The following is a 72,089-nucleotide window of genomic DNA, read 5'->3' on the forward strand; positions in this document are numbered from 1 at the left end:
CGGTTGTAGTAAAGGCAGAAAGACCACGAGCGCCATGACGATGCACTTTTGGCGATGTTGGATTGACTCCGTCACAGACATTGGCCGATGGGTAAAACCTGTCGCCCGCTAGAACGACCGGACTTTACGATAACACAAAATGGAGGATTTTGGTTTTGGCCACTCTACTTACATGTGCTAGACCAAATGCGCGGTTAGTAGTTCTCTCATAAACACAAGTGCCTTGCCGAAGTCTGATTTAAGTTCTCCTCAAGACTAGTGTATAGCGTAAAAAAGGTAATTACTACAGTGTCGAACCGGAACCGAACCGAACCGAAAACCGGAGCCGAAGCGTTATTTTTAGCCGAGCCCTAACTGAAACCGAAACTTAAATCTTCGCCGCCATCTTGGACCTGAACCGGAAAAATATATAACGGTAACCGGTTCAAAACGGTTCACGATATTTTTTTTTTTCGTATTACAAAGAAAATATTGGAAAATAAAGTTTGGCAGCTGTATTTCTATGTATTGATCAAATCGTCATAGTAGAATCGCGATGTATGAGAAATTGTGGGTTTCTGTGGCGCTCTTGTATCGGCACTGTGATGAATCATGTGTCACGTGGTCACGTGACGTCATGGTGTGAAGACATGTTGTAAAGTAATGTCATGTCACGTGGCCTCTTGACTTTACGTGACGTAGTCAGGTGACTCACTGCGTCAAGTTGGTTTAAGTTGAGAACGTCACTACACTCATTGGCGTTGTTCACACCGTGACGTAACTAGACTTCACGACTTTGCATCGCGAGTCACACGGCACTGCGACGTACTCTATCGTCATGAGTCCGAGTCCAGTGCTCGGGTTCATGACAATCAGCATCGCCAAACATTGGGCTCATTGCTGGCGTTTCATCAAAAATTAAAATAGCCCAAATTTAACAATATCTGAAGCTCAGCCCATGCCTTATGCTTTGCCAACCCCAGTGCACCACTATGATGAACACTGACGCATGAAGTTAGCGTCAGCTCACATAGCCGCTTGTTCTAATTGCGGGTCGCGGAGGGGAAAGCTGTATCTTTCTTTTAGCATTATGCATCTGCCGTTGCGCGGAGAGCAAAACTTTTGGGTCCAGTTGCAAGTTATAAACGTCAAAGATTAGTTCTTAGCGGTATTTAGTGAAATTACAAAAATTGTTGCACGACCTATTTTAATTGATGTACGTACCTAAACATGTTTTTATTCTTTCCGAACTGCTTCAAAAAGTTGCCCTCGATAATAGAAGTATTGAAAGGATTCAATGTGACTTATCAATACGACGTTAAATAGAACTACACGTGTGTACGGGAGGGACACCTGAAAAGAAAGGTCTTAGTGGTCTCAGAGGGACTGCCAAACGTGAGCAGCCGCTCTAAGTCTCAGATGAGTGTCGTTCTCAAGTTGTTCCACAAGCTTCGTTTAAACTTTACAGTTTTTGGGTGCAAAATAAAAGCAATGGAGGATTACTGTTAACAAGTGACACAAATAAAATTGGGGGTAAACACCCCCAAGCAAGAACGGCTCGGAAAGAAAAAAATATTCTCTAAAGGAGCAAGCCAAAAAAAAAAGGGGGGGGGGGGGGCAAAGTTTTAAAAACACATTGTGTAATAAAAGTCCCTCTGCTTCGCATCTTTGGCACAGAGCAGAAAGAGTGGCCCCGGTAACTACTTTGTTTACAAAAACATTCTTACCAGAGAGTAAGAAAGCGCATTTTTCGTGGTATTAGACAGAACAACTTGGGAATAAACAGCGGCAAACAAACGTGGACAAGAGTAAAGGAACAAACACGACAGGACGGCGCTGAACTAACAACTGTTTTTTATTACACAAAATTGGAAGGAAGAAAACAAGAAGCATCTTAATCAGATAAAAATATATGGACACACACAAACGTGCCAACCAAGCAGCATACTATGTCGCGATAGGCCCAATCAGTGGCTACGTAATGCCGGTCATAGTCGATCGCAGGTACCCGGACTCTTTGTCAGATAACGCCACTGACGGTTCGCTGACGCATCTCCCGCCAAGTTCTGAGATAAAAAAGGCCTCGACAATTTCTCTTGTCACCCTGTCTCTATGTCTGTCCAAAACAGTGGCTTCACTAAATTAGGCTGGCACATGCAGTCCCTGCAGTGTAAAGGGAGCAACCCCCGGACTGTATCCCTGAGTGAATACGAATGCTCCCTAAGTCTATCATTTAGGCAGCGGCTCGTCTGTCCAACGTACACCTTGCCACAAGACAAGGTGATCTTATAGACCACGCCAGACGCACAGGCCACAAACGGCACTGCGTGCTTTTTTTTGGTGCGTTTGTTTTTGGACCGCTTTTCGGCAATAGCACCCACCTTTGTACATATCTGGGTCGCGATGATAAACAACAGTTGTCAGTTCAGCGCCGTCCTGTCGTGTTTGTTCCTTTACTCTTGTCCAAGTCTCTTTGCCGCTGTTAATTTCCAAGATGTCCACCTCAGACCAACTAGCCCAACACTTTACATTGTTGTACCAGACGCGCGCGCCGTTCCTCACAGCGCTGCTCCAAGCAATACTAGTTTGTGTCACTGAAACACATGGCTTGCACTGAGCGCGAACCTTCTGCAGCGTGCATTTTGCACCCCCAGATTTAATTTTCTCAGCAAGAACAAGTCGCAATGACTACCAGCATATAGTGCAATGACCTCGCGTGCAAACCATGTTAAACAGTTCAGTTTTCTGGTAAAATGCGGTGCTCATAACACTAGGAAAATTATATGTTTAAATTAGGAAGTTGTGCAGTATATATAGCAGTTTCGCGATTATATACGGCAGCCTAATAAAATGTCTAAAAAGCGCATGACTGGTAAAGCACAGAGTTGTAAAGTGAGGGCCCAAGACAAGTGCACGTAAAACCGAAGATAACATTAGCCTCCTGAGGTAGTGTTTCGCGTAGTTTCGAGTTCATGCAAGCTCATGCCCAAACGTAATTTATGTTAGGATTATAAGAACCTTCTTCAGTCCTCGCTATTTATGGGTAAATAGGAATACCATTTCATCTCTGTGTATTTATTGTTACAGTAAGGGATCGTGTATCAGATTCTTTTTAACAATACCATCTATTATCTTTCTCTTTGTGCACATTTCGTGTAACTGCCTTTATATCTATGATATGAGCACGATGTACTTTTTGACATACTCCGCGACCCGGTGTTTGACACTGCCAAACGGCGAACCAAAAAGCACGTGTCCACAAATCGGCTCAACAGCTGTCGTATTTACGAGTTTCGCACTCCCGCGCCAGTCTCAAGCGGTTATGTGAACCTCATACAGTCAAATTTATTCATGATAACAAAACTATATTTTATTACTGACTGAATATTCTACAACAACAATAAATGGTCGATCACCTCAAAGATTCACATCATAAGTAAATGCACCTCAAAATATAGCTTAAATATACTGTGCCAATTAATTTCCGATATTTCAATCCTCGGTAGACCTGTATAAGAGATTTACGAGAGTCTTAAGCACATTTTTTTATTTTGAGGCTGATTTAAATATTTTTGCGTTCCTGGCACATATATACATTTTCAAACATACAAAAGTTGGTCATTGCCTCTTCTTCTTTTTTTTTTTGTGATGGCAGGCAATTTTTGTGTACCTGGGGTCTGGTCAAAAAGAAAGTGCACAGGGGGGCGCGGCCAAACTACGACGACTGCGCACGCAAACCGTCAGAAAGGGACCAATTAAGTAGAGCATAAAAAACTACTTCATTTTATTTCTTAAAAACAACATTATTCAGCAAAGGTGATTCTTATTTGCAAGTTTAAATGACCCGGCATCTTCTCAAGAACAAACCTCAACAGCCAGACTATGCCAATTTATACTGTTTAAGGAAATGAGCACTAGGTTACGAGCTATTTTAGGCCATATTCGATCTGAGTACGAATGTGCGTATAGGTTAGAGTGCACAATTGTGATAGGTCCTTCCTGCGTGATTTTTTGCCTGCATCACGGCGCTAAGTGTAAACAATGTTCGTTAACGAAACAAGTGTTGTGATTGCCCCTCAGTGTTTCTATAAAAGGTAGACTGAAAGGGGTCGTCCTCAAACTTTTGTGACGTGTTGAAAATATTATTGCAATTAGCTCAGTTGCGTCGTCATTATATTTATTGTTAAATATATTTCGTAAACTATATTTTATGTCAAAAAGTTCTGGAGCTAATTTTGTAACGTAAAAAGAGAGGGCACCACAGTGATGCGAGCAAAGCAGTCGAAGGTGGGGACCTTCCTGCGTCATTATACCAAAGAGCGTCCCTCTGTAAACTTTTGGAATCGCACTACACGAGTTTGTTTGACCACATTCATGAGCATAATGGCGATTTCTCCATAGACGGCAAATCAACACAGGAGCGAATATCAATTTTACCTCAAGCTCCGCAAATCTAATACAGAGACCTCTGAAAATATCTTGAAGGTTTATGCCAAAAAGCACTGAGGTGTCTGAGGTGGTTTGAGTTTCACTCTAGCTTCAGGAACGGCAGGACATCGCTGGAAGACGAAGAGCGCTAGGGCGAGCTTATCTGACTTCTCCTTGACTTCAGTCACGTTCTGCCATTCTTAAGGAGCAAGTGCTACTCAAAATACCTGGCAAACCTCATTGCTTTTTGAAATAAGCCTTCTAAATCATTTCAGATGTCGTTGCATTAAATTCACCGAGTTTTACATAAAATCGACGTTCGCTTTCGCTTTGGTTTGCAGTCTATGAAGAGATCGCCATTATGCTCATGCATATGGTCAAACAAACTCGCGTAGCGCAGTTCCAAATGTTCACAAAGCGAGGATCTTTGGCATAATGACACGGAGAGGGCCCTGGCTTCGACAGCTGCGAGCGCATCACTGTGCTGCCCTTTCTCTTTACGCTCCAAAATCAGTCCCGGAACTTTTTGATCGCACCCCGTATATTGCAACAAAGTGGTCATTCAGTGGTTTTATGCACGGTAATTAATTTCATAGTGCAAGAGCACAACTACGATTTTACTTCTAATACTGTGACGCAAAGTTGTACCACTCAAAGGTATTTTAGGCGGCCTGACACTTCGCGACAACCTTTCGATTCAGGTGACTGAGGTAAACAAACAGATGTTTTTTTCATATAAACAGGACGTTTGGTATGTTAATTTCTATCTTTTTCTACCGTTCAACTAAAATTAAACAACGCAATAACTTATTTTAGTTCCTGAAAATGAAAGCGGATTGTACGAACGATAAAACAAAACGATAGAGTACATTTACTCGTTTCACGGTGGATATAGTGCTTATGGCGAAAGCAAGGCAAGAAATATATTATCAATTGACCGGTTCAAGCCGGTTCAAACCGGTTTGAACCGTTATTTTTTCTTCCCGGAACTGAACCGGAACGGAATTCCCGACAGCCGTAAACTCAAGCCCGAACCGAACCGAACCGATACAAATTTATGTTCCTCACTCTGGTAACTACAGCCATGCATATTCGGAGCTTGCGTGAAAGCAGTAAACCTGGTGAACCGCACCTCGGGAATTATGGACTATATGTAGGGTTTCGCGTTTTCGGTTTCTATTTTTTCAAAATTCAGCGTACTTTTTTCGGTGTTTATTTTAAAATTCAATTTTCGGTTTTTTTCGGCGTATATTTATGCACACAAAAGTTTATCGGCTTTTTTCGGTGAATATAAAACAAACACCAACGGGCGCCGAACCAGATGACCCTTGCAGCTCTGATAATTGTAACAGCACAGATATACTGTAAAAAAATGAACACTTTATTTGGCAAATGTGTGTAACTGTAAAAGAAACAAGAGAAAAAAAAACACAGAAGTACAAACAAGTCAGATATGAAGCCTATGCCTAAAAAACATGGAACTTCACCTTCTGTAAATCGGGATTACATGAACTTCTCCTTATTGGTCCGCACTCTTTCTTTCCTGTTAATATGACCCTGAACTTTGAGAATGCCCTCTTAGCCCTAACACTGAGAGGGTGAGAGGCTGAGGAGACGAAGCCCTGCCTAAGCCAAAATCGGCCAATCAACCAATTGTGACCGCCAAAAGAGACACGGTGCAACGTTTTGAAGCACAACACAACATGCAGAGCTTTATATTAAGTCAGTCTTCCTTACAACGAGTGTGAAAACACGCTCGTACATGGAGACGTCATGGGGAATTGTAGACTTCACGTTCCGATCGATGATGCGCAGATTAAACCAAAACGTCGTGATGGCATCCGTGTATCCCATACATTGGGACACGTTTCGATAGACACTGTCGTTCCACTTTTTCGCCACGGCTCTGCGGTACGACTGGAAGGTCAAAGTGACCTTTCCCAATTAAAATCTGAATTTGTGAAAATGGATTTGACGTACTTTTAACGGTTTGAATCGAAAATGCCCAACCTAAAACTGACCTTTTTCGGTTAAAACCGAATTTCCGAAAATGGATTCGGCGTACTTTTATCGGTTTTTATCGGTTTCAACCGAAACCTCCGAACCCTAACTATATGAAACCAGAAGAGATGAATTTACAATAGGAAAAACGAACAACATTGTCTACTTAGTTGGGTACTGGGCAAGATCAAACTATGAGATGTATCAACAGTCCGCATACAATGTCTCATTAACGTAGGATTAAAAAATCATGAGTACGATGGATCACATAACTTGCTGACTTCAACTATTGATGATGTTGACCTTTCATTTGATATTTTATTATTCAGTGACATGGGCCGACATCATTTTGATGTTATTTGAAAGCTTTCAGGTCCATTTCGCGATTAAACAGCGAGCCAATGAGAATAATTGTAATACTGGAATTCAAGCAATAACCGTGCAAAAACAAAAGACCTCTCTTGTTTCTTTTTAATATTAAAATATTTTTTCCTGTCCAAGTTTAGTATATATTTTGTGAATACACGTGATCGTACATAGACGTATGACGTATGCATACACCGCACACTTGAACGCTTGTCGTCCGATGTTTCGCGACCAGATGCGAGCAAAACCTATCTAACGTTATCCGCAGAGCTTACATAACAGAAAGGGTGCAAGCATGACACGCACCAGTTTTCCCTACACTTCAAGCCAGAGTTAAATCAGCACAGATCTTGGAGACAAGGCATGCTCTATGCTGAGTGTTGCTTGCTGGGCATAGTGTTGCTTTCGAGAAGTGTTTTAGACGCGCGTAGAAGGTAGTCAGTGCGCTGAAGCTTTCATTCTGTCTGCCACCCCCTGAAGCGTCATGAAGGCTCTACTGCTCTGCGTGTTTGCCGCCTCCGCGTTTGTTCTGGTATCGGCCACAACTCCGGATATATGCGGTAGCCTTTCATTTTATTCACCCTAGTATAATAATTAGTCGTATTTACTAAGGTTCGAGGGAATTTCATTCACATACTTTTTTTATTTACTAATTAAGAGCGTTCAGTATGACCTAGGTGTGTGCTTCATTTGAAAAGAACGCTTCCATCGAATGAGCACCTGTAGAAGTACGCACTGAACTTAATGGTTTGTAACTGATAATTTTAAACACCCTGTCTTACAGTCAGTTCGAACTTGAGGGCAATACTAGAAGTATAAAAATAATTCCAAGGATTGAAGGTTTTGTAAAGATTATTTTAATTCATATCAATTTGGTTTGTTATATCAAAAATACTTGTTACAAACATTTGAATCTCTCTAAAAAGAAACAGTAAGTAACTAGTAAAGTTACTGTGCACACGTTCTAAGGGTCAATCGCCATACACTGAATACGTGACTGTGCCTAAATTCAGCAAAGTCCCATTCCTTGAACTTTCTTTTCGCTCAAAGCGCTCGTAAATGTGGCATGGGATTGAACTGACTTCAGCTGGCTCGTCGACATCTCACTTTAAAATAAGATCATAAATAAGGGCAACTAAAAAGCACGTATAAACAGACAACTTTGTTTGAAGTGACCGGCGTCGTTTTTATGGCTGTCTATTTAACCCCAAGCTTTATCACTGTATGTATCACTCTGCTTCATGGTTGCTTTTCTAACTATTCAGGAATGGACGAGGACACGTTGGGTTTCGAGATGCAGTGCATTCGTTCCAAGGCATGGCTGATGGTGAGAAAGAGAGACAGAGAAAAAAAGGCTTGGGTATTTAAACAAAAACAAATAAATGGTTTTTAACGTGTTGCTTCGTTTTATATTCTGGCCTAAATGCTTGCTCAATTTAGTACGAGCAAGCTTCAGGCAGGTGGGCTTGGTAACCTCGTGAATTACATTGGCATTTTTCTGAGCAATCGCTGTTGTTTATCTTAGGATTAAGGCTTAGATATATTATCCTTTGAAGAAAGTGAAGTGCATTATGGGTTATGAGGTTAATCACACAACCTCCTTCTACTATACGCCAAAATATTATAAAAGGTTCATGCCAAAGCACGGAAATGTGCGAGTATGTAGAGCCGTTTATTCATGTCCAAACCAAATACTAAAGACGCCTGGTAAACACCAAGCCCTGAAAAACAAATAAAAACATTTCGTGAAAAAATAACAGTTCTCTGGAAATTAACCAAGCAATGTATCACAACTCAAATGTGTCACTTTCAATATCTCGTGGATGCACTGCGCAAATCTGCGTTCACCACACATGGCCAGATTAAAAAAAAAGAAAAAAAGAAAAACATCTCCGAATTCGCCACGCCTCTACAGGCTTCGTTGTCTCAACCAATGCGTTTGAGAGAACCGCGGGCGTTTTACGTAATTTATAGAAGAAGTTTTTGTTTTTTACTCAGCCTGCTTTCGACGCTGATAACGATGCATACCCCGGGAGTGCGCCAGGGGTGTAAAGGAGCGTAAGTTTATGTCACTACAGCACAGACGTTTACGCTTCTTGGTATGTGTAAAAGCTCTCCTAACAACTAACGTGTTTTATTTTGACCCAACACGGTAGACGTGGAAGTTCAGAAACGTGTCACACTCAAACTCTGCTACACAGAAGTAAAATATTTTAATTATTATTAATCAAAAGTTTGATTCAATTATAAAGGTTATTTTTCTTCTCTTTTTAGTTGAGAAATGCTCTCAACAAACTAGAGAACATCTACCAGTGCACGACGGATGTTTGCACTTTCCGAAGAATTTGCAAGCAAGGTGACATCGTGAGTAAATTTTGAATATCTAAACAGACCACATTTTACCACAAATCGTAGTTTTACATACGCAAATAAAACTTTTGTTTTTGTTTTCTATTTTTAGGAAGACATTCTGAAGAAATACGTAAAGGTGAGACCTTATCTGTTTTAGTTTTGTCGATGATATAGGTTGAATTAAAACTGTGGATTGGGCTAGTTGGTTCATCGTGATCTGTAGGACTTAAAAGTGCATACAAAGCAACCGAAAAACAAAAAAACCTAAATCATGGACTGGCGCTAGTGCCAGTCCGTGTTGTATATGTCTCTTCTTGGTCCGTGTTTTTGGGGGCTTTTAGGTCCTCCAGATATTATAGGCTTTCGCTTATATATACCGGAGCGATTGCAGTTATAACTAACTCGCGTTTACGGCGATGCCACATGTCGGTACCAATAACTTTTCCTTGCTTAAAAAATTACGCAGCCCAATTAAACATTCTTGACTCAGGTACTATCGTGGACACTGTTAGCTATAACACGGCAGCGGCGGCCACCCCGTACCCCCAGCGCCTCATAGCAGGCGCCGTCCGAAACCCCACGCATGCGCCGTGTGGCGGACTCGCTCTTCCCGCCTGCGAGCACACCCTCGCTTTGTCGTCTGCTAGGCACGGAGCAGATGACGCCACAGCGCTTGCCAATTTTCCCTGAACAGGGTTCAGCAAACCACCGCGTAAGTGGTGTCCGCGGTTGATTCCCTGACTCCGCTGGCTAAGGATAATCATCGCCACTAATTGTAATATCACGGTAGACTACTTTTTTTTTTTTTTTTATGGGACAAACTTGCAATTATACTCCGTTTCACTTTAGGTCTAAGCGCAGCGGATGCTACGAGACGATAGGGCCAACCAAAAGCGACAAAAACTCACTTTTTGCACCTTATTGGGTCCCCCGGTGATGCACTCCGTGACATTGCACCTTTGCCGCTATTTGATTGGCTCTGTCGTTTTGTAGCGTACGCTGCATTTGGACTTTAGGTGAAACGGAGTATAAGTCTATTTCTGTATCACACCTGCTGCGCTCATACTGGTTTGCGAGCGCATATTGTGAAAGATGCATTGCGAAATCCTGTTTCTGAAAAAGCAAAAAAAAAACAAAAAACGTAGACGGGATTAATGCCCTAATGACTCTGTAATCTCCCCCAATCAAAATCGCCGGTTTAAAATGAGTTCGAGACCAGTTCGCTAGGGCCAGGGTACCAGACGAGCAGCACTGTGGCATCGCCTGCTCTGCGTCTAGAAGACGACAAAGCGAGGGTGTGCTCGCAAACGGGAAGAGCGAGTCCGCCACACGGCGCATGCGCGGAGTTTCGGACGGCGCTTGCTATGAGGCGCTGGGGGTACGGGACGGCCGCCGCTGCGGTGTTATAGCTAACAGTGTCCACGATAGTACCTCCCGTTTTCTTCCGAGCTTTCAGAACATATCGTATCTACGGAATTTCACAATTAAGATTGAGACGCATTCCTCTCTAACATCGTAAGCTCCCAAACGGAGCTTAAACTTGGACCGAATCTAAACCGAATTATATTTTTGGCGTCAAAATCCCTTTTTAGCCTCTCTTGTCTAGCATCTAGAGAGGCAGCCGGTTGCGTTACTATACTCTCGGAACTTCAGGACATTTTAATGTCATCAGGACGCGCGTTTCACTTACACACATTCTAAGCCCTCTTTGGAAGGAGATTTTTGTCCTAAAAAGGGGCCGATGTTCATCATGCAAACATTAAGCCGCGATATCAAAGACAAAGGATTGAGAGCTTAGCTATAGCAGTCATTTTGTTTGCGCGAACGGTTGCGCGAAAAAGAAAAACAGGACCTCTAAAGACATGAGTTCTACCCTTCCTATAACACGGCATATACAATCAGCGACAGCTTAGCTTAAGAAACGTGGGGGGGGGGGGGGGGGGGGGGGGGAGTGGGGGGGGGGGGGGGGGTTGGAGCTCCTTGCATCTTATTATCGCTCTGCAGGTGGTGACACGGTGGCATCGGTCGATAAGATTACGGAAAAACTAATCATAAAGCGAAAATAATGGGCATATAATGGGTCCCACCTTACGTTTCCCTTGCTGTCAGTGGCCGTATCAGTATGCTACCTGGAAGGCGTCTCCGACTGGTGTGTTTTAGCGTCCTATATCCCGCCCGTACATCAAAAGTGATCCCTCAAGTGACAACAAATGACGTCACAGAAGCCGGAGTGTCAAGCTGTCGAATGTCGCGATCCTGGCGGTTGGTCAGAGAAATGGTGGCGAAAAGCACGAGCGAATATGAGTGCCGCTGTCGTCGCGGCGTCTCAAATCCTGGCTGCCGAAACTTCCGCGGATCGCCAAACTGGAGAGCGACATGGAGCAGAACAGGCACCTGCCACACACACACTGCTGCTAATGGAACACCCGCGGGATCGCTACCGGTGACACCGGCTGTGTTCCAAAAATTACTCGATCCGACTCCGGCGTAAAGGTTTCGTACCGTGGTGTTCCAAAACTTGCTCGAGCTTACTCGATGACGTCAGAACTCGCGTTTCAAAAGCGGGTTGTTAACTCTGGAGTATAACTACTCACGCTACCCTCCTCGATCGGGGGTACACTCTAAAAATGGTCACGCAGAGCAAGCGTGACGCAAAGAGATTTTTTGCACGCTTCTTCTAAGCGTGGTGCTTTTCAACGCTTAGAATTCACGCTCCCGAAGCGTGAACTGCGCACAGGTTTAACGCTTGCCACGTACACATCCTCTGCTTCACCCATATTCTGGGTGTTCGTCGATTCCGAACCGTAAACTTTCAACACGGGAGACCGACGCAGAGGCGGGACTTAAGGCAAAATATGCTTTTGAATTTTTTGCGACAGCAATGCAACACTTGGAATAACAAGCTCACCTGTGTAGTGCAGTGTCAACAGCCGAGAACAAACTCGCCCGACTACCTCAACTATGCCCCAACATGCACGGCTCATTCCTTCACCTTTCCGAATAAACAGCATTTGTTTCAATTCCGCGCTCAATCACAAGCAGCAAAAACTGTTTCCTAGATGTGGCAGTTATGCTGAAAAGCACATCGGTTCTAGAAAAGCAACACGGTGGAGGTTGTGCTACTTGATACTTGCGCTTTCACAACAAAAGAAAACAACAGCGGATTAAGACAGTAACAGGGAACAACCGAAAACAGGGTTCTTACCCAAATATTTCTGTCTTCCATGAATAGCTGGCGAATGGCCGCAGTAAAGGCACCAGCCGAATGGGAAGCCCTTTCCGTGGCTGGCATTCAGGTCCATCTCCCGCATGAAATCGGGGCACTCGCACTCGCTATGTTTGCAGCGACCCCGCGGCACTCCACGCACGTCAAGTGTGATAAACAGGGCACACTGTGTCCGAACTCACGCGCCGTCTCCTGCTAAATCTTGCAAGTCGCAGTCAGTCAAGCTGGTCCAGCCACCAGCCCCAGCCACAAACAAGGCGTGTCGGGAACTGACTGAGCGAGCCAGGGAGCAACGGGAACAGCGCAACGGCCACAACGGCTTTCTCGCTTTTCCCGCCAAAAAAGAGGACGCACGCGCCCTCTGTGCTTCCAGAAGAAAAAACTCACATCAACAAAAAATCAACAAAAAAGCACGCGCAAGTGCATTTCAGGAGCGTCAACCCATACGGATATATATTAATGTGACGATGAATGGAGGCGCGCGCGTTTCTCCGAAAATCTAAGCGTGTGTTTCGCGGTCGTCACGCTAACGCTGTTGATCACGTCCAAAAAAAAAAAAAAAATAAAGGCCGAGCGGGATTCCTCGGACTGCTCTAACGCTTGGACACAGAAAACAAACGCTTATTCTTGGTCACGTGGTGCTTAAAACGTCATTCCCGTCGTATTGACGTCGGTTCCAGGCTTGAAAGTCGCGGTTAGCGTGAGGTTCAGCGTGACAGTTTTAGAGTGTAACGTCGGATAAAGTCGAGTAAATACTTTACGTCATCTGTTCATCGCCAGCTTTCTCCGCGCACAGCCGTCAAAGCTCGCTTGCTCCGTTGGCTTTGGTGCCGGACGTTCCGAATGACAACAGATCAGGTGCATATTTAGGTGTGGTTATTGCGATTTGCTGTTTTCAACGCAGGAATTCACTGCATTACATCCAGAATGTGCACCCTTCCTGGGAAGGTATACTTGTTGTTATTATCAGAGTGCGAGCGTAAAGAGGACCTTCTCCGCATCCTGTCCTCGGCGTTGGAGGGAATACCGGATTCTCACTTTCAAGGCTAAAAATGTTCGAACGCAGTAAATGATGAGGTAGTATTTTGAAGCGTGAGCTACACTGACCGAGGTTGAGCATTTTCGCGTGGCTCCCAAAGAACCGTGCTGCGCAAGCGCTAGGAGCAGTGACGTCACACGGCGCACAGCTGGCGCGCCGGAGCCGCCGCCGCCGCGCGCGCCTGGCCGGTCTGCGCTTTTCAGAGGAGTGACGTCATAGCCGCGGCAGACGCACTGGCGCCGCCGCGTGCCCAGCTGTGCACCTCCGTTGCGCAGTAGCCATGCCTGACGCTGCACCGGAGCCGCTTGATAGCATCTCTCATTTTGTGCGCATAAGCTCACGCTACGTGTATCCTGGCATAGCCGAGCTAAGCCACCGGAATTTTTTTTTTGTTTCCCCCGGAGTGTGTTTACTGAGAAGATGACGCTTGTAAAGCAGTAAAGGCTTCGAAGATTTCATTGTGATCATACTCGCGTCAAGGCGAACGTAAGTTACATATCATTCTTGAGAAAGCACCCTTCGCTGTACCACTGCACCGTCTGGAAGCAATTTTTGCAAAACATAATCGGTGCAAATTACAATGCGTGGAGTATATGTGTTTAGGGCACCTCGACTAGAATTACTGTGATCGCGCTGATTAATAAAAACAATTTTTTGATATCTAACTCTAAGGAGTAAATAATTTTAATCTCATTATACAGCTGAAAAGGAAGGTGAGTAAAGGAAGCTGGTGGATCCACCTCAGAAGACACCGCGTCGTCATTGATATTATCGTCTCTTCGAGTGCTTTCTCCACGATCAAAAGGGTCGTCTTCTATTTTCTGCCATCGCTCCTGTGTTTTCTTTTTACCGTAGACCAAGACGAAGCCGATCCGCCTAGTATCCAGGTGATTATCCCGGCCGTTTCAAGATCGAATGACGATGCCGAAACATATGCTTCGGCATCGTCATTCGCTGAGCTGCCTCCGTAAGTTGCGGTGATTGGCTCTTCGAGGTGTTGTGCGGGAAAGTAGATTCACGGGCATTTTTTAGAGTGCAGGGTAGGAGTTGAGATAATGATATCAATAATAATAATTCATTTATTTCCATCTACATCGATGGTGGAGCTCAAAGGAAAAAGCTGTGAAATACAGCTTGACAAGGGCCTCAACCCCCTACATAGGCACAACAGCAGAGGTGCAGGAAAAAATGCTACTTCATGCGAAAGTACTAAACGGGTGGATAATATACACACGCAACACACAAATAAAAAAAAAAGATTGAATAATCCTGGAAATATTAAAAAAAAAACGCCAGATCACTGGTATTTTACCTATCTAGGTTTACAAAATATTCTCTAAGTTGCTTAAGTGACATCCTAATTAGATCCAACTCACTAGCATCAAACTGCTTGAGCAATTTAAGCAGCGTATATCTAATCACCGGAGAGTCGTAATTTGTCCTCCGCGCTACCATTTCCCAATGTTCTGCGTGACGAGTGGAGTAAACCGGTTCCTTTACAAATAGATGTCGTAATAAAACGCGTGTTTCTGAAGCTTTTCAATTTCAATGTATTATTAAGTCTATAGTTGTATAAATTGTATATATTAACAACGCGGAGAGCCGTAAACAGACCAGCTGTATGAGAGTCAAACGAGACTCCACCGATAGACCTCAACACGTATTTTCTGAAGATTGAATAATGTAGCTGAGCCCCAGACGAGATGGCTGTAATTTAAGCGACGTCATAGCGCCGAACTCTGATTGTAAGGATCGTGGGTGGCCGTAAATGCAAGCTGTCTTTGTTCATATACTCACTGTTTAAACGCGTTCTAACGCTGGGCACCGGCATCAAAGGTTCGAACGTAAGAACATTGCCCGAGGGGCAGACGAAACTCTTCGCTCAAATTGCAAGGGAGACCGTAGCTAGAGACGATGGCAGCTAGCCTTTTCCGTCTACCTACTATCCTTCCAACCAACACCGACGCTCCGATATCACGGCACCATCTCCCCCCCCCCCCCCCCCCTCGTCTCCCTCAGTTTCTCCACGCATAGTCAGTGACAGTTAAAGAAAGGCAGGTCGCGACGTATCCCGGGCTTCTTAATTATCCCCCGGCAGCCAATGAGATAATGGCGAGGCCCGACAAGTCTTGCGAAAAAGCAATCACTAAGAAATCACCGATCGGTCTGTATGTTCCCCCCCCCCCCCCCCCCCCCCGCCATCGTTCTTTGCCCTCTGTACTTATGGCGCTGTTCTTTTCTTCGTAACTATGCATAACCAACTCGCCTAATTTTCAACGGTACTTAGCAAGAAGCTTAACAAGCCGCGCCCCGCGATTCTCAAGCTGCCAGTGACACGATTATAAGACTGGTGTCACAAGTCGCGTAATATAACGAGTATTTGAAGTCTCAATAAAGCTCGAGTGGTGAGGGGCTTTCAAAAGCCTTTACAAAAGTAAAAGGAAAACAATAAGATATTTTTGCTGACAAGATGTCACGCTTGCTTCGCTGTGCCTCCTCGGGGAATGTAAACGAAGCGAACCCTGCTTTACTTCAACAGAGTAAAGTTTGTGAGAGTATCGAGACCCGTATCTTTATCTTTGCTACTGGCGAGGTAGCCGCGCAAGAAGTCTCACTGTACCTTCTTGACTGCTACGTCCTTGTTCTTTCAGCCCCGACCCCTGAACGACTTCTGGGCTATCGCTAAGAAATGCTCCGGCACCCTGCCTCCAAAAAAGGTGTGGCGTGAGCCTCTTTTGAACTTCCCCTTTCTGTAAGCGGGGTACGCACGCGCGCGCCATGGGGCCCGAAGCTTGTGCAGAGCCACGAGTGAATAAACATTCTTTTTGGTTTACCGTGACACGGAGTCAGTCGCATTTCTTTTGGGTGCCACCGAGCACCGATACATGGTGTCAGAAGTGGGATCCCACCGCCTCTGAAGCTTTGGGCGTCGCCTTGTGGTTGCGGACCACACCGAGTCATGGATCGGGCAAATGTCACCGGACTCTCCCTCAGGCCGCCCTTCTACTTTGGGAACGCTTTGTAGTGGCCGGCGTGGATCGCCGAGTTAGAGGATTTCCGTCATGCAACGGGACTGGTAGCACAGAACGAGGAAACCGAGGTACGAACGCTTCTCTACGTCATGGGTCGCCCAGGCTAGGCAAACTTTCAACACCTTCGGGTTATCTGACGCCGACGCCAAGAAGTACGACACCGTGAAAGCGAGATTCGACGGTCACTTCATTCAAGTCAGGAACGTAGTATACGAGTCTGGAAGTTTTAACAGACGGGAGCAGGGGCCCACTGAAACATTGGACCAAACGTAACCGTGCTCTACAACATGGCGGACCGATGCGACTACGGAAGCCTGCGTGACCAAATGATTTGTGACCCTTTCTTGGGCAGCGAGACAAGTCACTCTCGGAAGCTTCCCAGTTGGACACTGCGCTCACTCTAACTTCCGCGCTTGCCAAGGCTCGACAGAAAGAGTCTGTTCACAGGCAGCAGCAGTTGTTGAGAGATACTGAAGCGCAAGCGCCTGTCAAGACTGAACACGCCGACTTGGACGCAGTGGCGAAAGGCTCGTCGTCTAAGCGTCGCAGCGCTCCATCTTCATCGAATGCGAAGCGAACCTCACAATCAAAACAACCAAGCTCCACGTGCGATATTGCGGAGGATTGCGTCACGCTCGTCCTGAGTGCCCTGCGCGAGCCGAAAAGTGCGCTCGATGCAAGACCAAGGGTCATCACGCACGTGTCTTCAAAAAGATGCCAGGAGGAACCAACTCAGTGGAACAGAATCCAACACCGGCAATTTTTCTCGGCGCCGTCGACGAGTTCGGTAGACGTCCAGACCCCAAGTTCGCGGCGACAACCGTGAACAACGTTTCACTGACTGCGAAGATCGACACCGGTGCAGAGGTCTCAGCGATCCCAAACACATTTTCGGAAATACCGTCTTCTGGCCGGCGCTCAGCAGAAGAGGTCCTTTCGGGGCCCAGTGGGCATGCCCTGAAGGTGTTGGAGAAGGTTGATGCTGTCATGAGGTGGAAGGACAATTCCACAAGGCATGAGGTTTACGTCGTACAACAACTTCTCACTGCCCTTCTTGGATTGCCTGCCATACAAAACGCAGAACCCGTCAAGTTTTTCTGCAGCACCGAACGCCTCGAGGAGCGCTTTGCTCGACTCTTCTGCGGCCTTGTGACACTTCCAGGAGAGTACACCATCCGACTAGACCCAGCGGCGGTGCCTTACTCGCTGGGCGTCGCACGTCGCGTGCCGATTCCTCTGAGAGATGCAGTAGTTCAAGAACTCAGAAAGATGGTGTATCTGGGCGTCATTCGCCCAGCTGAAGGTGTCACCGACTGATGTGCTGGGATTGTTCCAGTCCTGAAGCCTTCCGGAGACGTAAGGATCTGCATCGACTTCACTCACCTCAACGCCTCAGTCCGACGAGAGCGCTATGTCCTTCCAACTGTGGAAGAATCTCTTGGTCAGCTGGGGGCGACAGCAGTGTTTTCGAAGTTGGATGCTAATTCCGTCTTCCATCAAATCCGTCTCAATCCCTCGTGCCAAGAGCTGACCACATTCATCACCCCCATTTGGCCGTTTTTGCTTCACACGACTACCTTGTGAGATAATATCAGCTCCGGAATACTTCCAAAAACGCATGTCGGAGATCTTGAGTGTACTGCCCGGAGTGCTCAACCTCATAGATGATGTACTTGTCTTCGGCAAGGACCAAGCTGAGCATGATGCAAATCTGCACAAGACTCTCAAGCGCCTAGAGCAAACTGGAGTCACCCTCAACAGAGCCAAGTGTGTCTTCAAAACAAGGGAAGTTACCTTCCTTGGATGTATTATATTCCGCCAAGGTGTTCGACCGGACCTAGCAAAGGTCAAGGCAATCAGAGATCTTCCGGCTCCAGAGCATCCTGCCGGAGTCCGTCGGATCCTTGGATTGGCGAACCATCTGGCACGGTTTCTTCCGAACTTGGCACAAATTACGGCGCCGCTCAGAGACCTGCTTCGAAAAACGTCGGAGTGGACCTGGGGTCCTCTACAAGCAGCCACTCGGCAAAGCGTCAAGGGTCTCCTGTGTTCAGATTGTTGCATGGCTCACTACAATCCGTCGTATCCCACAATACTCTCGGCGGATGCGTCTTCACAGGGATTAGGAGCAGTCTTGCTTCAGGTTCAGCCCGATAGGAAGGAAAGAGCTGTGGCGTTCTCTTCACGGTCCCTTACTCCGACTGAAACCCGATACGCTCAGGTGGAAAAAGAAGTATTGGCTTTGACTTGGGGAGCAAAGCGGTTTCAAAAATTTTTGCGGGGCCTAGCGGCAACATTCCAGACCGATCATCAACCTTTGCTGACGCTCTTGGGAAAGTCGGCACTGGGTGTGCTCCCTCCTCGTATACAGCGCTTCCGCATGCGTCTGATGCGGTTCAGCTAAAGAATGCAGTATGTTCTTGCATCGCGACGGCTGATACTCTATCAAGGGCTCCGGTAAGTGAGAAGGAGTCATCGGAGACACTGACCTGCGCTGGGGTTCAGTCATTCACTGTTGGAGCAGTGATGGGACTCCGAAGCAGCACTCTGCATCCAGTGAAAGAAGCCGAGGAGAAAGACAAAGTTTGCCAGATGCTTCGGGAGTACTGCATAAACGGATGGCCATCAAAGTCAAGACTTCCTCTCGATGTTTCGCCGTTTTGGCAGTACAGAGGAAGCCTGTCCCACTGCGAACGCTTTCTGCTCTACGGAACCCACCTCCTTACTCCTGGTTCCCTAAGGAAGGAGATGCAGAAACGACGCCAAGAAAGACATCAGGGAATTAGACGGTAAAGGCCGCGCGCGAAAGAAGCTGTCTGGTGGCCAGGCCTGTCTTCCGAGCTGAGAAGAGTTGTCAATAACTGCGTTGTGTGCACAAAGGTACGTCAACAAAACGCCGAGCCTCTCATGCAGTGCCGGATTAAGGCATTTGGGGGCCCTGGGCTTAGGCTGTTATGAGACCTCTGCCTATAATAACGGTGGGGGTGATGATGGTGGTGGTGGAGGTAACGATGACGACGGGAATATGTATATCTTTTAGCTTGTTAAATCTAGATATGTTTCATCGTATGATTATTGTCGAGCCTTGTTTAGATCCGTAGATTCAATGGAATTCAAGTTTTCCTTGCTGTCATTGAGCGGATGTGATTGTTTAGAAGCTACTTCGCATATAATCAACTCCTCTAGCAATTTACAATATATTAATTTTAAGACACAAAACTGAAATCAAATAAACATTGCGAAAAATATTAGGATTTATCGTTCACATCCAGCAACTTAACCACAAAAACAACAACAAAAACACTAAATTGCTTCAGTTTAAAATGTTGACTCTGTTCATGAATTTGTTTGACTAGAATTACAGCTAGATTCATAGACTACATGCCTGGGCCAGTTTACACAAATTGGTCGCGATGTCGACTTGTAGCACAGGTGACCCTCTTGCTAACATGTCGAGTGACATCATTAATCACACATGAGTTGAGTTATGCAGCAACCGAAAAGGTACCTGCGAAATTCCCATTCTAATTTCACTTCCCCTAAACTAAATGGCATGCCTCGCAAATCGACAACTGCCACAAAAATCTAGAGCCCTTATTCTTGTTATTGTTCCAAATTATTGGAAGTGTTTTAACTTCTAACTCTAACTAGCCCTGTGTTAATTAAAACTGATGTGAACAGTGAAGGAAGTGACATAGGCAAGAAAGAAATTTCGTTGTTTGAAGCAGTCTTTATCGGGATCAAACTACTTCGTAAACGCTCTTCTAATAACAGAACCCTCGTTTCGCAAACAAACACAGACTTCCACATTTAAAGCATAGGAGAAACTGCGTGCGATTCTAAGACATCGACCGCTGTCGTTCGGGCACATTTACATTTAAAGAATTTATCATGAGAATCGCGAAGATGTTTTCTTTTTGTATCTACAGGCTGTCTTTTTGAATGGGGAAAATGTTTCGCATCAGATTTAGTACTAATCTTGTTCTTTTTAAATACTATAATTTATACCTCGGCGGCCATTTTCTTCTGTGACTTAACGTTAAAAAAATAAGAGGTCATACCTCAGAGGTTGGTGAAACCATTGCAGTATTCGCATCAGTCGCTGGAAGGAAGAATGTTCAGTCGCACTGGCAGACCATATTCCCAACTGGGCGGCGGAGAAAAGCTCACCGGAGAAAAGCTCACCGGAGAAAAGCTCACCGGAGATAAGCTCACCGGAGAAAAGCTCACCGCAAAACCGGCAGATGCGGAGAAAAGCTCACCGATTTTTTTTTTAACTTATCGGATTCTGCGTCAAACTTGGCAATTTAACACAATTCGCAATCGCCACCTCATTTTAAAAAAAAATGTCCCCTTTCTTGTAATATTTTTGAAGGTCATTGGGCATATTCACTGATTCCTCAGGAATTCTTAATCACCCCTTCTGTATATTAACGAAGCCGCAAAAATGATATCAAAACATCGTACACCGGTAAAAAAGACAACAATTTATTAACAACTGAGGGTGCGCCGTCGGCAGCTCTCTAAAATAAAGAGGTTTGTTCTTTGTGAGCTAATATGAATAGCGGTGCGGTGAACCGTTTCAGCTCCAAATATTCTGTAGTGCCTAATAGTTAAATAGGTATTTGTTGATGCAATCAGTGTCGGCTACGCTGTTTTCTTTCTGTTAATTTCACTAAGAAAACTTTAGTTGCGAGAACAGCTTCGTCCTGTCGTGTTCGTTGTCTTCACTCCGTCGTCGTCGTTTGAGCGGTTTTCATCATGCATAACGTTCACCAACTCGCCCTACTCGCTACCCTACAGAAGCCTACTTCTTATATAGGTCACGATATAGGGCATGTAGGGCACTATATGCCCTATATCGTGATAGTGCCCTATATATAGGGCACTATCACTAAAGGCAACGTGCGGACACACCAGCACGATCGGCTAGAAAACGTGCATGTCCGTGGAGGAAAGAAGCCTGGATATCCTACTGACTGTTTTATCCTGTTTTCAAAGGTCAATAAAAGCTTCAAAGAGAATTTTAGGCACCGCGTTGTTGCGCATGCACTTTCCGATTTTCGGTGTTTGCAGTTTTGATTTTTAGGTTTTAGGGAGACATAAGTTTTCGAACTTTTTCACGTTATTCAAGTTCATAGAATTTTCAGTTAGATTTTAGTTGCCGAGAAAGTAAGCCGTAGAAAACACTGGCCCGCCATTATTAATTTGGAAGCAATATACTTAATAAGCTTGGCAAATAATACAAAAAAGGACATTTTCTTTTTGACAAAGCTGACTAACTTTAATGATAATAAATTGATACATGTTACGCATGATCCAAAAGCCTCCATATAAAAAGAAAAAAAAATGGGTGAGCTTTTCTCCGCATACGCCGGTTTTGCGGTGAGCTTTTCTCCGGTGAGCTTATCTCCGGTGAGCTTTTCTCCGGTGAGCTTTTCTCCGGGATTCATATCAACTCTAGAGCGCTTCCTTGCAGTCAGTACCCATCGAAAACTGTTGAGGGATGTCTTAAGAGCCGGCTCCTTGGAACGCCTTTTTGTTGGTGGCTATACACCTTTCCGAAAAATACTCGACCCCAGGGGCAACAAACCGTTTTCGAGCCCAGTCACTGAGTTTGAGGCTAGACTCTCACCGCCGTCCCTCCTAACCCTAACCGAGTGGACTGTGATTTCAATAGGCGCAGCCCGCGTAAGCGCAGTTTCAAACGCTGCTGGCGGCTAAATTCTCGTCTTCTCCCGCTATATTTTGTGTTTCATGGTACATGTATTTTCCCGAGGATATTGAGAAAGCATTGTGCCACATTTGAAAAAAAAAAAAGCATCAAAACAAACTGTACACTATTTTTGTTGGGTACGCGCGCAACAGAACGAATGCGACTGGAATGTATAGTTTTAGTTATTTGTGTTTTTCTTACGGTAAGTTTTGACGGCGCCGCGGGATTCGCCGCATGTGAAACGACAAAGAGCTTTGCTGTCAAAAATAAATTACACCAGAAGAGGGCCGAAAGGCATGCATTTTTCACGCTCACAATTTACGTGTTTACCGATGGACAGGACACGGACGTACAATTGAGGAAGTGTTAACATTCAAACAATATATCGTGCGTACCACACGATGCAGCGTTATCCGAAAAAAAAATATTTACTTGAGAAAGATCTCAAATAACAGTCACAGTCGACGACAGTCACATCTTGACGATCGGACGGAATCCGAGATGACTTCGTTTTGGGGCACGTTTTGAGGAGAGCTTCCTTTGTTCGCAACCGCACTAAGGCAAAGAAACAAACGCGACTGGCCCGTTTCTCACCCCAACCCGGACAACTATTTTTGGAGATGACTGAGGATTCTACGCGGATTATCTCTGGGAGGGGGGAGAACAATGTTCGCAAAATCGCGTCGTGGGTCGTTCGACGTCCTTCACCTCCTTCGTTTCCCGTGAATGTCGAGCAGAACAGCTTGAATGGCAGGCGCTTACCAGCCTTATTCCTCACAATGAAAGATAACATAAAAAAGGTACGCAGCATGTATAAAAAAATGAAATGGGAACTTTCAAGAGGGGCGGGAAAACGTCGAATGCAAAACCGCAAAAATGTAGGTAGAGAACCGCGCTGAGCAGGTCTTCACAGTCCCAGAGAGTGGCATAAAATTTTCTTGCTGATAGAGGGCGCGAGAGTCGCACCAGCCGCATCAGCATTAGCAACATGGCGGCGGCCTAGGAGCGTTTTTTGGAAAGGTGTATAGAGACGGTGTCCAGAAGATTTACGGGCGCCTTTTCGCTTGTTCCACACTTATCGCTCTGAAATGGACTCCATATGGAGTTTCGCGAAAAGGTTTAAAACAACATGTGTGAACCATCTGCGTTGCTTGCTTAACGCTTGCTTAACTTCCTGCCCACAATTTTCCGTAGAACACGCTAATGGGGCCCCAGTACAAAAGAAAGCTTCATAACCGTCCTTCCATCAAGCTCCAAATAAATAAATAAAAAATCTAACGAGGGGCATGGGAGGCCGTGTTAAATTTTGTTGTTCTGGCACGCTGTTGCACACCGATCTCACAAACGCCAGCTGATCTAGAGACGGGAACTTTATGGCATCCTTGTTTCCTTGCTGAGGAAAAGAGAACGAGAAGGCCATTGCGCCAGAGGCCCTTCGGGGTGTTTCTTCTGCTTTCTGCCTAAACTTTCTTAAACAATAAAAGAAAAAGACTAACATTTTTAAATTTTCAGGGGCCAGCATGGGGCCCCCTGACAGCCTGGGGCCCAGGGCTGCAGCCCCCTTAGCCCGTACCTTAATCCGGCCCTGCTCTCATGCCAAGGGTAACGCCATCTCTGTCATGGCAAATGGTTGGGCTGGACTTGTTTCATCTGCAAGGCAAGGAGTATTTGCTCTGCGTTGACAATAGGTCTCGCTTTCCCGAGATCTCTTATCTACCGTAAACAAAAGCTGAGGCTGTCATCGAACGCCTGAAGAGCATATTCGCCCGTCATGGAATACCTGCAACGGTAGTAAGCGACAATAGACCACACTTCTCCTGTGATGCTTCCGCAGAGTTTGCCCGGAACTACGGTTTCCAGCACACTACCAGCAGCCCTCGTCATCCTCAGGCGAATGAAGAGGCCGAGCGCACCGTGCAGACTATGAAAAATCTGCTTGAGAAAGCAGAGGACCCGTACCTTGCTCTACTTCTGTACCGGGATACCCCGGGTCCGACAGGGCGGAGTCCAGCCGAACTCCTCATGGGGCGACGTCTGCGGACACGGGTCCCGGTGTATACAGCTCTTCTGACCCCCGGCCAAGTCAACAACTACGTTGTGACTAGACGCGACCGTCAAGTCAAACAGCACCAACGGGCACACTTCAACCGCCGACATGCAGCTCGACGGCTACCCAAACTGAGTCCCGGATCGACTGTGTGGGTGAAGGACCTCAAGTGCCCAGGGGAGGTCCTCCGTCAAGCGGACACGCCCAGGCCTTACTGGGTCAGAACTACAAGAAGTGACGTCCGTAGCAACCGAAGAGCCCTCAAGCGAATTCCGGCTCATTCTGGTCAACGCAACGAGCTGGTATTGTGGCCAGCCAACACTACCGCTCCTGACGGGTCTCCCCTACTCGGAAAGGACGTCACGGAGCAGCCGCCTACACTGCAGCAGGCTTCGCAGTCGCAGTCATCGACGCAGGACTGCAGAGTCCCTGTGGCAGTACCAAGGGCTGGAAGAAAAGTGTTTGCCCGTAGTGGCTTGGTGAAGAACTACGGACTACTCGAAACTCTTATTTATCCCCAGAGGGGAATGTGGCATGAGCCTCTTTTGAACTTCCCGCTTTCTATAAGCGAGGCACGTACGCGCGTGCCGTGGGGTCCGTGGCTTGTGCATGGCCACGAGTGAATAAACGTTCTTTTTGGTTTGCCATGACACGGAGTCAAGGCTCGTTCACACAGACCTGTCTTCCTACGTTACGCTATGAAAAGTCACCGGAAAATCTGTGCTTCGTATTAAGCGTGACCACCAATTCAAGGAGAGAGCCTGGCACGCGACATTCGAGACACGAATGTTTTGGTGACTTAGACGTAACGTTAGAAAACGGTGCTGTGTGAAAAGTTGAACCGAGCTGAACTCCTTACGTTACGTTACGACGAGCCTAGCGCGTCGTAACGCTACGACGCGCTAGGACGTTACACCGTCCTAGCGCGTCGTCACCGAAACATTCGTGTCTCAAATGTCACGTGCCAGGCTATCTCCTTGAATTGGTAACCACGCTTAATACAAAGCACAGATATCCCTGTGCCTTTTCGTAACGTAACGCAAGAAATCGGGTGTGTGTGAACAAGGCCTTTAGTCGCATTTCTTTCGGGTGCCACCGAGCACCGATGCAAAAGGCACCGGAAATGTACTAGGATCTGAGACCGGCATGTCGCTGTTTTCAAGAGCCCCGCTTTGTATGCCCTAGCTCGAGTGCGTGCTTCCTTCAAAAAGTCGTATAAAACATTTCTGAAGAGGTCGCTGTTCATGTAAAGTGTTTCTTTCGCGTCATATGTTGTTGAAGGGGATAGAATGTGGGAAGGAGGGTCTCCGAAAAAGCGATGCTGTAGGCAAATGGAGAGTTCCAGAAAACCATTTGCTTTTATTCAACATTCGTTTCATGCACAGCTCAATGCTTTGGATAAAATCAAATTTATTAACCCGAACTCCTTTTATTTATTCAGAAAGCCCCTTCCAATTGCTTAAGTGAATGAAACTTCTCCGTATACACTGAATGGTTTTTGTGTGTTTTCTTAGACATGCGTGATTACTTGTTACCACCTGATATATTAAGGTATTATGGTCTTCCATCGTTATTGTTTACTACTGGGTGGACCCGATGGCGCGATGGCTCTTTGAAGGGACCGCGTAAATTGGTTTCTTAACATATTGCCATATAATTTAGCCACAAAGGTAAAATTAAATTTATCTCTAGAACCCGAGGGACCTTGGCAGACGCCTACGATCACCAGCTTCTCAATAAAGTTATTTCTCTCCCTCTCTCTCTCTTTTTCGTAAATATATCAGACGATAGGTTCCCAGGCGTAAGATTTGACATTTAACCATAATTTCCATAAGCCTAGCCTAGCTCGTGCAAATCGATAAAATAGCATGGTGAGCATCTGTCGTGCTCATTTAAACAAAATGAAGAGAATATAACACAAAAAAAGCAAACCTAATCTTTTTCTTTTTTGCCTTTAATACGTTTTTTGCTTTGATGACTGATACAGCTACCAACATTTTTATACGTGAATTCGCCAAACATTGCTTTACTGGATCGGCCGACCGAAAGAAAAAAACTATTTTTTTACTTAAGTGAGTCCATATCTTTAGTCTTAAATATTAACGAAATCACCTACGGGTGTGCCAGTTGTGAATTGTAATCGCAGTACGTTAAAAAAGGGTTTATAGGTCCACTTCAAAGGGCCGAAACCCTGCATAAATTCTACCCTACCGAAAAACTCATCTTATCTTCTTTTTTTTTTTTTTTTATTACCAACAACAGAAGAAAAGCAGTGTTCCTACGCTTACATTGTTAGCCACTTTTTAAGTCTTTCTTCTTTTTGTGAACACCAAGCTCTAACAAATTCAAACCTTGTCATTATTCACATCCGTTTATTTCATATGTGAATGAATCTTGTATAATTGTTACAACCTGCGCAGGCGGTATATTTTCTCCTGCCCTTTCTGATCCAACCTGTAAAAAAAGAAATAAAAATACTTGATGATGAAAGAACGAACATGACTACAATGTCAGTATTTGCTTCATGGAATCCCTGATTACACTATTATAGTAGGCAAAAATGCATCCACTTTAAATACACTGGAAGTACTAACTAAATAGACATGCAATAATATATTGTTACGCTTTAGTCTAAGCGTATCTCGCCCCAGGTGTTCCCTTCTATCCTTCCAATCCAAACATCACTCCTTCTTCTGTCACACTATCCCCTCACAAAAAATGAACGACAGTAAGTTCAGTTCAAGCTGAGCAGCCCTCGTACCGAGCAAGGCGGTTTCTGTGAACCACGAGCATGCGCGAACGAGCATTGCGTTTCACGCGGTGTACCACATCGTTCAAGCGCGTGACAACAATGAATGGTCTTTGTCGGTCACGCTGTAGTTTGGGTGAAAGCCCCCGTTTTTGCAGAGGGTTGTAAAGTCACACTTTGTCTCCCGGTTGAAACGTTTCTTGTGTGGTGTGCTCGTCGTATCGTGCCTTCATTCGCTGGAAAACGATAGACAGGAACCCTCGAACGAAGTCGTATGTCCGCTTGAGACGAATCATAAGGTCATCAGGCCACCAACATAAGACGCGGGGTCAGAGGAACGGTCTGGTGATCTTCAGAAAGCGAGGTCGCACGGCATGCGAATGTCCCGTCCAAAAAGAATCATGGCGGGTGTGCACCCGCTGACTTCGTGAACTGCAGTTTGATAGGAGTAGAGGGAGGAACAGAGGGACAGTCGTCTTCATGGTTGTTGACAAACATCGCCAAATGTTGCAGTATGGAGCGATTAAAACGCTCCACGAGCCCATTGGACTGTGGATGCACCGGCGTCGTTCTTGTTTTCGTGATGTTGAACAGTCGACAGACATCTTGAAAGACCTGTGACTCGAAGTTTCGCCCTTGGTCTGAGTGTAATGACAAGAGTGCGCCGTACCGTGATATCCAGTGGGTTACCAAAGCATCTGCCACAACAGGGGCGGTTTGGTCAGTATCTGGTCCATTTTGAGAAATAGTCTACTATGACAAGGAGAAACCTGTTGCCAGTTTGTGTTCGTGGTAGAGGACCAAGAACGTCTATGGCGACCCGTTTAAATGGTGCTCCACTGACGCGTTCCTGCAATGGCGCCTGTACTTTTTTGTGTGGGCCCTTACACGAAGCGCACAGGTCGCACTGACGGCACCACAACTTGACATCGTTGTGGCACTGCAACCAGTAGAAACGCTCACCTGTCTTCTGAAGGATATGGTTAACACCAAAATGGCCCCCTTCGGGACTGCTGTGAAGCTGTCGGAATATCGCGGAATTCGGGTGCTGCAACTAGTTTCCATACGACTCAGTCATAAGTCAGCGATTCCCATCGTCGGTACAGAAGTCCGTCACGTAACTCTAGTGTGTCCCACTGGGCCCAATAGCTTAATGCTGCTGGAGATAGGTGGGATATCTCAGTATGTAGTGGCCGACGGCAATTTGGTTTCCACTGGACGCACAGGCTGACAGCAGGATCATGTAACTGGGACTCTTGTATTTTTTGTGGTGACCACATGCTGTTGGAGATGGTGACAGGGCACAGGGTGCGACTCAGGCCCGAATTACGGCGAATCGTGCTCATGCACTGTCGACAGGAACCCTCACTACATGGACGCCTAGAGAGGGCGTCGGCGTTACTATGGTGTGATCCTGCACGATGTTTAATCTCAAAGTCGTACTGCTGTAGATGTTCTATCCAGCCGGCCAACTTGACCTTCTGCTTCTTTAAAACCAAGAAGTCATGTCAACGCTGCGTGGTCTGTGCGGATTATGAACTTCCTGCCACACAAAAGTGATTGAAATGGAAAAAAACCTTGACAATAGCGAGAAGTTCACGTCTTGTGGCGCAATAGTTTCGTTCTAGCTTTGTGAAGGCTTTGCTGCAGTCGCTAATAATTCGTTCATGGCCTTCCTGTTGTTGAGACAGTACTGCACCTGTCGCGGTATTGCTTGCATATGTGTCAAGAATGAACAGAGCGTTGTCTCTTGGGTAAGCCAGCGCTGGGGGCCACGTTAGCGCACAGTTTAGTGCGTCAAAGGAGTCTTGGCATTCAGTGGACCATTTAAATACCTTGGACTTCTCTGTCAAGGTATATAGAGGCTTGGCGACTCGTGAAGAACCAGAGACGGTGGTACGTCGCCAGGCCGAGGAAGCTCAGAACTTCAGCACCTGATGCTGGAGTTGGCCGGTCGGTGATTGCTGATAACGTCAGTGAATCAGGAGAGACGCTACTGGCTGCAATAACGCGTCCTAGATATCGGGCTTCCCAAGCAAAAAGTGTGCCTTTTTTAGGGGTCAACTTCAGGTATGCGTCTTGAAGTATCTTGAGCAGCAACTCGAGATAAGTCAGGTGTTCGGTGAAGGTCTTTCCAAGGACAACAATGTCGTCTAAATACACAAGGCAAGCGGACCAGGTTAGTCCCTCGAGGACTTTTTCCATTAGACGTTGGAATGTTGCGGGAGCGTTGCATAGCCCAACAGACCGCGAAAAAACAGAAGGCTGTTTTTTCGCGGTCTGATGGATGTACGGGAAATCGCCAGTAGCCGCTCTTGAGATCAAGGGGGGAGAACCAAGTAGATCCTGCGAACGCGTCTAGGGTATCATCTGTCCGTGGTAGTGGAATATAATCTTTCTTTGTGATGTCATTTAGCTTCCTATAATCAACGCAAAATCGAGTTGATCCATCCTTTATTTTTTACCAGGGTGATCGGTGAGGACCAGGGTCCATAGGCTGGCTCAATGACACCTTGTCTGAGCATTTGTTCAACGAGGTCATTCACGTGTAAACGCTTCGCCAGTGGTTGTCTGCGAGGTGCTTGCCAAATGGGGTCTGCATCACCGGTTATGATGCGGTGCGTAGCCAAATTGGTATTTCCTAAGTCAGTGTTGCTACTGGTGAATACTGCCGAAAAACGTGAAAGTAAATTCTGCAGTTGAACAGCGTCATTCTCTTGAAGGCGAGGAGCTGTGGCAGCATAGAGTGGTATAAGGTGAGTTTTGGAGACCAAGAGAACACGGTTAGTGAGTTTAATGGCAGCTCATTCGCATAGCACACAGTGACAGTCACCGAGCCGAGATGAAATGCCTGTGCCCCAACGTGAAGGATCCCTTGAGCAAAGTTGAGCACGCATTTGTGGGTCTTTAAAAAATCCATTCCTAGTATGCAATCGTCAGCGACTTCTGCTATGACCACAGGTAGTGTCGTCTGCAGGCCACCAACTTGGAAGGCAACTTTGGCTTGTCCAAAACTGCAAGGGTAGCGCCAGTTGCAGTTTGAAGACTGGAATTAGGTCCCACAGGCATGGCTGAGAGATGTAACTGGTCGAAGACTGTGGGTCGGACGACTGAGTTTGTCGCTCCGGTATCTATCAATGACCGCACAGGGAGCAAATGCCACTCAAAATACCTAGAACACCTTACTGTTGTTTGACATAAGCCTTCTAAATTATTTCAGAGGTCGCTGTTTTAAGTTTACCGAGTTTGACTTAAAATTTAAGTTCGCTCTCGCTTTGGTTGGCAGTCTATGGAGAGATCGCCATTGTGTTCATGCATGTGGTCAAACAAACTCACTAAGCGAAGTTGCAAATGTTCACAGAGCGTCGACCTTTGGCATAATGACGCAGGAAGGTCTCTGCCTTCGACTGCTGCGCGCCCATCACTGTGTTGCCCTCTCTCTTTACACTCCAAAATCAATCCCGGACCTTTCTGATCGCACCTCGTATATGGCGATAAAGTGGCCATTCAGTGATTTCACGCACTGTAATTAATTTCTTATTTCAAAATCACAACCACAATTTAACGCCTAATACTGTGACGCGAAGTTGTGCCAGTCACGAGTAGTTTAGGCGATCTACCAGACTTCGTGACAACCTTTCGATTCAGGTAACATATGTGTGACTGAGGTAAACAAAAGGATGTTGAGTCTTATAAACTCGACGTTTTGTATGTTAAACTAGATTTTTTCCTACTGTTCAATAAAAATTAAATATTGAAATTTGCTATTTTTGGTACCTGAAAATAAAAGGGAATTGTACGAACAATAAAAAACTATACAGTATAGTTACTCATTTCACGGCGGAAATCATGCATATAGCCAAAACAACGCGGAAATATTATACAAATTTAGCTGTTAAAACCGGTTCAAACCGGTTCGAACAGTTATTTTTTCTCTCCGGAACTGAACCGGAACTGAACCGGAAGACATGAACCCCAACCCGAACCGAATCCGAAGCGAAAAAACATTCGGTTCGGCACTCTGGTAATTACAATCATGCGTATTCGGAGCTCGCGTGAAATCAGTAAACCTGAAGAACCATACCTCGGGAACTATGGTGATATGCAACCAGAAGGGTTGAATTTACAATATAATAAAATAACAACCTTATCTACCAAGTTGGATACTAGGCAAGATCAAACTATGAGACGTATCAGCAGTCCGCATACATAGTCACATGAGCATAGGATTAAAAAATAAGGATTATGATGGATCACATAACCTGCTCACTTCAAATATTGATCCTATTCGCCTCTCATTTGGCATTCCATTATTCACTGACATGGACCGACATCGTTTTGATGTTCTTTTAAGGCTTTCAGGCCCATTCCGCGATTAAACAGTGAGCCAATTAGAATTGTTGTAATACTGAATCTAAATAATACCCGTGCAATAACAAAATACCTCTCTGGTTTATATCTAATGTTAAATATTTTTTTCTGTCCAAGTTTAGTATACCTTTTGTGAATACACGTGACCATGCATAGAGGCATGACGTTTACATGGACCGTGCACTTCAACGCTAGTCGTCCGATGTTTGACGAGCAAATCCGAGCAACACCTATCTGACGTTATCCGCGGAGCTTACATAACAGAAAGGTTGCAAGCATGACACGGACCAGTTTTTCCTACACTTCAAGCCAGAGTTAAATCAGCACAGATCTTGGAGACAAGGCATGATCTGTGCTGAGTGTTGCTTGCTGGGCATAGTGTTGCTTTCAAGAAGTGTTTTAGACCCGCGTAGAAGGTAGTCTGTGCGCTGAAGCTATCATTCTGTCAGCCACCACCTGAAGCGTCATGAAGGCTCTACTGCTCTGCGTGTTTGCCGCCTCCGCGTTCGTTCTGGTGTCGGCCACAACTCCGGATATATGCGGTAGCCTTTCATTTTATTCCCCGTAGTATAATAATTAGTCGTATTTATTAAGGTTAGAGGAAATTTCACTCACTGACTTTTTTATTTACTAATTAAGAGCGTTTAGTATGACCTAGGTGTATGCTCCACTTGAAAAGAACGCTTCTATGGGATGAGCACCAGCAGAAGTACGCACTGGACTTAATGGTTTTTAACTGATAATTGTAAACACCGTGTCTTGCAGTGAGTTTAAACTTGAGGAGATTCCTAAAAGTATAAAAATAACTCCACCTATTGAAGGTTTTTCTTAAGATTATTTTAATTCATATCAATACAGTTTGCTATATCAAATATACTTGTTAAAAATGTTAATCTATCCTATTTAACTTAAAGTTTCATCACTGTATACATCACTATGCTTCATTACTGTTTTCAAACTACTCAGGAATGGACGAAGACACGCTGGGTTTCGAGATGCAGTGCGTTCGTTCCAAGGCATGGCTGATGGTGAGAGAGAGAGAGAGAGAAAGAGTCTTCAGTATCTCCACAAAAACAGGAAAAGGGTTTTGCACGTATTGCTTTATTTTATCTTCTGGCCTAAATGCTTGCTCAATTTAGTACGAGCAAGCTTCAGGCAGGTGGGCTTGGTAACCTTGTGAATTACACTTGCATTTTTCTGAAGCAATCAGTGTTGTTTATCTAAGGATTAAGGACTAGATATATTATCCTTTGAAGAAAGTGAAGTGCATTATGGGTTATGAGGTTAATCACACACCTTCCTCATAGTATGCGCCGAAATGTTATGAAAAATTTATGCCAAAGCACGGAAATGCGCAAGTATGTTAAGCCGTTTATTCGTGTCCAAACCAAATACCAAAGCATGGTCACCTGGTGAAAAAGTAAAAAAAAAACATTTCGTGAAAAAATCACATTTTTCTGGAAATCAACCAAGAAATGTGTCACAAATCCAATGGGTCACTTCAAATATGTCCCGGATGCACTGCGGAAATCTGCATTCACCACGCGTAACGAGATGCAAAAAAAAAAAAAAACATTTCCGAACCCGTCAAGTCCCTACAGGCTTTGTTGTCAAAACGAATGCTTTTGAGAGAACCGGTCGTTTCAAGAAATTGTATGGAAGATATTTTTGTTTTTTACTCAGCCGGCTTTCGACGCTGATAACGAGTGCCACAGGGGTGTATAGGAACTTAGGCTGATGTCACTACAGCACAGACGTTTACGCTTCTTAATTGGTGTAAAAACTCTCCTAACAAGTGACGTGTTTTATTTTGACCCAACACGGTAGACGTGGAAGTTCAGAAACGTCTCACACTCAAACTCTGCTACACGGAAGTAAACCATATTAATTAATAACCGCGTATATTAAAAGTTTGATTCATTTATAAAGGTTTTTTGTCTTCTCTTTTTAGTTGAGAAATGCTCTGAATAGTCTAAAGAACATCTACCAGTGCACGACGGATGTTTGCACTTTCCAAAGAATTTGCAAGCAAGGTGACCTCGTGAGTGAATTTTGAATATCTAAACGCACCGAATTTTACGACAAATCGTAGTTTAACATACGCTAATAAAACTTTTGCTTTTGTTATCTATTTTTAGGAAGACACTCTGAAGAAATACGTAAAGGTGAGATCTTATTTGTTTAAGTTTTGTCGATGATATAGGTTGAATTAAAACTTTGGATTGGGCTAGTTGGTTCTTCATGATCTGTAGGACTTAAAAGCGCATAAAAAACAACCAAAAAACAAAAAACATAAATCACGGACTGCCGCTGGTGCCAGTCCATGTAGTATATGTCTCTTCATAGTTCTTGTTTTTTGGGCTTTTAAGTCCTCCAGATAATATAGGCCCTCGCTTATATATCCCGGAGCAATTGCAATTATAACTAACTCGCGTTTACTGCGATGCCACATGTCGATACCAATAACTTTTTCTTGTTTAAAAACTTACGCACCCCAATTAAACATTCTTCACTCAGATATCTCCCGTTTTCTTCCGAGCTTTCAGAACATATCGTATCTACTGAATTTCACAATTAAGATTGAGACACATTCCTCTCTAACTTCGTAGGCTCCCAAACGGAGCTTAAACTTGGACCAAATCTGAACCGAATGATATTTTTGGCGTCAAAATCCTCTTTTAGCCTCTCTTGTCTAGAATCTAGAGAGGCAGCCGGTTTCATAACTATACTCTCGGAACTATAGAGGACATTTTAAGGTCATTAGGACGCGCGTTTCACTTACAAACATTCTAATTCCCTCTTTGAAAGGAGATTTTTGTCCTAAAAAGGGGGCCGATATTCATCATACAAACATTAAGCCGGATATCAAAGACGAAGGATGGAGAACGTAGCTAGAGCAGTCATTTTGTTTGCGTGAACGGTCACGCGAAAAAGAAAAAAAACAGGGACCTTTAAAGTCATGAGTTCTACTACTCCGATAACACGGCATATACAATCAGCGACAGCTTAGCTTAACAAACGCGGGAGGTTGCGAGCCCCTCGCATCTTATTTTCGCTCTGCAGTCGATGACACGGTGGCATCGGCTGATAAGAATATGAAAAAACTAATCATAACGCAAAAATAATGAGCATAATGGGTCCCACCTTACGTTTCTCTAGCTGTCAGTGGCCGTATCAGTATGGTGCCTAGGGCGCGTCTCCGACTGGTGTGTTTTAGCGTCCTGTATCCCGCCCATATAATAAAAGGGGTCCCCAAGTGGCAACAAATGACGTCACACAAGCCGGAGTGTCCTACTGTCAGATGTCGTGATTCTGGCGGTTGGTCAGAGAAATGCTGGCGAGAAGCACGAGCGAATATGAGTGCCGCTGTCGTTGCGGCGTCTCAAATCATGGCTGCCGAAACTTCCGCGGACTGTCAAAATGGAGAGCGACATGGAGCAGAACAGGCACCTGCCACACACACTGCTGTTAATGGAAAACCCCAGGGATCGCGATCGGTGACACCGGCTGTGTTCCAAAATTTACTCGATCCGACTCCGGAGTTAAGGTTTCGTACCATGGCGTTTCAAAACTTACTCACGCTTACTCGATGACGTCAGAACTCACGTTCCAGAAGCGGGTTGTTTACTCCGGAGTAATTACTCACGCTACCCTCCTCGATCGGGGGGTAACGTGGGATCAAATCGAGTAAATACGTCACGTGATCTGTTCGTCGTCTGCTTTCTGCGCTGACAGCCGTCAAAGCTCGCTTGCTCCGTTGGGTTTGGTGGCGGACGTTCCAAATGACAACGAATGAGGTGCAGATTTATGTGTGGTTATTGCGATCTGCTGTTTTCAACGCAGGAATTCACTGCATTACATCCAGAAGGCACACCCTCGCCGGGAAGGTATACGTGTTGTTATTATCAGAGTGCGAGCGTAAATAGGAGCTTCTCCGCATCCTCGTCCTCGGCGTTGGAGGGAATACCGTATTCTCACGTTCAAGGCTGATGATGTTCAAACGCAGTAAATGATGAGGTAGTATTTTTATTTCCCCCAAAGTGTGCGTAATGAGAGGATAATGACTATAAAGCACTGAAGCCTTCGAAGATTTTATGGTACTCATATTCGCGTCAAAGCGAACGTAAGTTACATACCACTCTTGAGAAAGCACCCTGCGCTGTACCGCTACACCGTGTGGAAGCAATTTCTGCAAAACGTAGTTGGTGCAAATTACAATGCGTGGAATATATGCGTTTAGGGCACCTCGACTAGAATTACAGCGATCACGCTGATTAATAAAAATAATTGCTTGATATCTAACTCTACGGAGTAATTAATTTTGATCTCGATATACAGTTCAAAAGGAAGGTAAGTAAAGGAAGCTGGTGGGTCCACCTCAAAAAACACCGCGTCTTCGAGTGCTTTCTCCATGATCAAAAGGATCGTCTCCTATTTTCTGCCATCGCTCCTGTGTTTTCTTTTTACCGTGGTCCAAGACGAAGCCGATCCGCCTAGTATCCAGGTGATTATCCCGGCTGTTCCAAAATCGAGACGCGAATCGCTTACTCGCGATGTCCCGAGGTATTACCCGCTGACGTAGGAGACAGGTTACTTGGGTAAGATTTGGAACATAGCCACCATCACACTTTTATGACGTCATCGAGCTAGAAATGGAGCGACTACTTTTTAGACGCGGTAAGCACACATGTCAGAGACGCGTTCCAGGCACCATAGTTGCAGGACGCCTGAGAAAAAGTGCAGAAACTTTGAAAACATTATTTCCTTTTTCTTTTTCTTTTTTTGCTTTTGTTTTACAAGAGCATTTTAAGACGCGCAGACCAATCAATCATAAACACAAATGCCTGTTGGAAGGGTATGAATTGCGTGTTGTTTTTTGTTTGCACCCTTTTGCAATTTTGCAACTTTCTTTTTTCTTTTGTACTTTAGTGCGAAAGCTTTAAGAATGTAAAAAAATGATATTATACAAAACAGAAAAAAAAACTGAGGGAGGGGAGGATTATAATGCAATTGAATACAACGGTGCAAGCGAGCTGGACAAGAACGACGAAAATAATCCCTGGAGAAGAAGGAGAACAAGAGGGACAAAGGACAAACACAAATCTCCAAACACAGGGGGAGGAGTTGAGATAATTCTATTAATAATAATAATTCGTTAATTTCCATCTACATTGATGGTGGAGCTCGAAGGAAAAAGCTGTGAAATACAGCTTGACAAGGACCTCAACCCCCTACATAGGCACAACAGCAGAGGTACAGGTAAAAAACGCTACTTTATGCGAAATTACAAAACGGGTGGATAATATACGCACACAACACACAAATAAAATACGATTGAATAATCCTGCAAATATTAAACAAACCGTCAGATCACTGGTATTTTACCAATCTAGGTTTACAAAATATTCTCTAAGTTGATTAAATGATATCCTAATCAGTTCCAAATCACTAGCATCAAACTGCTTGAGCAATTTAGGCAGCCTATATCTAATCCCCTGAGAGCCGTAATTTGTGCTCCGCGCTACCATTTCCCAATGTTCTGCGTGACGAGTGGAGTAAACCGGTTCCTTTACAAATATGTGTCCCAAATTCATAATAAAACGTGTGTTTCTGTAGCTTTCTAATTTGAATGTATTGCTAAGTCTATAGTTGTATAAATTGTATATATTAACAACGCGGAGAGCCGTAAACAGACCAGTTGTATGAAAGTCAAACGGCACGCCACCGATAGACCTCAACACCTTTTTTTGTAATAAAAGTATTTTCTCAAGATTGAATAATGTCGCTGAACCCCAGATGAGATGGCAGTCATTTAAGCGACGTCAGAACGCCGAGCTGTGATTGGAAGGATTGTGGGTAGCCGTAAAGGCAAGCTGCCTTTGTTCATATACTCACTGTTTAAACGCGTTCGAACGCTGAGCACCGGCATCAAACGTTTGAGCGTAAGAACATTGCCCGAGGAGCTGAAGACACCCTTCGCTCAAATCACAATTAAGGGAGACGGTAGCTAGAGACGACGGCAGCTAGCCTTTTCCGTCTACCCACTATCCTTTCAATCAAACCCCGACGCTCCGATATCACGGCACCCTCTGCGCCCCTCGTCTCCCTCAGTTTCTCCACGCATAGTCAGTCGTAGTTAAAGAAAGGCAGGTCGCGACTGTCGTTCTTCACTTTCGTTAGTTCGAACTTTCGTTAATTCGAACTGAGGCGGCGTCCCCTTGCGGTTCGAATTAACGAGCTTTTACTGTGTTCAGTAACCATGAGCACACCAATAGCCCTGCAGTACAAATGCTGGCAACAGAGCCAAGCCGTTGAGCTTTCACAAAGTGTTCTGAATATACAGCCGAACCAACAAAGCATAGAGTTTTTGCACCATCAGTGCAAAATTGCGCGTAGCCCTCGGGCTTCTTAATTATCCCTCGGCAGCCAATGAGATCATGGCGTGGCCCGACAAGTCTTCCGAAGAAGCAATCACTAAGCAATCAGCGCTCGGTCTGTGTGTTCCCCCATCGTTCTTTGCCCTCTGTACTTATGGCGCTGTTCTTCTCTTCGTAACTATGCATAAACAACTCGCCCAATTTTCAACGGTACTAAGCAAGAAGCGTAACAAGCCGCGCCCCGCGATTCTCAAACGTCCGGTGACACGACTGTAAGACTAGTGTCACAAGTTGCGTAATAGAACGAGTATTTCAAGTCTCAGTAAAGCTCGAGTGGCGCAAGGCTTACCACAGCCTTTACAAAAGTAAAAGAAAAACAATAAGATATTTTTGCTGACAAGATGTCACGCTTGCTTCGCTGTGCTTCCTCGGGGAATGTAAACGAAGCCAACCCTGCTTTACCTCAACAGAGTAAAGTTTGGGAAAGTATTCAGACCCGTATCTTTATTTTTGCTACTGGCGAGGCATCCGCGCAAGAAGTCTCACTGTACTTTATTGACTGCTACGTCCTTGTTCTTTCAGCCCCGACCCCTGAAGGACTTCTGGGCCATCGCAAAGAAATGCTCCGGCACCCTGCCTCCAACAAAGGCACCGGAAATGTACTAGGATCTGAGACCGGCATGTCGCTGTTTTCAAGAGCCCCGCTTTGTATGCTCTAGCTCGAGTGCGTGCTTCCTTCAAAAAGTCGTATAAAACATTTCTGAAGAGGTCTCTGTTCATGTAAAGATTTTTCCTTCGCGTGATATATTGTTGAAGGGGATAAAATGTGCGAAGGAGTGTGTCCGAAAGAGCGATGATGTAGGCAAATAAGGCTTGCCAGACAAACATTTGATTTTATTCAACATTCGTTTCATACACAGTTCAATGCTTCGGATAAAATCAAATTTTTTAACCCGAACTCCTGTTTAATTATTCGGAAAGCCCCTTCCAATTGTTTAAGTGACTGAAACTTCTCCGTATCCACGGAATGGTTTTTGAGTGTTTTCTTAGACATGCGTTACTATTTATTACCACCTGAAATATTAGTGTATTATGGTCTTCCATCGTTATTGTTTATTACTGGGTGGACTCGATGGCACGATGGCTCTTTGAAGGGACCGGGTAAATATTTTTTTAACATAATCCCATAAAATTTAGCATAAAGTTAAAATTAAATTTATCTTTCGTGAATATATCGGACGATAAGTTCACAGGCGTAAGAATATACATTTAAACATATTTTCCATAAGCGTAGCCTAGCTCATGCAAATCAATAAAATAGCATGGTGAGCATCTGTTGAGTTCATTTTAAAAAAAATTAAAAAAATAAAACAAAAAAAATTGAATTTTTTTTTTTCAATACGTTTTTTGCCACATGACTGATAGAGCTACCAACATTTTTATGCGTGAATTCGCCAAACATTGCTTAACTGGGTCGGCCGAACGAAAACAAAAACTATTTTTTTACTTAATTGAGGTCATATTTTACATATTAACAAAAATACCTACGGGTGCAACAGTTGGTGAATTGTAATGGTGATACGTTAAGAAGGGATTTATACGTCCACTTCAAAGATCCAAAACGCGATATAAATTCTACGTTACCGGAAAACTTATTTTATTTTTTTTTACTTTCTTTAATGTGATAATTCAACACCAAAACCAACAGAAGAAAAGCAGTGTTCCTACGCTCTCTTTGTTAGCCAATTTTTAAGTATTGCTTCTTTTTTTTTTTTTTTTTTTTTGAACACCGAGATCTGACAAATTCAAACCTTGTCATTAATCACACCAGTTTATTTCATACGTGAATTAATCTTGTATAATTGTTACAACCTGCGCGGCCGGTATATTTTTCTCCTGCGCTTTCTGGTCCAACCTGTAAAAGAAGAAATTAAAATACTTGATGATGAAAGAACGAACAGGACTACAATGTCAGTTTTTGCTTCATGGAAACCCTAGTTACATTATTATAGTAGGCAAAAATGCATCCACTTTATATAAATTAAAAGTACTAACTAATTAGACATGCACTATATATTTCATAATTCAATTCTGCAGTACAGAACGTAACTTGGAAATTATGGGCAGGCGTAAATTAACGCAATTCATCACAAACATATGTTTTAAAATAGCTATAACCCTCAATATAACCATGCCGCCAAGGCACAACAACGTAAAGTGAACGACACCCTTAGCAAAACAGGCCGTCACCGGTTTTTTTTTTTAATTTTTCTTTTTAAAATTGAACGACTCGCACAAAAAATAAAAGTATGGCAGAAAATTATCATATGAGGAATATAATATAGATACGACAATACTTTTATTGGTGAACCTAGACACTGAAGATAATTAGGCCCGCGAAGGCATAGGTCTGATAATATAGGCGACCTGGAGGTCATACTTGGTGTTCTTCAATATATATATATATATATATATATATATATTGATCGCAACTATAATACTGTCAACTGCCTGAGAGTGCACCTAATATTAGTTACAAGCTTTCATTCACTGCCGGTTATGACAATGTTAAAGAATATTCTACTTTCCCAGGATGGGGTTATGTTAACTTGATGTGAAAGAAATGTTCACCCTAAGTCATAACTTGACTTCAGCCGGCAAGCATTATCCACGCCATCTGCCGAAGCCTGGACGAGCAGCTTGAACTCCGTGTATGCAGCGATTGACCAACTGATGAAATTGACTCAACTGATACCACTGTAAAAACAATAAAAAATTAATTAAGTTTTATTTTAAAACATAGAATATTCAAGACAGTCGCGGAACACAGGAAGGGTCAATCCCGGTGAAACGCGAAAGCCTAGCGTAGTCATAATCTCAAATAAAGTTTGAACCATGTTATCACTCAGCTTGCCTTGATCACATTCATAACGCTGGCTTCCCAAGTTTTAACACTAACCCATTCGGAGTCATGTTATATGCACCGTACTTGAAACTTTTGAATCCAACTTCACGCTTCAATCGCAACTATAATACTGTCATTGTGCTTCTAAGACACGCTCTTACTAACTGCACCTTTAGGTGATCCAATTACAATTTTCTTTGTTTGTTCACTCCCCTCTGCAGCCTCAGAATTCTGGCGCAACTACTTTCCCTCAATGGGCTTGCGAGAACCAATCGGCTGCAATCTAAAAGGAAGCTCGGCGAAGGATAATACTGAAAATATGTTCAGATCTTTAAAAAAAATAATACACCCTGTGTGGTTGCACTGAGCATGACGAGCATACACCGGGCTCATTCTGTGGTTTCGAAAGATTGGCTTTCTCAAGTGCTTTGCTAAACAGCACGCGAATCAGATTTAATACTGTACAATGTGTCTTGTACCTTGATGATTAATAAATAAATAATCGCAATGCCTCCTAGAAGCAATTTGAACTGCGGGGCAAAACGTAGAATGGGAGCTCTTGAGCAGGGAATCGCAGCCTAGACCGTTATTTCGAGGTCGTAGTAGAGCTGCGCGAACCCAAGCTCGACGAGAATAGCGTTCGCACATGCAAAAGATTCGCCACCCAAGGAGCAGTACACCGTCATGTTTTTCTTTCTTTTGCGAACACTACAAATATATTGAATTATTTTCTTGGTTATTTCTATACTTTAGAAGGATTACCTCGCCGCTTGCCCTGGTGCCACGCGAACGTGGTTATTTCAAAGTGTGCAACGTTCGAGCTATTCTTTCAACAAAAATGTGTAATTGCGTTCGATACTTTCTGCGTAGTATTGTTTTTTTCTCCGAGTTTCTTCGAGTAAAACTAAGTTCTATTCGAATTCAATTGTGACCTGAAAGGGCAATAAATTACGTTGTATCCACAAATATTTAGTCAAGCTCTATATTTAAAGCATTTCTACAACTAGGTAGCCAAGAGAACAGTCATTTAAAAAAAAAGGTATTATTGTTGTTTGTTGGAGGAACGACCTTACCCGGTGAAATTTATAAATGATGTAATCAATCAACGACAAAAAGACATCCCCATTTCATCATATTTTATGCAACCGATAAAACCGCTAAAAATTTAAAATATGACGTCGCAAAAACAAAAAAAAAATTACGCGTGAGTGTGATTTCTGGTTTCTACTTTTTTTGTACGGGCATAATACATAAAGAGAATACACAATCCGTTCCACAATATTTGAACATTTCTATGAGCTTCGAATGGCTTCTTACTCATCTAATTTTTTCAATACTCACTAAATGAAATTTTTCTGCTTGGGTGTTGAGCGTTAAAATCTGACACAAATCAGGAGTACCTGAGTTCACCTTATAACGGGGTGAAGCTGACCTAGTTTGTTAATTTTATAAGCATAAAGCTTTTTCAACTCACAAACGAAATGTGTCTAGTGACACTCATTTCTTTCTTACAGTAGCTTTAGGAAGGTGACTAAATTCAGTGGAAGACTAAGTTAAAACTTACTCATATTTATATTGCGTTTGCCGAATGCACAATACCACACCACTTCCAATAACGAGCAAAAAGGAATATAAGCGTGCCACAATTATTTTAAACACATTCTTAAAGCACCTAAAATTATCAAGAGCAATTATTTGAATAATACTTGTTTATATAAAATCACATAGATAAACGCGCCCTGATTCTCACCGAGAAAACCTGGCGCAGGGCTTCCTCCTGTAAATAAAAAGAAACATTTTTTTAATAAAAAACAAACTGTAGAAGTCATTCGAGAAATGTGAGAAGAAATGTGAGAAACGCGTATATGCATGTTCATATACTTTTTTTTATATTTGCACTCTGTAACTCTATTTCTAGTGTGATGAAGCCGCTTGTGTCAAAACTACTGCTCACCAATCAACATTACATAATTCCAATAGATTTTGGCTCTTGCCTATTGAGAAATTAGACTAGGATGAAACAATCTTTAATTCTTCCTTTTGTTCGGCTTCAAACATCTCAATAGTGGAAAAAATAATACGTTCGTTTGTAACGTCCTTCTTCTAGGTGCTGTGTTTTACAATTCGACCACAACTAAAATGACTAAAGCCTTACCGTCATATCCAGTAATGCGCTAAGAATATTCACCACTATTAGACCTACCTTTCTACTTGCAAGTTTGCTTTTTTTTTTTTGTAAAATAAAGTCAAACAAATAAATTAGTGTGCTCCTATGTGCTTTATTTCTATTTCACAAACAGAAGTTACTAAAGTTGTAGCGCAGGTAGCGTACGTTTTGTTCGCGGAAGTGTCATGGTGACGGCCTCCCGACTTACCGTGTTTGCAAAACGGCAAAGATAGCGAATGCTGCATAAGTCGTCTTTGCATTTCAACTCCGCGTTGACTCGATCAAGTTGCCTGCGCATCTGACAAGAACAGACGTACGAGAAGGATCAAAATTTTAAATATTATATTAAAAGCCTTAAAGCAACTACATGTGAATTATAAAATATCTGCACACGGTATTGGTGTTTAGCCCTTTATATTTTGTCGATAGTCCCACTATCACGAATATAGTATAGTTGGCTATTTTATCTCAATAATCGCAACCTAAAAACGACTTATCAGCTAGTTACTTCTCAAGTTGAAGTAAACAAATGCTTTAATATATAGCCTGTAAACTAACGCGTCTGAGGCACTTCAGACGGCCCGATAAAATGGGTTTCTCAACGTATCGCGATGCAATTTATTACTAAGGTGCAGGCAGGTGGTGGAAGTTTAAACTGAAAGAAATCAAAGAATTAACTCGCCTTGTTATTAATTAAAGGAGAAAGAAGTTCAGGGCAATCTACACCGCCACTTCGGAGCCGGTGCACGCGTAGAGGGAATTGCTAACGACAGAGGGCGTATGTCGCGTCGAAGGAGCGCCGGCCAATTCGGGTGGATAGCAGACGATATCGCAAAAAAAAAAAACGAATCAGCCACCGCTCCCTCGGTGCGGAGTACGCCATCTGTCGGCAGCACTTCTCTCTATGCGTCCTTTGTCTTGGCCTTCACGAACGCGCTTCGGGAGTTTGGAGGCTATGGCATCGTCTGCGAAGTGGCGGTGTAGATGGCCAGAACAGTTTTTACAGCGGAGCTGTTAAGGGCTAGTTTCCCAAGATAATCTCCGCCGGATTAGAAATGATGACACCGAATTCTGGACAGCTACCGTCACTTATGAGTGACGGCGGCGACCAGACACCTGGTTGCCGCCGTCGCTCATAGATGGCGCCAACCTTTCTTTGGAGGAAGATGAGCGGGAGCAGAACGAGCGGCGATGTGCGCAGCAGCGCGAATGGTTCCGCAACCACCGCGAAGCCGCTATCGGCTAAAGTTCCACTGCGTTGAGTGCTTCAGATTCCCTTGCGAAAAAGGAGCAGATCGCTCGCCTGGAAAGCCACAACCGAGAACAGAAGTTAGAACTCCGCTGCTCTTCCTTTTTCACCGAAATGAAAGGACTGAGTTTTTTTTTTTTTTTTTTTTTTTTTTTTTTAGCGAAGTAAGTTTTTTTTTTGGCTTTTATACTGTAAATTTTCACCATGTGTTTGCACATCTGTAGGAAATTGCAGCGACGTATTTTGAGAAACCGATGTTTGCGGGCCGTCTAAACCGCCTTAAAAGCTTTAGTTTCCATGATGTAGGTGTAGGTTTAATATTTTTATTATTAGAGATTAAAATTAAGTTAGTTTTTTTTATTTACTGAATCCCATTGTGAAGTGTAGATGCGGAATAAGATAAACAGCATGGTTTTGAGAGTTTTTCGGATATTTTGAAACTTGAGCCTCTGAACAATGTTGAAATAAGTACGTAAGACGTACTACGAAAACATTACCCAAATGTAATTTCTTTCTTTAAATGTATAATAAGTATGCATTCAGAAATTCCTCTTCAACTAACGAAAGCAAAGCAAAATATAAGATTTTAACGTTTTGTATTTTACCGAGTATTCCGCCACATAATCCGGTTCTGAAGGTTCGGAAGGGAAGTCCTACAGTGACGCAGGATGGTTTATCGCAGCGCACCGATATGACTCAAAAGAATCTTTTTCTGGCCCCTAACGTGACGACGCAAAACGATGCGACACTGCTCCTTTTAAATTTAGAAACTGAGTTCATTTCAAAAGAGTTAGTCTAGTCCACAATTAAGCTAAAAAAATTAAAACGAAATACTTTATCGCGTCCAGTACTTACCTCCACCCTTGCAAACTGTCTGTGGCAATCCAGTTGTTGCTGAAGCGCCTTGTCGTCCATACCTAAAATATTAAATGACTCGTTCCAAAATCTGGCACCGATATACCTTTTACAAACACCCCATGAAGCAACATTAGTTATCAACATATTTTAGATACCGCTTCCGGCATGAAGCGTCTCACTGGTCCCGAGTCCACGCCGAACCCTGTCGCAGTCCACGTGCCCAATACAGACTCAGGGTGCATGCACTAAAGATGGCGTCAGCAGATAGTTGTATCAGACTATACTACAAGAAGGCACGTACTTTTAAAAGGGGTCTATGGCCAAGAAACACGCGCGCGCTTTCCGGGGGCTACGAGGTTACGGCAAATACGAAAGCGCCAAACCTTAAGCTTAGCTCGATGTATGTTTAGCTCATCTTCGTGCTCATAAATCGTTTGCTGGTTGGCTGTTCAGCTTGCGAGAAATCATGCGCTATAGAAACGCCAATAACCCCTAGGTCAATCCAGTGTGTTTTTAAGGAATCCTTGCAGACATTAATAATTCTCTATCGCTCATTTGTATACTGGCTACAAGGTCTTTCTGCCAAGACAAGTCACGCTAACAGAGCTGTTCTGGTTCAGTTTCTGCTGCCATCAGGGTGCGCTTTCAAAATTCGCCAGGTAAAGACGACCTTTACCTCGTACTTTCTATTGCAGGCACGATCCAGTACTTGGAGGTATAGATATTCTAGAACATTTATCAAAAAGTAAGGGAAGTTGGGGACGGTCTCCACAAAATATTTGCGACATTGCAATGGCAGGTGTTTGCTTTTTCAAAAGCTAATAAATATTCACTTTTTTTTTCTCGAACAGTATTGCAACAAACTGTCATCCGTTCTAGCAGCTCATCAAATTTGTCTGTAAAGACGAAGAGCGCAGGCCACCGTTGATATGACTCTCAATCACAGATCTTTGTGTGTCCCTCGGCCACTGAAGATTAAAAAAATATTCAAAGGATCTAAGAAAAAATAATAATAATCTCTAGACTCAGCCGTTTTACAGTTTGGGATCGGTCCGCTTTTGTGACACGGTGACACTGATCCACGCCATAAATGAAAAACTAACCAGTGCACTACGATTTTTAACCTAAAGTATTTAACACGAATAACATAATAGTTATTCGCAAACGCACATGGGTCTCCCAGAAGAGGCCCACCATTTATCAACTTTTTTTTTTCATAACCTCGATTGTTGCACACGTAAGGATCTTGACCGTGAAAACTATACTCACTGCATAAGAAGCTCTGTCGTGCTGATGTCGCCACGACGAAGAGAACCAGGACCAAGCAGACACTTAGGGAATTCATGCCGCTCGTGTGTTGCGTCGTACTCTTCGTGGACAGCAAGACAAAGTCATCCAGTTCCTTTCTGAGTTTATATACCTGTAAAGCGCGGAGCTAAGGCCAACGGCCGGAACTCGATAAGCGAACTTGGAGATCGGACCGTATGGCCCTGGCTTTACGGCGTGCGAGTCTGTATCTTTATGAGTGGGACAGGCATTTCCGTTGCCAAGAACAAAGGGATAGGCCGGCTGAGAATGTCTGCGTAGTGATGTCTCTGGTACACAGACGCTGTGGCGACGATATGCTTTTTACAACATGCTGTCTGCACGGGTGTCTGCCGGGCGAACCAATGAGAAAGGATTGTATTTCTTTTTTTTTTTTTATTTATGGCATCAAAGAAGAAGAGCACGACGTAGTAAGGTGTGGTTGCAGCAATAGACAAACATTCACACAGTCCTACCGTAAGCATCATTCGCGAGATGAGGTAATAGCTGCTAAAGTTCATTGTTTTGTTGACAAGATGTTATGAAAAAGTAAGAAAAAACAAGAGTGTTATGCCTATGCTTTTAAACCTCCCATCAACATGATGTGAACAGGGTTGCCTTCTTTTATATACATAATTTTCTGTCTGATCCAAATATTTTTGGAAGGTATAACCTCGACGTCGATACTCATTATATCGTTCCTTAAAACTCATTTTTTACCAAAACCACCATTGCGCTTACACTGAAGACGTGTCAATCTTTTTGTTAAAGGCTATTTTATTTCTTTAAAAAAGCATTTCTTTATTTTCTTAAAGCAAATATTTAGAGCAATGTTATCTACAACTAACGCGAATTGATCTTTGAAGTTCTTCGCTCCTAGATTTAAGGCTAACGAACGTGAACGTTTATTTAATGAATTTATGCTTTGTATCAACTGACACCTGTCAGCATAGACATCTGTTTTTTATAGTCCATAGAACCATACGAAATTCTACAGAATACATTTTCTCTAGTGCTTCGTTGCAGACTACGTCAAAACGCAGCAGCATAGTAGCTTGTTTTCTATAAAGGTTATATTTCCCTGATCAATTTGCGACGAGTCTTATAGCTGGTAACTAAGTGCGTTCTTTCATTGGTATGTCTTGTTTCGTCACACGATCTTCATCCCTGATACATCGAGCACGGTCCTACCCAGCATGTCATCGCGTTTCTTCAGGTTTACCCCTCTTCAGTCCGCTCCATGCCAATGTGAAGACTGCGGCGCCTTCAGTGGGAGCACGATAAGGAGAGGAGAACGGCAGGTGCACCTCACTATTCTATGATCCGCGCATGCGCACGATAAGAAAGGAAAGTACCTCACACTCCCACATAAGCGCATGTATTTAGATGTAAAGACTAGAATTTGAAAGGGGGGGGGGTGCTTAAAGAGATGTTACTGCATTTAAAATTAAGCTGACGACAAAGATACCATGACATAGTTAAAATCTGCGAAATAAAATAGGAAACTGTAGAAGAATACAGGAGACAGGACAAAAATCAAAAAGTGAGTCAAATTTGTTGTTAGTTGTTTATACAGCAGAAGGTTAGGCTGCCAGAACATGGCGACATTGTTATTCACTGTAGATAAGCAATTTGACCAGTGCAGTAAAACCGCTAGCCTGGGGTCTTTAAGGTGCGCCGCGCCGTAGTGATACACGACCGTACGCCGGTACGATGCTCATCCAGATCGAAACGGGCAGGGGTCGGAAACGAACAGGACACATGACAAACGCTGAACTCAAGACAAAATAATTCATCCAGAAGAGAAAAACAAGGAAGATAATATATATCGACAGGCACGTGCTCGTGGCGCAAGAACTGAAGGGCACGAGGGGATGACTTCAGCTTATCGAAGCCAACGTTACTAGAGGGGTCAGTTTGGGAGTTTGAGCTGCTTTCACCGGAGGAGTGCGGGACACTGCGGTAGCGGGCGGAACAGTGGCGGTGCCGCCGCCGTGAGATCGGTTCTCCCCGAGTCGTCTGATGCACTTGCGTACGGGCTCCGCCAGATCCGCTGCGAAACCACCGCTAGCTTGCACGGGTATTAGAAGGATCAACTAATCTCGAGCTGTAAATCTACTTTTCTTAGAAATCGCCGTTGTAAAGAGTTCACAGGTGCATCCAGCACACACTTTAAGGGAGTCAACATAGCCCAAGAACTCCCAGGATTCTTCGAGGACTGATAGCCATCGCTGTGTCGTACCTTGACTCCTATAGCTTGCCCCTGGCACCAACTTTCCTCCTATGCTGACAGCCAGAGGGATATCCTTTTTGAATGTGACAGCCCTCGTCACGGAAACTACACCTTGTTTCTCGATAAGCTCGTAGAAAATCATGAGATTATCGGGCGTTATAACTTTTTAACGGGCTCGACAGTGTTCTTGAAATTCTGGAACAGATGTCGGGAACGCGGTGCGCGTGTCTATTCGGTTTTTTGGTCGCTTTCATCATCGTCTGCTTCGGGTTCGTATATAATTGTCAAATCAGGGCTAATAGAACTGACTGGAGCCCCAGCAACGCTTGGATCGGTGGGGGACTTTTTTGCTGCTCTCTGTGGTTGGTTTCGAGAAATGTGAGGGAGATTCTGGGGCAAATGTTAAACAACATTTGTTTTAACTACCACTTGATTGTGGCCATCAGAACCGTCTGCCCATTGATGTCATACGAGTAACAACGATTAATGTCGTCAAACTAAAACTTCAAATCGCAGAGCTTTGCACAGCATTCTTTGGAGCGGTAAAGTGATGCCTCTCTTCACTTTTCGACTCTTGTAAGCCGTACCCGCTGCGACTTGCGGGAGCTCAGTAGGTCGTCATGCCTGCTTGTTGATTGGCGAACGACTCAAATCTCACGACGTCAGAAAGGAGCGCTTACGAGCCTACAACGAGCCACCGATGACAGGAGCAAAAACACGAGGTACAACAACGAGCACGAGACACCGCCAAGAATCGGTCTTAGGGCGACTACAGCGCCACGTTTCGCGCGCTCTACGAAATTATGTCCCGCCGGGAATCTAGTTTTCAAACTGACCCCCTCTAGTAACATTATCGAAGCGTGTAAAAACGATACTTCCTTTTTTGATAGTGCTACTTAAGGTTAGCTCACGCTGCGCTTCTCCAAACCTTGTATAATAAACGCCTCGTAAATGTTTCTGGAAAGTTTTTTTTCTGATACTTCCTTCAGTAGCACTATATGAAAATAAGTATTGTTTTTAAACGCTTCGACAAGCTTAACTCATCGCCTCGCGCTATTGAATTCTTGCACCATGAGCACGTACGTGCCTGTCTGATATATGTCATCTTCTTTGATATCTTCTAGATGAAATATTCAGCTGTGAGTTCAGCATCTGTCTTGTCTTTTGTATTCTTCTAGAGTTTCCTACCTTTTTTCGCTGATTTTAACCATGTTTAAATCTTACCAAGGAGCCCAGCTCATCGCCATTTTACGTACTATGACAACTTTAATGACATTAGAGGAATCCCGGCAACTGATTAAAAATATGTGCGACTGCTTAGATTTCCGCTCCTCCTATCAGTCAAATGAAGGCAGACATGGTCTCATGTAGTATGCAGCTAATATACGTAGTATTTCGTGTGTTCGATGTATTTTACTTATGTAAAACTGTTCCCAAATACTACAAAAATCATCGAGAAAAGGTTTCGCCGACTTGATGGGGACAAATGCCAAGAACGTTTTCTAAAAACTGGCCGAGTGAGAAGGACGGTCATTCAGTTTCTACCTATAAACTAGGCCATCGTACATGAATGATATAGGGTTTCGGTCGGTATCGCACGCCAATTCATCATGGCAAATAAACCGAGATTAAAAACTTCCCCCGATATCACACTGTTCCCGCGCCATGGTCGTCGCCTTGTCAAAATTAAGGGTGCGTCCGGTTTTCCAGGAGTGATCAACGAGCTCAGCCTTCGTTCAGTCTTTCTCTTGCTCAGCCTTTGCTTACCTCCCCTATGAATGCTCAGCCAGTACACTTCACTTTCCAACGAACGACACCTTGCTCGTCAGTTGAATTAAACACATTGGCTATAGTCAAAAATAATTTGCAATACCGTTCCGGTTATCAGCAAACACAGGGTTGCGTTGAGGGCACTTGAATGTACAGAGCGCGACACTGTTAGCGCGAACAAGCGATCGCCGGTTTTTTCAGTTTTTCTCTTTGAAACCAAGGGATGTCATCCAAGTTATTATTGCTACAGAAAGGGCTCATTAGTTCTATAATGTAAGCAATAAAATTTCATGTTCGCTCATGCTATCTAGAAGTAAAATGCGAAAATCCGCCGACGCCTTGTTCGCGCTAACAGTGTCGCGATGTGTACGTAGGGAGAGGACGCAACCAATTCCGCCCGTGCGGCTGAATCATTTTGTCTTTACGCCCGCCTGCGAAAGCGGTAATCTTGACTAAATTATCTGGGCTAATGTTTCCTGCCTAGACTACTCACCACTATAGGTGGTACCTGAAACCACAAGTTTTCATTCGATGGAATTCTGTAACAACGGGTTCAAAAAGACATTTCTAAGACCGCTCATGAACGGTGTGCTGATGAGAATCAAAGCATCAGCTATTTACGGTGTCACCATGCTGACGGTTTATCATTGTAAACCTCGTGACACCACAAGAGAGGTGTACCGTAACCACATGACACGCAGCCGTTGTTAGCCTAACGCATGTGTACTACACCGAGAAAAGGTATTAAGCAAACATTCTCAGTTTAACGAGTTAAATTAATAGAAGGGGATCACCCTCAAGGCAAGAAGTAGAAGAATTCAGTTTCATTTTGTCCTGCATCCAAAACGTATAATCCACATACGGACACAAGGGTAGATCGACCCCACGTTCTTTAGGCGTCTAATGTCCGAAGCGTTCTATGCTACTGCTTTAACACCCACCCCTCCCGCTTCGGTATACTGTGGGCGGCCACTAAAATAGGGAAGGCACACCACTCAATACAAGTCTTGCAAGATTAAAGAGTCATTTTCTTGTCCACCCTATTGTCCTACCCGATCTTGAAGAACAATGTTGTTTTATTAAGAATATGAATCGAAACAGCGCAAAGCACAGAAGGAAAAGTGGAAAGACACGGACACAACGCTGACCATGTATTTCATCATGTAATCACCTTATGTTGAGTATGTATTTGACCATATGCTGACTATGCATTTGACCATGTACTGTCTTGCCCGTTTGGGAACATTATTAGTCTATTTATTTAATTTTGTATTATTCCTTTCAAAACGTCCCATCGATGACATTTTGGTTACTTCAGTATTATCAAGCACAAATGGTTTCTTCAATAATTATCAAATTATCAAAAGCACGACATAAAAAAAGAAGTAACAAGCGCTTTGTAATATAGGTGCAGAAAGAAAAGTTTGCGGATCCTAATAAAACATCGTCGAGATCAAAAATGACTACCGCGTTTCCATCTTTCTTTTTCTTTGTTATTTCATTTATCGAGCCAATCTAACGAGTGTACGGTTCGTAAAGCAATTTCTTAAGAAAACTTTTTTTTTTGTCTCTATGTCTTCTTTGTCTGCTTCTTGAGCTGGGGTTGCGCGGTGACGTCAATATGCCGAGCTCTCATTGGCTCCGCTTAGAAGGACAGTGGGTAGACAGCAAGGCAACAAGCATTGAGGTCTTCCGTCTATTTCCCATCGAAGCCTATCAGAGCTAGGCGCTCTGACGTCAGTGCAACCCCTACGTAAGAATGAAGCAAACTTGCACTCCACGTCGCCACCGACAGTATACGAAACGCCGGGCATGGCCTACTACGTTCACACTTCTCGCTTCGTGATTGGTTCTTGGGCGTTCTCATCGGCGAATGCCGAAATCTCATCGGCCGGGTAGCGATAATGCGATGCGTGGGACTGGCCACGCCCTGCGTGTCTTAACTTTTCAGTGACTCTAGCGTGTTAATGAAATATCGGCGCACTGAAGAAGGTTCGTATCACTGTTGTAGGGAGCGGCGTCCCAAGGAACAGCGCGTTCCTTGAGCGCGTTTCTTTTGGAAGGAGCGGAGGAACGCCGTGCCATTTTCCGTCGGTAGAAATGAAACAAAAACTCACTACCTTCAAAAAAAATGACGAAAAACACGTGTTTTTTTTTTCTTTATTTACAAATTTTACTTAAATTTAGTAAGAATTTGATTGTTTGATTATTTACTATGTCAACCTCCGATTGACGATGTCAACCTCCAATCGAAAACAAAGAACTATGGAGCAAACAAGTGTCGAGGCGGCACCTAGTTTCAATGCGCATATTTTCACTGGTTCGCTTTGTTTAATGTACGAATTATCCGGCACAACATTTTTTTCCTGAGATGCCGAAATGTAACGTTAAGGTAACGACACGTCCATATCTTAGAAATGAACGGGACCGCGTTTCTCGAGAACCGCCGACGGGAATTCTTTCCAAAATTGTGTTAGAGCGAGGAACGAGCTTTCGTTCTTGTTTTAGAGAAACATGTAAAACACTGGTTTGTAAATACAGTATTTCTCTCTCACTCAATCTTTCTCTCCCTCAATGGCCCGGAAGGCGTAGTTCAACCATGGAAAGCATAGATCAGATATTGAATGTCCTGGAAATATTGCATTGTAGTAAGTATTTTACTACGTGAAACGAATCTAAAACTAATGTCACAACTAATAAAGAAAATGCGTGCTCCGTAATAGGCTTGAGAGGTTTATTCAGAAACTCAAAAATTCAGTCATATCGTAATTTTTTTACTAAGTCCCGTCATCGATATGTATTTCAGAATGACGCGGTTAGTACCAACCGTCGTTAGTACTTCATCTAGGCGGCGGTGCACTCGTCATAAGCCTTCTTCATTGAACCCATCTCTTCCTCCTAAAAGAAGATTAAATAAAACGTCGACATCATTAGATAGTGCAAAGGTTCACAAACACTTTCTACACTTTATTACCACATCGGTATAGACAGTGACAGTTTAAAAAACGCCGGGCGTGGCATTTTGCGTTCGTGCTTTGTTCTTTCGCATTACTATCGGCGAATGGTGGAATATCATTGGCTGCGTTACGATAATGAGATGTTCGGGATTGGCCCCGCCCTATGTTGTTTTTTTTTTGTTTTTTGTTTTTTTATCTTTCGGTGACTGTAGATGCGACATGGTCACAAGATGGTACGATTCCGAGTCATGGTCGGCAGAAGATTACAGCAAATCACCGCTCTCAAAGTAGAATGCTTTCACATCAAGATAGCATACAGACAACCCTAACATAAAAATATATGCGTCTCTTTTTTTGTCCTTTTTTTTTTTACTCTTCGCGTTTATGTATTGGCCCGTCGAGCTATGTTCTACCCCAATTTATATGAGCTAGGTAGATGAGGTTTTCACGAAAGGCCGTTTCAGTACCGGTATATACTTTGTGAACGTTCTGGCAAACCCTTTTCGCTATTTGCCCCGTTGTCGCTGTGATTCCTCATGCGCATCGCTCGTGAGCGTGGTGTATGTGTGTGCGCGCGTGCGTGTGTGTGCGTGCATGAGCTGCGCGTGTGTGTGCGTGTGTCTGCGTGTGCATGTGTGATGGTACTAGACGCAAGCGTAACAAATGGCTCCACATATCGCAACCCTCAACGACTACAACCAGACACATAATTTAGTCGCGTAAACTTCACCTTGTTCTTATTTTCTCTCTTGAGAGGCCCCGCGGACTTCGCGCGCCGGCCATTTTCACCGCCAACGAGCCAGTTACTCAACCGCCGGCTCGTCAGGATTCCGAATAAAAGCCGCTATACGAAAACCTTACGTCACCTACGTCACCGACTACTCCTGCAACCGCAGTCGGACACTGGCATGTCTCTGCTAATTGAAAAGCATATGGCTTTTCAGTTGGCGCTTCTCCAGTCGTGTATATATGTTCCCCTTTCGTCCCTGTCTTTTGCGCCGTTTTTTGTTACCGTGTACAGTTAGTCAAAGTTCCAAAACAGGGATTCAAAGAACATTTTGAGCCGGAAATACGTCACGTGCGTCAAGTGAAACTACACCCATGAAAAGGAGCGGCGGAAAAGTACCGCCTTTTTGTATCCGAGATCTTTGGAGGCTGTAACAGTTGTTCCAGGAGCGCATCTAGCCCATTTTTGAGATAAGCTGGCATCCCCATATGAATGAACCGCTCAAAGTCGTGAGATAGATAAGAGGCGGGCGGAGCGGAAAAATCCAACAGCGCTAGTGATGCAATACTAAAAACGAGGAGGATTTTTTTACTTGCCAATTTTTCAAAGCTTACGTCATGCGTTTTATTTGTGTGTGTGTGTGTGTGTTTGTGTTTAGCGATGTGTAAAAGCAACTACTTCAATTTTAAGATACCGGAATGCTGAAAAACATCTCAAAGTAGAGACGAGAAAATTCTAGAATCGAACTAATTTTTTCTACATCTCGTCAGGTGACTTAACTGTATTGGGGGTGGGTGAGTATCTGTATTACTGCAATACGCACATAAATGAGGTTGGAACACAAAGCTTATTAAACAATAGTATAAAATTACGAATGGTACTCACGCTCAGGGTATTCTCCAAAACTGCTTTCTGTGTAGAGAAATAAAATAAATCGAGAGTGGCGTTTTTACATGACAGTAATAACAAGTTTGTTTTTAATCTTTATCATATAAGACCTCTCCTAAACTGACGAACAACTTTTTGTAACTTCTTTCTTCCCCAAAAGAGCATAGATTGAATCTTAATGTACCAGTAAAATCGCCTGGTATAGACATTCGGTTAGCCCAGTGCACTTGTGCGGGGTTCTCCTCTAAAGCTATTGGCTAAGCTCGAAGCTTGGGCTAGTTGGTGCGACATGGTTAAAAGTTTAAAACAGCGCAGCAGACGAGGGCTGAGAAGTAGGAGTACACGGACAAAGCGCTGTGTCTGTGTCCTTCTACTTCTCGTTCATCGTCTTTTGCGCTGTTTTAAAATTTTGCTTTAAGGCAAATTTTTATACAAATACCGGTATCAAACGCATGCTTTTCTAAAGTGTATTACGATTCTTCAACCATCGTGAGACGGCCAAGCCTCACCATTCTTCTTCAACATGTATGGATGTAAGCTCAGTTTTAACCAATTTCCAATTTTTAATATAGAAATTTCTTTTCTACCTTCTACCAAAGTTGTTGGGAACTCCGTATTAAGGTACCAACTCACAAAATCAGTTCCCGCATCACAGTTCTTCTTGATGAACTCCGGAAGCGACAGTCCGTCCTTGTTTAGCACCATAAGTTTCTCCTTCAGCTAAAATTGATAAAATAATAAGCAAACAAATAAGTTAATTCAGTACAAACACGCAAAATTCGGCATATGCCCTGCGAAATTCACCGCAAAAACGTTTGTCGGCAGTTTCAAACCCCTCAACAAAAAAAATCGTGATTATTTTTTTTTTAAATTGTTTCAGATGAAGCACGAGTGGATGCGACACTACGATTCGATGGCGCAGATCAAGCCGCGTCAATTGCGCATCGTCAGGGTGCGTGTCTTTTTTTGTGCTCTTGATCCCCGATCACTGCGCGTGATTGGTTTAGTGATATCCAATCACTGCGCACTGATTTGCTAAACCAATCAGTGCGCGTGATTGGTTCAGCCAGCGATTGCAAACGCAGAAAGACGCCGAGCGCCGTGACGACTCTTCTTGATGCTGCTCGGTTGACACTCGCGCATTGTAGCGTCGATTGTGCACGGACTTGATGGGAAAAACGGGTATATATAAATAAATACCGCTTTGTGGCCAACAAAAGCGAACATGAAAAGAAAACGTTCGAGGAAACCAACAATGTGTGCAGTCCCGAAATAGTATCAACGAGTATGCTTTACAAAATCCAACATTTCGTCTAAAATGCCAAAAACAAATATGCATAAGATGAATGCGTGTGATGAATGAAGCTCGATGGCGGCCTTTCTGAGGAACCGACTGGAAAAGAATTAGGTAATCTAACGGTTGTTCTTTTGATATGCGGAGCGCAAGTTCGTCTGCTTCTTGCACAGGAGTTGCGATGATGTCAGAACGCCAAACTCTTACAGCCTGATTTTTAAAAAAAAATGGTGGGTACACCTCAAGGCATCTAGCATTGAGATCTCCCCCCTATCCTTTCAATCAAAACCAATCAGAACTCGGCGTCGTTCGGACGTCACCGCAACTCCTGCGCCAGAAGCAGACGACTTACTCTCCGCAAAGCCTGACAACAAGTCTGCACTCTCATAGCTCACCTCATTGGATATCTTTTCACTCATGCAAGTCACGGTAGTAGCCATCTTCTCGGGCTCCATGGCTGTTGAATAATGAAAAACTCTGTGTCACGCTCATATTTGTTTTAATTAAAATTTAAATAATTGTGAGCCATTCTACTTTGGGATGGTGGTTGACCAGCGAAGCTGTAGAGCGCCACCACAAATGATTCACCAAGAGGCACACAAAAGCAATTCACCAAATGTTTATTTAAAGTATACGTCATTTTGAAACATTAGGGATGATTGCTTTGTGATCACTATGACATACACTTATGGGTTCCATTACAGCTTTGGTGAGATTCTTTGCTAAAATTAAATCTATACATATAATGTTTTACATATAAGAACGCTACTGCTTTCATATATGTAAAGCAGTGACGTCACCCAACTCGAGCGGAAGAAGGCCCATTGTTCTCGAATGCATCTCCGTTATCACACGTTTCGACGTCTTTCCTTATCAAAATGCACATCGAGGTGACGGGGCGTATATACATTTCCACACAGAAAGGCGCATTGACATGCAACTTCTGAAAAAATTGTTTGCACACGGATAACAAGAATGCACATAACCCTAGCCATATACACCTTCGCTGTAAAGTAAATTTGAAGAATGCACGTTGATCTGGACCAAATTATTATCTGGTATACAGGGCTGGTATACGATTACATAAACTTCTAACAATACGTGTTTTCGTAGAGATTTTTCTTTTGTTTTTTTAGGTTGCCGGATAGCATTTCTGTCGGTGGATGACCAAACACTCATGAACATTCACTCGTTCGATGGTGGTGGACTCTTCTAGAATAGCTCTTCTTTTTTCTTTTTTTTTTCTTCTATTTTTGTAAAGAAATTTAAGTTTGGCAACTAGAATACGTGATGCTTAGATCTTAGGTCACACTTTAGTGTATCCGTACATCACCAGATACCAGGACAAAACATTGAATGTGGGCATTTATTAGCACGAGTGATTTTAAAAATGCCGACTTGATCAGGTTTACCTCTCTTAATTCAACTGCGACATTTTTAAACATCCTGAAGCCTTTAAAGTACCATAATTCAAGGTTATATAGGTATTAAAATGAAGTCTAAGTGGAACAGTACCACAAATCAAGATATTCTTTTCTATGTTGAACTGTTTCAAAAATATACAAATTTACATATTTAAAATAACGACATTAGTTATTACAAGCACTAGAGTAATTATTTATCTTTATTCTTCTGGGCAAAACGTTTAGTTATTGCATGAACGTATTTTAGTACGTCCTAATTTAATTATAAAAATTTAGTTTGCGACAAACTTATGCCAATTCTCCAATTTTACAATTTACCACATCCTGAACGTTGATTTATTTTCTCTTCACTACCATTAAAACTGATAGGTTACACTCTCAATATTTTCTTGTGTCTGCTTAACTGCGGAAACAATTGACAAATAACAAAGCAGAATCCCCAAATAAAAAACCTATGTTTTATTTTATTATAAATTTTAAACAGAGTGCAAAGCTCCTTTTTTCTCTGGACATACCGTCGCAGTATTGAAAATTCAAGAAAAAAATGTTTAATGTTTTTTTTTCTTTGTTTTATCTCGATATCGTACCACTAAATGTAGTTACCCCATTTTTTCTATCTGAATAAAAAAGACGTCCTGTGCCCTTTACTTTATTTCAATACTCCCTAAAAAGTATACACAACTAAAAAAAAATTTACTTACCGCAGAGGTCGCAGGCTTTCACAACGAAAGCGGCGCCAAGCACCAGGCTGCATACCAAAGCAATCTTCATGGTGACTCTTCAAAAGTGAGCTTGACTTCAAAGGCTACTGCAAAACTGGGGTCTCAAGTGAATCAACTGCGAAATGTTATTTTCATCTCCGCTTATATACGCACATTACACCACGTCCTTGGGGGCAGTGGAAGAGCATCAAGTCATCTGGAACAGCAGAAATTTTCTAAAGACTCCACGGATGGTTACGCACGCTAGCGTCAGAGTTTCCTTAACGCATGTCTCGGCAAGCGTCAGAGATCTAGGCGGAAAGTGAGTAAAGCCACTTTGCATGCTCTGTTCACTTCCATTGCAGCACGGATGAACACGATAAAGAAAGGCTCTAAGCAGCCGTTAATGTAATGGCTGTCCAGCTGCGTGTATCTTGGGCGCAAAGGCACAGGGAAAGTTACAAAGTTACTATCCCTATACACCCACCATGCACGTCGTAATTTTGTACAAAATATGTGCATACTCTATACGGGGTGTCTTTTTAGACTCTACGAACTGTTTTATACAGCGAAGTTGTATATGAACCGTCGGTCATACTTTTTCGTGACGGCGTCCTCACGGGAAAAAAAACCTTCAGCGATTGAAGCGAAATGTGCATACATCATGCATACAACATATAGTACAACATTAGCTTCAATAAAAGAGCAAGCTCAAAGCAAGCATCCGAGCCAGATAATTTATTATTTCTAATCTTCAATAATGACCTGCCGAATAACACTTCTTTCTCAATTAACCTTTTTGCAGATGATTTTGTCATTCACCGTGAAATTAATGAGGATTCTGATGTTACCAAGCTCCAGACACATTAACGTTATTCCTCATTGGTGTGAAACTTGGCATATGGAGCTTAACACAACTGAGTGCAAAGTAATGAAAGTGTCACGTAATCATTCAGTTTCTCCCTGCTACTGTCTTAACAATGTTCCTCTACTTTCTGTATCCTCTTGCAAGTACCTGGGCGTACACATAACATCTGATCTTTCCTGGAAAATACATATTGGCTACGTTATTAGTAATTCTAATCGCATGCTTGGCTATTTAAAACGTAAATTTGCTTTAGCTCCCTCCTTTTGGAAATTAACTCTTTTATAAATCACTTGTACGGTCAAAGCTTGAATACGCGTCGTTTATGCGGGACCAGAGCCTTTTAAATTTGGTTACCCCCTAGAAGCTGTTCAAAATTGTTCCGCTTGTTTTATCCTCAGTAATTATCAATACACTGCAAGTGTCACCTCTATAAAATCTAACTTTTATTTGTCTAGTCTTGCCTCACGACGAAAGGTTTGTGTCTCTTCCATAATATATTTCACACTAACTCATTCCTCAGTCAACGTCTGTGTGTCTCTTTCATAAAATATTTTACACTAACTCATTCCTCAGTCTATGTCTCCTCATATCACCTTCCTATGTTTCATCCCGTCTTGATCATCCTCATAAAGTAGGTAGCACGAACACATTTCAACAATCATTCATTCCCAAAACTTCTTTGGATTGGAACCGCGCTCCTACCCCCATCGCCATAATCCAGGCAGATGATTTGTTTAAAACTGCTGCTACTCATTTATATTATTCATAACTAATATGTGGTTTGCTTTTAAGTTTTTCACTGGATATTTTTTTTGTTGACTACAACCCACTCTTCTATGTAATGCCGTTGCCCCTGACGGTATTGAAATAAAAAAATCGATAAGGCGCTTCTGATAACTATGCTAAGCACGTAGCGCTCACAGCATACGTTTCATGGGAGTTATACGGCCCACTGGCCGTATAACACCCATGAACAAAACAGCATTTGTAAGGCTTTGACGGCTTTTGTTTTTTAACAGTATTTCTATAAAGTCTAAAATAACACTCCGTATACACCTTTCAAAAAAACACTCGACCCTAGGTGCAACTAACCGTTTTCGAGCCCAGTCACTGAGTTTGAGGCTACACTCTCACCGGCGTCCCTCCTAACCCTAACCGAGTGAACTGTGATTTCAATAGGCGCGGTTTCAAATGCTGCTGACGGCTAAATTCTCGTTTTTTCCCGCTATATTTTGTGTTTCGCGGTACATGTATTTTCCCGAGGTCCCTAAGAAAGCATTGTGCGACATTTAAAAAAAAATAAAACTGTAAACTATTTTTGTTGGGTACGCGCGCGACAGAACGAATGCGACAGGAATGTATAGTTCTAGTTATTTGTGTTTTTTTCTTACGACAAGTTTTGGCGGCGCCGCGGGATTCGCCGCATGTGAGACGACAAAGTGCTTTGCTGTCAAAAATAAATTGCAACAGAAGAAAGCCGAAGGCATGCATTTTTCACGCTCATAAATAACGTGTTTACCGATGGACAGGAACATTCGAACAATATATCGTACGTACCACACGATGCAGCGTTATCCGAAAAGAATTTATTTGAGAAAGATCTCAAATAACACAGTCACAGTCGACGACATCTTGACTGTCGTCGACTTTTGGGGCACGTTTTGGGGAGAGCTTCCTTTTTTCACAACCGCACCAAGGCAAAGAAACGAACGCGACTGACCCGTTTCTCACCCCAACCCGGGCAACTATTTTTGGGGATGACTGAGGATTCTACGCGGATTATCTCTGGGAGGGGGAAGAACAATGTTCGCAAAATCGCGTCGAGGGTCGTTCGACGTCCTTCACCTCCTTCGTCTCCCGTGAATGTCGAGACGAAATGCTTGAATGGTAGGCACTTATCAGCCTTATTTCTCACGATGGAAGATAACACAGAAAGAAAGGGTACGCAGCACGCACAAAAAAAATTAAGTGTAAACTTTCAAGAGGGGCCAGAAAACGTTGAATGCAAAACCGCATAAACATAGGTAGAGAACCGTGCTGAGCGGATCTCCACAGTCCAAGAGAGTGGCAGAAAATTTCTAGCTGATAGAGGGCGCGAGAGTCGCACCAGCCGGATCAGCATCAGCAACATGGCGGCGGCCTACGAGCGTTTTTTGGAAAGGTGGATATGCACCTATTTTGTACAAACTTACCACGGACATGGTGGGTGTATGGGGATAGGAACATTGTAATTTTGGTGATAATCACAATCAGTTGGTTGATTATTTTGAAATGTGTTAATCAACTATTGTGTTTGTTAATGTAAACATATGGTTTCAATTGAAAACTTTAAAACATTGAACAGCTTTTCGCAGCTTGACCAGCCTTTGGTACTGCTACAAGGCAAGTAACACCCAACATAAGAGAAAAATACAAAAACGACATCAATCAACAAAACAAAAGAGCAAACAAATATATAGAATGTGAGATGTGTTTAAGTAATAAGTATTATACAAAGTTAGGTATATCATTTTTGCTCAATGACATTACATTGATTTCTAGTGACGCGATATGACTGAGTACCTCGGGAAGTGCATCTTTAATTCTTTGACGTCCAAAGTTTGTTCGTGGTTGTGGTATATGCAATGAATGTATCTGACGGGTTTGACGAATTGAATCGTGTAAATGAGGGTCAGTAATGCCAGAAATGTTTCGAACTTTCTTTTCATGGAAGTCTGGAATTTTAATATCAATCGCTAAGAATACATTTTTTATACATTAAGTATGGAGTATTTATAAAAGAAAGGCAAGGATTGGGGGCGGGGGGGGGGGGGGGGGGAGGGAGGGGTAAAGGGACGTTTGCTACGGCTCGTAGTTTTTCTTCTTTTCTTAATATCCGGAGTGTTAAAATTTTGTTATACCAATAGAACCCCGCACTGGAGGCGCGTAGCATAAGATGGCTTAGAAGAGAGATTTTGAAAGTTGAATTTTGACACTTTCGGGTGAAATGTTTTTATATTTATTCATCACACCCACTATTCTAGATAGTTGAGTGCGAACCTGCCTAATATGCTCGTGCCCAGACACGTTATAAGAAAGCAAAATACATCAAGAATTTTTACATTTTCAACATATTGTATAATATCAGTGCCCTATTTCAGAAGAGAGGAGGATTTCAGTTGAGTTTTTTTTTATTATTTATTTATTTGGGAATACTCACTCGGTTTATTTTTAATGATTATTGTAGAGAAACACCAAGGAGCCATGGTAGGAGTTGGTACAAATATGTAAACAAGGATGCAGATTTATAAACAAAAACTCAATTAACTATAAACTCAACAGCAGCTACAAAATTAGCATCAGTCGTGTTGACGACGACATCATTTGGTAACTCATTCTGTCCCTTCTACGTTTTGATGCTTCTTCTCTACCCCAGTCTCAGGTTAATTCAACATGGTTAGTGTTTGACTGTTTGGCTATCTTGATAACGATGTCAAAGTGTTTCACATGCTAAAAAGAAAACTATATTATACCTTTCTGAAAAGACTATTATGGTTAAATGGCGTATCTACTTGATCTTGGCGCTACTTGGGGGCATACATTGCCGCGATTTGTATTAAAAATTATAATATTTAAATTCAGATACGTAATTTTTCAAGCTCTAATATAATTTGTTGCTTATGATCTCATTTCAAACGCGTGAACACACATGACAAAAAAAAGTGCGCTAATTATCATCACTGGTGCCAATTTCAGCATTTTTAATTACTAAATAATAAAATAAAAATAGTCTAAAATCAATTAAAACATTATAGCTAATGTGAGAAATCCATGTAAATTACATTAATTGTGGGTGAAGTATACTTTGCTATCGAACTCGCTACTTTTGACATTCAGCAAAACGTCCAAATTCGCCGCCAATTTATTTTATTTTTATGCTCCGTCGTTTTGACAATCTCAGCCTTGCCAGTTCGAAGGAACGCCTACCTGCTTGCACCTCTCTTCACTGCAGCACGTGTTTCGTTGGCGTTGGAAGCCAGTGAAACAGTCGTGAGTTTTAGCATTGCGTATACGTGCGAACGCAAGCGCTGTGTGTTTGCGTTAGCTTTGCTTCGTTCCACACTGCGCGTGCGTGGAGCCCAAAATTGCGGTATTGGATGGCGCATGGCGATGAGGTGCACACACAACGTGGGGCACGCAACTCTAACACAAACGCACACCGCTTTCGTTTGCTTCTACACGCAATACTAAAACTCTCCAGTAAGGTGCAATCCCAGGCTGGCTGCAGCACCACGTTGGGACAGTGAAGAGCGTTGTTTGCTTTCGGAAATGACATTTCGCGAGCCATGATCGCGAGCAGTTCCGCCGTGGCCGCTAAGCAGGAGAATCGGGGGACCCTCACTAGAGCGCTTTCCGTTTCCGCCGCGGGAGGGCGAGCGTCGAGCTGGAGACGCGAATAGTAAGCGAATGTATGCTTAGCAGCATACTTCTTCAAGACCCAATCGTCCATTCAAGCTGAGATTGTTTCACTGACTGACGAGGAGCGCCGTCGACGACGGTCTCACCCTCGTTTGGGCGATGAACAGTCGACGGAGTTCAACCAAGAAGGACAGCATGCTGGTCTCCAGAGGATTGTTAAGAGACGGACGCCGGATATGAGGTGTTCTTGCCGACAAGCCAAGTGGGCGTCCGGAAGTTTACCGGCGTGCAAAAAGTCAATATTTTTATCTGGTGCAGCACACATATCCCTGTTGAATGGGCCATGAAATTATTTTTTTTCACTTCTTCTTTCTTAGCTGTAATACTGAACTCAAAAGCGAACTGTGAAATCACGCGGTCGTGACATGCTAGGGCACCGGTGCGATGGCCCCAAGCTTCCACCGTAATTTTTAAGCACACCATAGAACTTGGCATTCGCCAGTGACGATAAGTTTCGTCACGGCACTCATTGGCCACGAATGCGAATTCAAATATTTGTCGACGAATTGATTGTTGACGACCGCATACGTCCGAGTGACGCAGTTTTCGTGTCCAATGCGTGAGCTGGGGTCGGCTGACGTCATATTGGCCTTTGTAGAATATTTAGGACCATACACACATGATGATCACATCATAGCACACTGATAATAATGAGCACAAAACGGGCCCAGCTACAGAAAATAAATATTGGACGTAAAACATAATTATGTCTGTAACTTGTTCATTACAAAGACAAACACATCTCTGAGCATCTAAGTTCAATAGTATGTGTTGATGCATTCTTATACAGCAGGTCATTTTATATACGTCATTTGAGCAAACGCCAGCTCGTCACTTGAAACAACAAACCAAAGAAAACACTGCGATCAATTGCAATCCATTGCAATGAAAGCACGTTATATTAAAATCTTCAGAACTACAAATTCGTAAAATTGTCGATTAGTACAAAAGGTTAAAGATCGCAGGCGCTTCCTAGCTAAAAGTTGCTGTGATTATTCGGTGACCCAGGGTTGAAACAACTTCCCCTAGGTCCTACACGCGAGGTATACTTTTCGTTTCGATTCTCAGAAATTGAAACTCTCAAAGGAAGCTAGAAAAATTCTAAAATTTTATACTAAAACCTATATCGTAACATAGTTGATAAGTACAAAACCTAAAGATCGCCGGAGCTTCCTCGCTAAACGTTTCTGTGATTGTACGGTTATCTGGGGCTAAAACAACTTCCCAAAGACCCAACTTGCGACTCATACATTTTGTGCCGGTTCTCAGACCCTCCAAAGTTGAAACAAAGCCAAGAGTATACGAAAATTGCATGCTAAGAGTCTCATCGATCCTCGAACACATCCGGGATCCGAGTACCACTACGGCGAGATGACTGATTTGGTCTTGCTCAGAAAAGGTATAAAGTCTTATCCTCTCACATCTCCACGTTATACCTGTATCAGAGAGCACAAAGAACTCCGAAATCGTCGGCAAGCAGCTGCACATTTCAACTCCGCACGCCGAACAAACTCGCATCCACCAGCTCTGGGCGCCGCCATCTTACCAGTGACATCACGGCTCTTGCGAGGTCACGTGACGAGTAGTCGCTCGGTTGCTATGGGCACGGTGCCAGCTCGGCTCGTTGCTATGGTACCGGGTGTGACCAATCGCGGTGAGAGGCGGCGCAGGAAAAAGCGTGGCGCTACTCTAGCAGCTACGCTGCCACATTGAGTGGCTCTAGTGGGGACTAATTAGAGTTAGTCAAGAAATCAACAATCATAATTAAACTTCACGTGTGTTTGGGAGTTTGTGTTTCTGGTCTGACCCGCAAAATAAAAATTAAAAAACGAACCGGTAACATGAGTGTATTATAATTTTCGCCAAAACGTTGCACTGCTCGCAAAAAAAAAAAAAAATAGAAAAAAAAATGGTGCAACAACATACCTTATGGTTTATATCTCTTGCAGGAATCGGCCTGTGTTTTACTTTTGCATTTCTGCGAACCAATCTGAGTTTTTAGTTGCAATTGCCTAGTAAGAATGGTAAGGTCTCCAATTTTTCCAGTGTCATACGAAAGGCGTGCTTTTAGGCTTTACAGCTTTGTTTTAAAAAAAGGCGTGAAATGAGTCGCACGCCCAGAGGTAGATAATATAGGGGGCTAATCGTCACGTTAAGTCGAATAAGTAACAAAACTTTGTCTCTCAACATTTTAATGGGTAAAAATAACCATATAATTCTTATTAGAAACATGCTCAATGTCATCAGAAACCCCTAATTCAGAAAAAAAAAAACTTAGAAATTTTGGGAGCATGTGAGATGCACGGTAGTGCGCTAAAGTTATCAATTCTGCAACCGGCGCTAAGCTGCCTTTTCGAAACACTAATGATAAGAGACGGGAGAACCACGCGGGCAACGTTTTCGCACCCCTAGCCTTGGTCCTCTTGCACGAGAGGTCATTTTAGCGCACTACCGCGTTTTCTACGCGCTCTAAATCTTCCTAGAACCGACAGATTTAGCGGTTTTCGATTGCTCTCGTCTAATGGAACGGCTGTCGCACAGAAGAGAACGGCTGGGTCGAAGTCTGTGTGGTGCTCTGGTGACAAAATATTTGCGCGTAAGGATGAGATTTCAGATGCACTTAAGATGACTTGCCTGGGTGGTGTTGAAAACAATTAGGAATTAGCGTAGAATAATTTGGTGACTGCCATATTTTTGTTTAACTTCACAATTCTTGATGGTGGTGCATGAATGCTTTTACCACCCACACGAAGTGAACGCGTTATTTAGAAAAAAACTAAATACAAATGTCTCAAATTATTTAACTTTAACGTTAGGTCAGCGCGATCTAAAATCGATGAATGTTAATTTTACTTTTTATCACGTTTCAACCAATGTTCAATGTCATCATGTTCACTTGAACCTGGTACAACGATGACGGCGATTTTTTTTTTACCGAGATAAAATTTTTTTGTTTAAACCGTAAACACAACCCTGGTGGTGGTCTATCCATCTTAATATTGATCGCAGGTTTTGAGGGTGTATCCGAATTCTCAGCAATTACAGATCATTACGAAGTACTATGCATACGTAAAGAGCTAGAAGTGTAGCGTGTTCCGTACCGGCCCAGGAAATGGAAATGCGTTCGAGGTCTTTGAATTTCAAGAAAGGTTGATTAGCACTATTACTGAAGTAAAACGCCATATCACCCTTGTAGGTGATCTCAATATTTGTCTTCTTGATCTACCCCGTAATCAACCGGAATTATAAACTTTACTGTCGGCAAATAATCTTCGGAATGTAATATCTCATCCCACGCAGATAAAAGTGTCATGTTTTGTTTTGCTCGACCTTTTTAGTACAAATCATGATACCTCTGATGTTACCGCTGGAGTGTTGTGTTTAGATATGACGGATCATTAGCCCATGTTCACGCTGATTCACAAACAAAACGCGACATCTAGAAAGACGATCACTGAGGTTCAAAGCCCCGGGATACATTCAAAATATTAAGGATAAAACGTTGCAGGCGTTTAAAAGAAACGTTGAAAGCGTAAGCTGAAGTGGTATAATAGACATAAATGTTATAATAAAACCTACGACATTTTTATTGAGGGTTTTAAAGATATTCATACGTCTTCCTTTCCAATAAAATTAGTTAGAACAAATAAACATGCCAGAAATTCCTGGGTGTACCAAAGATCACTTAAAATAAATGCGTGCAAAAGCTGGCTTTTATGAAACCTAAAAAAAAAAAAAAAATTTTGAGAAATTAGCGGAATTGAAATCGCTAAGAAATCGCCTCAATTCTGAACGCAGAATTGAGGCGTGCGAAGCGAAACTATTATAACCAACTTGTGGATTCTGTATGCATGTAATTACGTAAGTAATATTTATTTTCACCAATATTGTGCTGACGGCACTAGACAGAAAGCATCCATGAGGTGGCTTGTCCGGGTCTAGTGCCCCTGCACTTACAGGACATGGTAAAAACAACAACTACTATACTCTACTCAACACAAAACATCCTGACTTGCTTTGAAAAATACTTAATGCTCCCTTGGGCAAGAATACTAACAATGATAAAATAAAGGATATGGTTATTGATGGTATTGAAAAGTGTGGTTCTACTCTATCAGATGCTTTTAATTGTCATTTTGTGAATGTTGGGCCTGGTACTTACTGCAGTGATGCAACACAAATTTTATTCAGAGTTTGTAATACTATATTTTTTATCCCACCCAAGAATATAAAGTTTTTTCATCTATAAATGATTTACGGAACAATTAAAGTTGCGATGCTGATAGTATAAAACAGTGTAAGTACCCGTGAAATTCGTTCTCGACCTCATTGTGCCTTGTTTAACACATAGTTGTAACATTGCTCGTTCATCGGGTGCGTTTCATACAGGCATGAAAACAGCAAAAGTAACAGCACTATTTAAGGCAGGAGATAGAAATAGTATGGGAAACCAAAGTCCAATATCTATTCTTCCAATTTTTCAAAAGCCTTAGAAAAGCTTATGCACTCAAGGATTACAGATTTCTCAGACCACCACAATCTAATATTAGAATCTCAATTTGGTTTTAAAAAAGTTAGGTCCACTGAGTCGTCACTTTTGGACAGAAAAGAAATTATTTTAGACAATTTAGAAAAACGTTATCAACGAATGGTATTTTTCTTGACTTCACAAAAGCGTTCGATTGCATCAAACATAGTATTTTTCGAGGAAAGCTATTTTCGTATGACTTTTTGGGTGTTTGATTTTTCTTGTTAGAATCATATTTTGAGAACCCTTGCCAGTATGCTCTCATAAACGAGCATAGGTCCTATTTCTTTAATATCAATTGGAGCGTTCCTCAAGGAAGCATCCTAGATCCCCTTTTATTTATTTTTATATAAATGATATAATCACCATTTATTCTGGTGTATATTTAATTTTTTACGCAGATGATACGTGTATGGATGCTTATAATTTAAATAGTGAACATCTTTTTAGAAAAATAAATAATGTCCTTTGAAAATTAAAAAAAAATCTGGTGTGAAAATAACTTCCTTAATATAAATGCTAGCAAGAGATAGGCTATTACATTTCAACTACACTCAAGCCTCGAAGTTAACAATTCGGACGTAATTAGTGTAATTTTCATGACCCAAGAGGGAATTTTTAACTTAATTTTAAATAAATTAGACAGTAAGAAAAGTACTGGGCCGGATATGATGCCTTACACTTTTTGAAAAGGTACGCAGAATGGATCTCCTAATATTTACATGTTCTGTTTTGTTTTTCTATTGGGCTTGCAGTATTACCACATGACTGGAAGACTGCAAAAATAATTCCGATACATAAAGAGGGTGACTGGAGTACAGCATCAAACTTTAGGTCAATATCTTTAACTAGCATCACGTGCGAATTGCTAGAGCATATCATTTTTACACATATTTCATATCACTTAGATAAGCATAACCTAATATATAGAAATCAGCATGGGTCTAGGAAATCTCTTTCTACTACAACTCAGCCAAGTCAAGCGAATTTACGCATGACTTGGCTGAAGCCTTTAACGAAAGGGGCCAGACTGATGCAATATACTTAGATTTTTCTAAGGCGTTTGACACGGTGTCTCATTCAAAGCTGCTGGCAAAACTTTCCAACATACTCAAAAACTCACGAACTTTAAAATGGATAACTGCGTATTTATCAGACAGAAGCCAATTAATATGTTCACTATAAAAAAGTAAATTCGGACAAACTGCCCGTTACTTCAGGAGTGCCCCAAAGCATCGTGCTTGGGTCACTTTTTATTATTTTATTTAGATTAATGACATTCCAGCCAATATTGATATCCCGCTTAGATTGTTCGCTGACGACGGTATTATATATCAAACAATAAAAAGCCATATCGACAATTTTGCACTGCTGGAAGATTTGGATGAGATACTGCCGGCGTCGGACTAAGAAAGGGCAAATGATGCTAAATTATCTGAAAACAGCTGTCATGACAGTCTCCTATACAAAAAGTCCAGTTCAATTTAGTTAACTGATGTACAGCCAGTAAAGTGATTCGAGGAGTACAAGTATTTAGGGCTTCTTTTTAGCAATAAACTGAACTGGAACCAGCACTTTGAAGTAACGGTTAACAAAGCGAGGGGCACTTTGTGTGTCGTAGGAAATTAAAATTTGATAATTTTGACACTAAACTTATTGCTTATAAAAGTTTTATTAGGCCTGTGCTAGAATATGCTAGTTCAGTGTGGTGCCCATTCTCACAAAACGGTATTAACAAGCTTGAAAGTATTCAAAAGTTAGCTGCTCGATTTATTTTTAATGATTATTGTAGAGAAACACCATCCACTGAATTAGTTATTAGAGCGAAGCTTCAGCCGTTGCAAATGAGAACAAACATTGATAGATTAAGATTACTGCTCAATATCCTTAACGGCACTCTTCATGTTCAAATTTCTAAGAGCATACAACCATTATCGACAGGGTCCTCACGTCTAAACCACACAAGAGCCTTAAAACAGTACAGGTTCAAAACGACTGTTTTAAATTTTTTTTTTCCCTTGAGCAATTCAAGAATGGAATAGACAGGACGGCGTCTCAAACCCAGCTAACTGGTTTATTTAGTCCACTTTCTTATATAGTCTCAATCTCAAGGTCATTTCCACCAACACAAAACACCTCTTTGGTGTTTTGTGTTGGTGGAAATCACCTTGAGATTGAGACTATATAAGAAAGTGGACTAAATAAACCAGATAGCTGAGTTTGAGACGCCGTCCTGTCTATTTTCTGTCCCTTCTATGTTTTGATGCTTCTTCTCTACCCCAGTCTCAGGTTAATTCAACATGGTTAATATTCACCAGCTCGCCTGCACCCTTATGATTTTTTCTATAGTCAAACACTGGATGTAATATAAAATCCCATGCGTCGCGCGTTGCTATAAAACACACACACACACACACGCACTTCAGCTGTCTGACTCGGATTCCATCTTTGGGTTGTAGCGGTCAGAACAGCGTTTATTAAATATTCATTTTGTGGACATATTGTAAAAATTGGGATCTCGTATTCTTCTGCGGAGAATAATGTCAAACCAATTATTCATCTAAATACCTAAAAACCCATTAAGAGGCCCGCAGTTCATTATTTCCCACGACAATCATATGAGCGAGAAAAGGCAGCGAGCACGTATACAAATATCAGCACTGATTTTTTCAACCACTGCAACAACTACACATACCAGCCTGGATCGAACATGTATGTCACAAAATAAAGTTTCCGTGAACAACTTTTTTAACTATGTAATTACGATGTGGGACACATCTTGAGCTATGAAAGAATCCAAAATTAAGACGTATATAAAAAAATTAAATCAAAAATTGAATTTAGTTTCGGTTTCGCTCCAGATTTAAGACGCGCATCCTTGCGTAAATATGACGCTAAACACCACTTTTGTTTTCAGGGAAAAAAGGTGACCTGCGCTCATAACACCCTAGCTTCCTCGTATTACCAGAAATAATTTGTGTCGCTCAGTGAAGCCGGAACACCAGACAGTCTCAACAGCGGCACGCATCTCCGACCCTCACTATAACCGCCATTTGGAAAATGAGAGTGGCGCCACCTATACTTAGTTGGAGTCGCGAGCAATCGTCCTGTCGTGGCCGGCGTAATCGGATTTTGTTCCATCGGAGCGAAGTCCGAAAGTACAAGGACGGTACGTTCGTCCCACGAAGCGGCCACCATCCCGGCGGCGCGGAAAACTACTCGCCTTGTCCGTGCACCTAGATACTTAGCAGCACTCGTCACCCGACAGTCCCCTTGGCTGCAAATCGTCTCACTTCACTGAAGAAACAGGCTCCGTTCCTCGAGAGACCCGCTTCGTTCCTCGAGAGACCCGCCATGAAAAACGTCTTTTACCACTTTCTAATGAACGAATGGAGATATCAACTAGAAAAAAGTTGCCGCCCGGCGTCGCTAGCAGCACGGTCACCATGGGAACCTCCTAAGCCCAAAATGAAGATCACCATCGGCGCTTCTGACGTCGTGCATCTAGATTGTTTTGCGTCGTGTCGCTACTCTATATAGAGTAGCTCTAGGCCCCGCTCATGCAACAAACATGCCATCTGCGCACTAGGACGCCCTTCTATCATTGTTTGTTCGTGTTTCTTTTTCTTTTTCTACACTTACTCATTCGCAACAATCTCCGCGGAACAGGAGGCGATATGTTTATTACGTAATTTTAAATCTCACAACATTTTTTTTTTAAAGGGGGGGGGGGGGGGGGAGGGCGAAACTAGATTCTTCCGGAAATGCGAAGCTCTATCAAAGGCTCGTGAAGAACGCTAACATTTTTTTTAAGCTGTGGCTCTGTTGACAGACCTCAACCAATATGTTTTTTTTTCTCCTCCTCTTTTTTCTTTTCTTTTTTTCTCTTTTTTTTTTTTTTTTAATTTGTCCATAAAACTTTGAACTCGGAGATCATCATGGCCAAAAATATAAAGAAAAGGAGCTTTCTACGCACAAAAACAGTCCGAGGACACTTAAGCACTTCTTATGAGTTGTGAATGCGAAAGCATGAATGCCGTTCTTCCGCTCCCTTAGTTCTTCTCCGTTTTAGTG

General features: G+C 43.0%; 2 protein-coding genes and 1 pseudogene across 2 annotated transcripts; 1 reads left to right on the forward strand and 2 right to left on the reverse strand.

Annotated features, from left to right (window-relative positions):
* Positions 1–8,041: 8,041 nt before the first annotated feature.
* On the forward strand, positions 8,042–38,349 carry LOC115315550 (annotated as a pseudogene).
* A 191-nt stretch (positions 38,350–38,540) lies between these two features.
* On the reverse strand, positions 38,541–46,260 carry LOC8043577 (antimicrobial peptide microplusin). Its single transcript, XM_029973871.3, has 6 exons — positions 46,132–46,260; positions 44,860–44,921; positions 42,964–43,053; positions 42,339–42,365; positions 40,315–40,440; positions 38,541–39,598 (listed from the first exon to the last, which is right to left on the reverse strand). Exons 1-5 carry the CDS (start codon positions 46,205–46,207, stop codon positions 40,348–40,350), a joined length of 348 nt encoding a protein of 115 aa, XP_029829731.1. The 5' UTR covers positions 46,208–46,260; the 3' UTR covers positions 38,541–39,598; positions 40,315–40,347.
* A 6,754-nt stretch (positions 46,261–53,014) lies between these two features.
* Positions 53,015–58,231, reverse strand: LOC115314654. The gene is made up of 5 exons (XM_029973804.4): positions 58,162–58,231; positions 56,432–56,493; positions 55,376–55,462; positions 54,740–54,766; positions 53,015–53,068 (listed from the first exon to the last, which is right to left on the reverse strand). The coding sequence occupies exons 1-5, from the start codon at positions 58,229–58,231 to the stop codon at positions 53,015–53,017; spliced, it is 300 nt and encodes a 99-aa protein (XP_029829664.2).
* Positions 58,232–72,089: the final 13,858 nt, after the last annotated feature.

The sequence above is a fragment of the Ixodes scapularis genome, unplaced genomic scaffold, assembly GCF_016920785.2.
Source record: "Ixodes scapularis isolate PalLabHiFi unplaced genomic scaffold, ASM1692078v2 PGA_scaffold3__209_contigs__length_174095766, whole genome shotgun sequence".
NCBI lineage: Eukaryota > Metazoa > Arthropoda > Arachnida > Ixodida > Ixodidae > Ixodes > Ixodes scapularis.

Bases quoted from the DNA above. Each gene is read 5' to 3' on its own strand.
- LOC115314654 (XM_029973804.4), bottom strand. From the start codon at position 58,231: ATGAAGATTGCTTTGGTATGCAGCCTGGTGCTTGGCGCCGCTTTCGTT. The intron at 56,494-58,161 runs GTAAGTAAATTT...ATTATTCAACAG, and splicing joins GAAAGCCTGCGACCTCTGCG to CCATGGAGCCCGAGAAGATG. The intron at 54,767-55,375 runs GTGAGTTGGTAC...TTCTCTACACAG, and splicing joins GTGATGCGGGAACTGATTTT to AAAGCAGTTTTGGAGAATAC.
- LOC8043577 (XM_029973871.3), bottom strand. From the start codon at position 46,207: ATGAATTCCCTAAGTGTCTGCTTGGTCCTGGTTCTCTTCGTCGTGGCG. The intron at 44,922-46,131 runs GTGAGTATAGTT...TTAATATTTTAG, and splicing joins ACGACAGAGCTTCTTATGCA to GTATGGACGACAAGGCGCTT. The intron at 40,441-42,338 runs GTGAGAATCAGG...TTGTTTTTACAG, and splicing joins CCCTGCGCCAGGTTTTCTCG to TGGTATCAGTTGAGTCAATT.